General features: G+C 42.5%; 1 protein-coding gene across 2 annotated transcripts; it reads right to left on the bottom strand.

The window, feature by feature from the left end:
• Window positions 1-15,651: 15,651 nt before the first annotated feature.
• LOC140455486 (H-2 class II histocompatibility antigen, E-S beta chain-like) lies at window positions 15,652-40,787 on the bottom strand. 2 transcript variants are annotated; one of them, XM_072550420.1, is made up of 6 exons: window positions 40,616-40,787; window positions 40,259-40,516; window positions 30,716-30,997; window positions 22,227-22,343; window positions 17,983-18,012; window positions 15,652-16,716 (listed from the first exon to the last, which is right to left on the bottom strand). In XM_072550420.1, exons 1-6 carry the CDS (start codon window positions 40,722-40,724, stop codon window positions 16,691-16,693), a joined length of 822 nt encoding a protein of 273 aa, XP_072406521.1. In that variant the 5' UTR covers window positions 40,725-40,787; the 3' UTR covers window positions 15,652-16,690. The 2 variants fall into 2 exon arrangements, with proteins under 2 accessions (XP_072406521.1, XP_072406522.1); XM_072550421.1 differs by lacking the exon at window positions 22,227-22,343.
• Window positions 40,788-72,089: the final 31,302 nt, after the last annotated feature.

Raw genomic sequence — 72,089 nt, 5'->3', positions numbered from 1 at the left:
CTCTCTCTCTCTTTCTCCTGCACTGACTTGACCATGTGCTTCCTTTGTCTGCTCTTCTCCCTTTTAAACTGCTGTTGTTTTGACTTTTTTTTTCTCCAAAGTTCCAAAACAATGCAACAGCACATAAAACAGTAATTTTGCTCCTGGAATTCAAGGAAATCACCTCCAACACCTGAAACACCTCAAAAAAGGAGCAGCGGTTATAGCCAGAATTTTTTCCCGTCCTCCATCTTGGATTACCCAGAATACTGGGAGTTTGATAGGTTGAGGGATCTGGTAAAGAAAGGAGGTGCTTCTTTGCTTCTTTTTAAACTTTTTCACCTTGTAAGAAATGGTTCCTACACTTACCTTTAAATATCCAATTTATAGGCACAGAACAAGGAGCTGATTGACATATAAGGGTGAACAATTGTAAATTTCACTCTCCAATCTCCAATTTATGATGATAGTCCAAAAGTAAGCTTTAAATATTGCAAAGCAGTTCAACCATGTGGAATCAAGATTAGAGTGGTGCTGGAAAAGCACAGCAGGTCAGGCAGCATCCGAGGAGCAGGAAAATCGATGTTTCAGGCAGGAGCCCTTCATTAGGAATGAGGTATTATAGCAAATGTTCATTCCTGATGAAGGGCTCCTGCCCAAAACGTTGATTTTCCTGCTCCTTGGATGCTGTCTGACCTGCTGTGCTTTTCCAGTACCACTCTAATCTTGATTCTAATCTCCAGCATCTGCAGTTCTCACTTTCAACCATGTGAAATGTCCATCCTGTGGAATATGGGTAGTTGTAGACATATTTTAAATATTAGGGCTCATTGAAAACTGAATTTTCCTTGTATTTACTCTGTAACATGAGATTTAATTTCACAGCTATTATAGCAATAATTAACTTTTCAAAACTGTCGCATATGAAGACAAAGGGAAAGGGTGATAAGAAACACGGAGGTCACAATTCACATTGAACTAATATTAACAATTTATATCTGGTGCCAAATCCACCTTATTAACAGTTTGTTGTTTTTGAAGTAAGTATTTATTTGTCAAAAGAATGGTAAACTAACCTTCAGATGGAGGTGGCCAGTTGACACAGTGGTTAGCATTGCTGTCTCACAGTAGCAGGGACCTGGGTTCAATTCCAGGTTCAGGTGACTGTGTGGAATTTACATGCTCTTCCTTGTCGACGTGGGTTTCCCCTGGATGCTCCAGTTTTCCTCCCACAGTCCAAAGATAGACACATGAGGTAGATTGACCATGCTAAAAAGATTCCTGTCATGTCCAGGAATGTGCAGGTCAGGTGGACTAACCAGGGTAAATATGGGGATAGGGTGGGATGCTCTTCGGAGGGTTGGTGCAAACTCGATGGTTCGTATGGCCTCTTCCTGCACTATACAGACTCTATGATTAAAGGGGCAGTGATCGTTTGACATCATGATTAGTTCTTTCATTGTCACTGCCAGGGTTCAGACTGTTGATTGACACAGTGTGAGTTATTTGTCCCTTGAAACATAATATAACAAAAAGTGCCAAGAGCTGAGGGGAATTCTCCTCACTCATGCCAGGGTCAAGGATAACACTGAATGGTTGCAAGAAATTCTTCTGGGAGAGGATGATCAGCCAGAGTTATGGAGCCCTACAGTTTGGAAACAGGCCCTTTAGCCCAAACTGGTCCATGCTGACCAAAATTTCTGTCCACACTAACCCCATTTCCTTGCATTTGGCCCATATCCTTCTAATCCTTTCCTATCCATGTATTTGTCCAAATGCCTTTTAAGTGTTGTTGATGTACCCACCTCAACCATTTTCACTGGCAGCTCATTCCATACGTGTACCACCCTCTGCGTAAAAAACGTTGCCCTTCAGGGCCTCTTTTATTCATTCCCCTCTATCTAACCTTAAACTGATGCCCTCTAATCCTCAATTCCCCAACCCTGGGAAAAAGACTGAGTGCATTCACTCTATCCTTGCCTCTCATGATCTTATACGCCTCTGTAAGATTCCCCCCTCAGTCTCCTACGCTCTAAAAAAAAGTCCTAGCTTATCCAACCTCTTCCTATAACTCAGAGCGTTGAATCCTGGCAACATCCTTCTAAATTTCTTCTACACTCTTTCCAGTTTAATAACATCCTTCCTAAAGCAAGGTGACTAAACTGAACACAATACTCCAAATGTGGCCTCACCAACATCCTGTACAAGAGCAACATAACTTCCCATCTTCTATACTCAATGCCCTGACTGATGAAAGCCAGTGTGCCAAAGACCTTCCTCACTGCCCTGTCTACCTGTGACTCCACTTTCAGAGAACTGTGAACCTGAACTCCAAGGTCGGTCTGTTCCACTACACTCCTTAAGGCCCTACCATTCACAATGAAACTAGTATCTTGATTTGACTTACAAAAATGCAGAGACTATTACCCAATTTGGTACGAATGAGTTCGGTGGAAAGGAGATTGTGAACCTACAGTTAAATTGGAGAGCTAGGTAGAAAGTTTGGAAACAGGATCTCAAATGTTGTAATCTCTGGATTGCACCCAGTGAGCGTTTAAATAGAAGGATAAGGCAAATGAATATATGACTGGAAAGATTGTTCAGGAGAGAGATGTTAGATTCCTGGGACGCTAGGAGTGACTCTGAGCAAGATAGTGCATGTATAAGCTGGAAAGGTTTGCTAAAACAGTTCCTTGTGAGGTATTTCACTAATGCTGTTGATAGGCTTTAAAACTAAATTAGCAGGGGTTTGGGAATCAGGAGAGAAGATAAGTGATGAATACAAAATATTGAGATAGATAGATAGCTCTGGAAATGAGAATAATAATTTAGCAGGTGGAGTTAGAATAAGGGTTAAATTAAAATGTTCTGAAGTGTGTTAAATTCATATATGTGAATACAAGGAGTATGGTAAATAAGATTGGGGAGTTACAGGTGCAGGCTGCCATGTGGGAATATTATGTTGTTGTGGTAACAAAGACCTAGATCAAGGAAATGCGAGTGAGTGTTAAGTATCCCTGGATACAAAACATTCAGGAAGATAAAAAAAAGGAGGGTGTGGTGGATGTATTGGTTAAGGATGGCATTGCGCTGAAGAAAGAAGGTGTGCCAGAGGGTTCAAGAGACAGCATCAATTTGAATAAAACTATGGCATGGAAAATATACAGCTATATTGCTCCAACAATATTATAAGCCAATAATTAACAGGAAAATTATAAAAGAACAGTGGGAAGATTGTAGAAGAACAAATCTGAGGCAAAATTACAGAGAAGAAACATTACAGAGTCATGAAAATGAAAGACTTTGATTATCTGAATATGGATTTGGATATGGTGGTGTAAGGAGCAGAGGGGGCAAATGTTCCTAGACTGTGTTCAGAGAATTTCCAACTGGAGTATGTTTCCAGTTCAATGAGAACGGAGGCACTGCTAGACTTGTTTCTTGGGAATGAGGTAAATTATATCAGTGAGGGAGCACTTTGGGGACAGTGATCATAATATCAGATGATTGAGAATGACAGTGGAAAAGGTCAATAAACTCAAGAGTAAGAGTAATTAACTGGACTTTAACAGGCAAGAATAGAGCTGGATGGACTGCACCCAAAGTTTGCCAAAGAGAATTTGCAAGGCAAACAGAAATTGCTGGAGAAACTCAGTGAGCACAGTAACATCTGTGGAGAGAGACACAGAGTTCATGTTTCCAAGATAAAGTTTCATACTGGACTTGAAATGTCAACTCTATTTCTCTCCACAGATGCTGCCCAACTTGCTGAGTTTTTCCAGCATTTTCTGTTTTTATTTCAGATTGCCAGCATTTCTAGTATTTTGCTTTTTTCAGGAAAAAAACTATAGCCGAACAATGAATTATCTTCATAGAGGAGGCAGTTTAGACACAATCAAAGTTTATTCCCCCCAAAAGGAAAATTGGGCAAATTAATCCAGAGCTCTCTTGATGAAAAAGGAGACAGAGATTAAGGTGAAGAGGAAGAATGTGCTGATAACAGGTGTCAGGTAGAAAATACAATTGAAAACTAAGAGGAATACAGAAGGTTCAGAAAAAGGTTTCAAAAGTAAATAAGAGAAGCAAAGAGGATGAGCAAAGAGAAAAGAAACTGACAGCTAACATATGGGAGAATCCCAAAGTCTTCTAAAGTCAAAAAATTAGTAAAATGGTGGTAAAATGTGACGTATGGCTAATTAATTTCACAAGAAGGGTTCAAAATTGATAAGGAGGAAGCATTGGATAAACCTTAAAATTGGGAAGACATTGTCACTGGACGAGATATATCCAAGGATATTGAAGGACGTGAGATTAGAAATTGTGGAGGTAATGGTCATAATGTTTTAGTCTTCCTTAAATTTAGGCGTGGTGCCAGAGGATTGGAGAATTGCGAACATTACATCGGTATACTCGTAAGGATAGCCCAGCAATTATAGATCAGATAACTACAGTATTGAGGAAACCTATAGAAACAGATATAGAATATTGGGATTGAATTAATAGTCACATGAACAAATTTGGTTTAATAAAGAAGGGTCAGCATGGACTTTCCTTAAAGGAAATTTATGTTTAGCTAACTTACCAAATTTCTTTAAAGAGCAGTTAATGCTGTTGATGTGGTGTACATGGACTTCCAGAAGGTGTTTGATACAGTGCCACACAACAGACTTGTGAGGAAAGTTATAGGCCATAGAATAAAATGGACATTGACAATGTGGATACAAAATTGGCTGAGTGAAAGGAGATAGAGAGTAACGGTCAATGGATACTTTCAGGTTAGAGGAAGGTTTGTAGTGGAGTACCCCAGGGATCAGGATTTGGACCCTTCCTTTTCCTGATATATATTAATGATCTAGATATTGGTGTACAGGGGACAATGTCAAAGCTTTCAGATGATTCAAGACTTGGAAGCATTATAAATATGAGGAGGACAGTGTAAACCTTCTAAAGGACATAGATAAATTAGTGAAGTGATAGACAGGTGACAGTTAAGTTCAGAGAAGTATGTGGTGAAACAACATGGTAGAAAGAACATGAAGGTACAGTTATAATTAAGGGTAATAAAGACGTGGAGGAGTGGTATTGCTAATCAGGGATAGTATCACAGCTGCAGAAAGGGAGGTCATCGAGGAGGGTTTGTCCACAGAGTCAGTATGGGTGGAAGTCAGAAACAGGAAAGGAGCAGGCACTTTATTGGGAGTTTTCTATAGACCTCCCCAACAAACAGCAACAGAGATATAGGGGAGCAGATTGGGAGGCAGATTTTGGAAAGGTGCAGACATAACAGATTTGTTGTCATGGGTGACTTCAACTTCCCTAATATTGATTGGAACCTCCTTAGTGCAAATAATTTGGATGGAGCTGATTTTATTAGGCGTGTCCAGGAAGGATTCCTGACTCAGTATGTAGATAGGCCGACTAGAGGGGAGGCTGTATTGGATTTGATGCTTGGCAATGAACCAGGTCAGGTGTCAGATCTCTCGGTGGTAGAGCATTTCAGTGATGGTGGTCACAACTGCCTCACCTTTATGATAGACATGGAGACGGATAGGAGCAGACGGTATGGGAAAGTATTTAGTTGGGTGAGGGGGAATTATAATGCTATTAGGCAGGAACTGTGGACCGTAAATGGGGAGCAGATGTTCTCAGGGAAATGCACAACAGAAATGCGGAGGTTGTTTAGGAGGCCCTTGCTGATAGTGCTGGACAGCTTTGTCTCACTGAGGCAAGGAAGGGATGGTAGAGTGAAGGAACCTTGGATGACAAAGGATGTGGAACATCTTGTCCAGAGGAATAAGGAAACTCACTTAAGGTTGAGAAAGCAAGGATCAGACAGGGCTCTTGAGGGTTACAACATAGCCAGGAAGGAACTGAAGAATGGACTTGGGAAAGCTAGAAGGAGACATGAAAAAGCTTTAGCAGGTAGGATTAAGGAAAACCCCAAGGTGTTCTACACTTTTAAAAAAATTAGATTACTTACAGTATGGAAACAGGCCCTTCGGCCCAACATGTCCACACCGACCCGCTGAAGCGCTACTCACCCAGACCCATTCCCCTACATTTACCCCTTCACCTAACACTACAAGCAATTTAGCATGGCCAATTCACCTAACCTGCACATAATTTGGATTGTGGGAGGAAACCAGAGGAAACCCACGCAGATGGGGAGAATGTGCAAACTCCACACAGACAGTCACCGGAGGAACAAGAGGATGGCTAGAGTGAGGGTAGAGCCATCAGAGATAGTGGAGGGAACTTGTACCTGGAGTCCGAGGAGGTAGGTGAAGTCCTTAATGAATACTTTGCTTCAGTATTCACTCATGAGAGGGACTTTGTTGTTTGTGAAACAGCCTGATATGTTCAAACAGATAAATGTTAAGAAGGAGGATGTGCTGGAAATTTTGAAAAGCATGAGAATAGATAAGTCCTTTGGATCAGACGTGATATACCTTAGGTTACCACGGGAAGTGAGGGAAAAGTTTGCTGTGCCTTTGGCGATTCTCTTTGCATCCTCACTGTTCACTGGAGTAGTGCCAGATGATTGGAGGTGGTAAATCTTATTCCCTTGTTCAAGAAAGGGAATAGTGATAACCCTGGGAATTATAAACAGTCAGTGTTTCAGTGGTGGGCAAATTATTGGAGAAGATTCTGAGATACAGGATTTATGATTGTTTGGAAAAGCATAGTTTGACTAGAGATAGTCTGGCATGTCTTTATGAGGGGCAGGTCATGATATACAAGCCTTACTGAATTCTTTGAGGATGTGACAAAACACATTGATGAAGGTAAAGCAGTGGATGTGGTGTATGTGGATTTTAGCAAGGTGTTTGATAAGGTTCCCCATGGTAGGCTCATTCAGAAAGTTAGGAGGCATGAGATACAGGAAACCCTGTCTATCTGAATACAGAATTCTGGATTAATGGCGCTGGAAGAGCACAGCAGTTCAGGCAGCATCCAAGGAGCAGCGAAATCAATGTTTTGGGCAAAAGCCCTTCATCAGGAATCAGACAGAGGGTGGTGGTAGATGGGAAGCATTCAGCCTAGAGCTTGGTGACCAGTGGTGATCCACAGGGATCAGTCTAGGATCTCTCCTCTTTGTGATTTTTGTAAATGACTTGGTTGAAGAATTGGATGAATGGTTAGTAAGTTTTCCATTGATATGAAAGTTGGTGGAGTTCTGGATAGTATAAAGGGTTGTTGTAGGTTGCAACAGGACTTTGATAGGATACAGAACTGGGCTGATAAGTGGCAGATGGAGTTCAACCTGGAAAAGTGTGAAGTGATTCATTTTGGAAGGTTGAATTTGAATGCAGGGTTAAAGGCAGGATTCTTGGCAGTATGGAGGAACAAAGGGATGTTGGGGTCCACATCCATAGATCCCTCAAAGTTGTCACCCAGAAAGCATATATTGTATTGGCTTTCATTAGCAGCGGGATTGAGTTTAAGAGCCACGAGGTTATGCTGCAGCTCTATAAAATCCTGGTTAGACCTGGTTGGAATATTGTGTTCATTTCTGGTTACATCATTATATGAAAGATGTGGAAGCTTTAGAGAGGGTGTAGAGGAGATTTACCAGGATACTGCCTGGACTGAAGGGCATGTCTTATGAAGAAAGGTTGAGGGAGATAGGGCTTTTCTCAGTGGAGCGAAGAAGGATGAGTGGTGACTTAGAGGTGTGCAAGATGGTGAGAGGCATAGATAGAGTGGACAGCCAGAGGCTTCTTCCCAGGGAGGAAATGGCTATCATGAGGGGGCATAATTTTAAGGTGATTGGAGGAATGTTTCGGGGAGATGTCAGGAGTGGGTTCTTTACACAGAGATTGGTGAGGGTGTGGAATACACTGCCAGCAGTGGTCGTAGAGTCAGATACATTAGGGACATTTAAATAACGCTTGGATAGGCACATGGATGATAGTAAAATCTAGGGAATGTAGGTCAGTTTGATCTTAGAGTCGGATGAAAAGTCAACACAATATCAAGGGGCGAAGGGTCTGTACTGTGTTGTACTGTTCTATGTACTGTAAAGGGGGTGCCAAAGCAGAAACACCTTTGTGCATAGATCATTACAGGTGACAAGACAGGTGGAGAGAGCAGTTTTCTAGGCTTTATTTATAGGGGCATAGAGTACAAGAGCTGATTGTATAAGACACTTGCTAGATCTCAGTTGGAGTATTGTGTGCAGACCTGGGCAAAACACGACTGGTTGGATGTGAACACATTGAAGAGTGCAGAAGGGGATTCTGTGATTTCACATTGTTCAGCTCCATTCACAAGTCTGGAAATAATGAAGGAGCCAGCATGCCTGGGAAAATATCAGGGTCTGTCTGATCAGTGGCAAGAAACATTCCTGCTACACAAGTGTCAGATGGTGACCATCTCAACCATAGAGAATCTGAGCATTACCCTTTGATATTCAATGGCATTACCATTGCTGAAATCATCCGCTATCAAATTTCTGGCTAGCAATGTAAACTATGCTGTGACTACTGATGCTGATCAGAGGTTGAAAATAACTCACCTCCTGACTTCCCAAATCCCGGCCACCATCTACAAGGAACGAGTCAGGAGTGTGATGGAATACTTCTCGCTTTACTCAAAGAATGCAGCTCCAACAATATTCAAGAAATTGACAGCACCAAATCTACCACATTGAGCATTCATCCCCTCTACAACTAATGCTCAGTGGCAACAATGTATACCATTTACAAGATGCACTGCAGAATTTCATCAAAGCTCCTTCAATTATATTTTCCAAACCCACAAACATTTCTTGATCTAGAAGGACAAGAGCAGCACACATACAGAAACACCATCACAGCAAGTTTCCCTCCAAGTCAAGCACCATCCTGACATGGAAATACATTGCCATTCTTTCAGCTGGGTCAAAATCCTGAACTCCCTCCCTAAGGGCATTGTGGATTTATCTTCAGCACATGATTGCAGTGGTTCAAAAAGGCATCTTACCACCAGCTACTCAAAGACAACTAGGGAAGGACAATAAATACTATTGTGAGATGATATAATTGCAATTTATAGGAGTCTAATGGGACAGGTTACTGTGTACATGCCAAATTGTTTTCCCCTTGTCCAGATAAGGCATAGTTGAGTTTTAAGGGAGTTCAGATCGGGAGCGGGAATATTTCAGTGGGTGAATGATCAATCAATGGAACTGATGTACTAAAGAGATGGTGATGACATTTACTATTGATTCATGGTCATTTATTGCAGAAAATAATTGGCCAGATTTTTCAATGCCTGTGGTGGTGAATGTTGAGCTGACATTACTGATTAGGACCCAGCTAAAGTCCCGGTGTATATACAAGCATGGCACATGCACAGAAAGTTTAAACTTATGGTGGGTTGATATCAGTGTCAGAGACTTGGGATGTAGGTACTTACCTTGCAAAGTTTATCAAGAAGGGTCAGAAATGGAAATTGTGTTTAATCAATTCTTTGAAGGAGTAATATCCATTCTGGATATAAATAGTGAGACAATGACAGCCACATGGCCATAGGGTTGCTCTCTCATTAGAGAGACTGATGGTGGTTTAACAAGAAGGTAACTATGCCTCAGAGGAGGTTGGGAAGAAAGGACCTTCACAATTTTCTCAGGTGGTCCAGGAATTGAACCTATGCCATTGCCAATGGTATAATTACTGTTGTGGTTTTGTTCGCCGAGCTGGGAATTTGTGTTGCAGACGTTTCGTCCCCTGTCTAGGTGACATCCTCAGTGCTTGGGAGCCTCCTGTGAAGCACTTCTGTGATGTTTCCTCCGGCGTTTATAGTGGTTTGTATCTGCCACTTCCAGTTGTCAGTTCCCGCTGTCTGCTGCAGTGGTCGGTATATTGGGTCCAGGTTGATGTGTTTGTTGATTGAATCTGTGGATGAGTCCCAAGCCTGTAGGAATTCCCTGGCTGTTCTCTGTTTGGCTTGGCTTACAATAGTAGTGTTGTCCCAGTCGAACTCATGTTGCTTGTCATCTGCATGTGTGGCTACTAAGGATAGCTGGTTATGTTGTTTCGTGGCTAGTTGGTGTTCATGGATACGGATCGTTAGCTGTCTTCCTGTTTGTCCTATGTAGTGCTTTGAGCCTAGGGAATTCCTCGAGGCATGGCACTCATCCACAGATTCAATCAATAAGCATATCGACCTGGACCCAATATACCGGCCACTGCAGCAGACAGCGGGAACTGACAACCGGAAGCGGCAGAGACAAACCTCTATAAATGCTAAAGGAAAGATCACAGAAGCGCTTCACAGGAGGCTCCCAAGACTGAAGATGTCACCTAGACAGGGGACGAAACATCTGCAACAAAAATTCCCAGCTCGGCAAACGGAACCACAACAAAGAGCACCCGAGCTACAAATCTTCTCCCAAACTTTGGTATAATTACTAACTAGCTGTTCAGCCAACTGAGCTACCTGGTTCCCCAACTTGCTGGATGAAGCAGAGCTCATTGATATCCTGTACTTGCGAGTTCCAGAGGCATTTGACAAGGTACAAGATAAAGGTTTATTGTGCATTATGGGATCTCATGGTTGAAGGCTTAATATCTTAACTTGGATAAAAGATTGGCTGGGTAACAGAAAACGGAGAGTTTGCAGAAATGGGGGTCTTCATCTGATTAGCAAGATAGGACATTGGGATCCCATAGGGGTCTTTGCTCGGCCCTCAACATTTTATAATTTACATCAATGACTTAGGTGAGGGGATCCAAAACAATGTGGCTGAATGAGTGGGGCAAAAATCTGCTAGATGAGTATATTGTTCACTTTGGCGGGAAGAGTAAAGAAAGCAAAGTATTATTTAAGTGCAGAACAGCAGAAGAATTCTGGGATGCAGAAGGATCTAGGTGTCCTAGTGAACGCATTACAAAATATAATAGTTTGGTCCAGCAAGTGATTAAGGAGGCTAATGGAATGCCATCCTTTATTAATAGAGGTATTGAACGTAAAAGTAAGGAAGTTATGCTTCAATTATATTTCAAATGCTTTGTGCAGTTTTGGTCTCCTTATTAAGAATGGAGGTAGTTTACTCGAATGATACTTTGAATGAATGGGGTTGCCTAGAATGAAAGATGGTACACATCAGGTTTTTTTCATCCTGAGGTTCAGAAGAGCAAAGGGTGGTGACTTGATCAAAATAGTTCAGGTCCTGAATGGTGTTGACAGGGTAGATTTAGAAATGATGTTTCTTCCTATGGGTCAGTCCAGAAAGGGGGCACTATTTTAGATTTAGGTCTCCTTTTATGACAGAAATGAGAAGAATTTTATTTCTTTCTCTCAGAGGGGTTGTATAACTTTAGAACTCTGTGCCTCAGAAGGCAGTGAAGGTGGGATCATTATATATTTTTAAGGTGGGGGTTGATCGATTTGTGTTAGGCAGGACAATCAAAGATTATCAGGAATTGATAGGAAATTTTTGGATTCAGTTATGCTCACTTGGGTAGCACATTGGAAATCCGGCTGTTATTTCCAGAGTCATCACAAACATTAAAGATTTTATAAAGGTAAGTAAAATTCCTCAATTTATCGGTCTTTTAAATCCAGACTGACAGAAAACATTGATTAGGTTTCTGTACTGAACAAGAATGACTAGTTATTACAAATAAATAGACTATAGCTATAGATAAACAATTATGAACTGTCAACATGTAAGTCTACATGTTAAAACTCTCTAACTCCCTTATAACACACACACACACGTGTAACATGTTCAGGGTAAGACGGGGAAAGCAGTTCAGTGGTCCCTGTCCACATGGTTTGTTGAGAAGATCCTTTTGGCTTGTTTCTTAATCTTCCTTCTCCAGGTATTTGCATTTGCTTGCAGGAAGCACAGAGTCACTCATTCACACTTATAAAGTCGGTCTCATTAGCTATAGCTAAAGCCACAGCTTTCAGCAACTGCTGAGGGAAAATTATTTAGTTTTCTTCAGGTTTATGGTGGTTTTTACTGCAGAATAAAGGACAAAACACTTCTTTGTGGAGGATTGATGGCTTTGACCTTACATTCACACCCACAAGCTGTACAGGTATCTGTAAGCCAATTCTGTACTTGTTGGTAGGCAGAAGGTCTTTGTCATTGATTACTGGTTTCCCCCACTATTCACAGCCCAATCAGCGACTTTTTAAATTCACTCTTAGAACATGGGCATCACTGACTGGCACAGTACTTATTGCCCATTCTTAGTTGCACTTGAGAAGGTGGTGGTGAGCTGCCTTCTTGAACCACTGCTGTAGGTTGTCCAACAATGCTAATAGGGAGGGAATTCCAAGATTTTGACCCAGCGACAGTCAGTCAAGGAATGGTAATATGTTTCCAAGTCAGGATGGTGAGTGGCTTGAAGGAGAACTTGCAGGTGATGGTGTTCTCATTTATCTGCTGCCCTTGTCCTTCTAGACAGAAGTAGTAATGGGTTTGGAGGGTGCAGTCTTAGTACTTAGTGAATTTCTGTGCTGCATCTTGTAGATAGTACGCACTGCTGCTACTGAGCAGCATTTGCTGGCTAAATCTCACTTTGTTCTAAGCCCTTGCTTCAGTAACATTCCCCACTATTTAAACAAATATCAGTGTAAAATAGCACTTATAAGGAATGCTAATAGCTTGCTTTTAAAAGGGCACAAGATTTGAAATTTTAAAAAAGTCCTTTTCCCATTTCAATCTACAATTAAAAATGAGAAAAAAAATAAAAACAAACAAGATTCTATACAGAACACAAATTCCCCAATTAGAAGAATGCAAAAAAAGGTTAATTATTTTCACATTCAGTGGTGACATGCTCCGGCTGCTACTGACCTTGAGATCTGGACCAGTGCTTCGGATTCATAATCAACAGGTGTTGGGTGTAGCAGTTTCAGGAGAAACAGATTCAACCTATAGACCCCAAGTCTTTCCACCTCTTGCCTAATGTCTCAATGTGCTCTAGCTTAATTGATTGCACTGTTTAGTCACAATTCCATTATCATTATATCCTAAGATATGGGATCAGAAGACCACCCATTTTTGCAATTACTTCACATACCCTTCAATTTCCTGAGAAATCAAAAAAATACATTGAAAGTGGTCAGCCTTATGGCATCATAGCCAGCTGTGATCAATAATTCCAAAGGCTTAAAACATTTTAAGTGAAGGCATTTCTCATATCAGTCTTAAATGATAAACCCCTTATCCCATATGGATACTATGCAGGGCTAGTTAGTTCAGTAAGCTAGCTTGCAACTCAGAATGACACCACTAATGTTTCAATTAGTGCTTTAGCCAAGGTGGATTTGGAATCAGGCTCTTTTCCCTTCCCCGAGCGGAAGGTAATGAAAAACCACCGTTGAACAACTACTCAGCAAATTCCTTAAAATGAAACATCAGCAATGAGCCAAGGATCCCCCAACTAGACAAAGAACTTATGGAATGAAATCCTGAGACGGTGCCAGGGAACAATCCCAGTTTCTATTGTCTAATTCTTATTACCAGCATGGCTGAAAGCTCCCAGATGGATCTTACTGTTTCTCTTCCTATGACAGGTAGTCTGTTTTCATGGACTAATAAATTCAACCATCTCTTACTCGCTTTCTCACTACATTTCTTTTCTCTCTCTGCTCTAGTAATTCTTTGCAGGCTTTCATATTATCCTATCTTTTATTATGTATATTATGATCCTGCACAGAACAGTACATTTCCTTTCAATTTGATACTATTAATGCCTTGGCAATGAATGATGCATCCTTCCCCTAAAGTCACATGCAAATATTTGATTTCTGTTGATATATCTCCATTCTAATTTCACACTAGCCTGTTCTCTTCATTAAAATAAATGACTTCTTTCCTCAAAATGAATTTTAATCACTGCTATTTAGAGTTTCCTTAATGGAGGTTGGTAATTTATTGATCCTGCCTCATTGTACATTACCAGAGCTAGAATATCCTGCTCTAGACAACTAACCTGAAAACAAATGAACTCCTCATCCAGGTTACCCTGGCAATCCAATTCAAATTTGGATTAAAATCACCCAAAATAAGCTTTCTTCAAAGCCAGATTTCTTCCTCTATCTATCCTCCAGTGTGGTTGGTTAATGAGCATTATTGACTGCACCCACAAAGAAACATCTTACCTTTTCTATTTCTTATTCCTCATCTTTAGAAGCAAGGTCACCTCAATATGGCATTTATTTATTCATGGGATGTGGGAGTCACAGGCTGGCCAGCATTTATTCCCAGTCCTTGGTTGCTTGAGAGTTTCTTGCCCTTTTGAGGTGTACCTTTGAATATTCAGATTTATTATCTTACAGCCAAAGAGCTACACAGCATAGCCACACACTCTTCAGTCCAACTCATCCATGCCAACCAGATATGGTACATTAATCTCTTCCCATTTGCCAGCACTTGGCCCACATTCTTCAACCCTTCCTATTCATATACCCACCCAGATGCCTTTGAAATGTGGTAAATGTACTACCCTCCACCACTTCCTCAAGTAGTTCAATCTATTTCTCAAATGGATATCAGCTCAGATTTCAGTTCATCAGTTGAAACAATGCTACTGCATTCTGATAATCAACTTTCATCTTTTGCATTCCAAATTTCCTGCCCCTTTTTGTAGTCATGATGAAGATTTCTCAACTCGTTAATTTATGAGCATAAGAAATAGGAGCTGGAATAAGCCACCTGGCCCATTGAACAGCAGAGCAGGCTCAATATGATCATGGCCGATCTTTTCATGGACTCAGCTCCACTTACACATACATTGACCATAACCACTAATTCCTTTAATGTTGTAAAATCTATCTTTACCTTAAAATTCAATGAGGTATCCTCGACTGCTTCACTGGGCAGGAAATTCATAACCTTTTGAGTGAAGTTCCTCCTTAACTCAGTCAAATCTGCTCCTCTAACTTTGAGGCTATGCTTCAAACCCTAGTTTCACCCACCAGGGGAAACAACCTACCTGCTTCCATCTTATAGATTCATAAAATTTAAGGGAATAGGGAAGACAGTCCCCTCATTCTAAATTCCAGAGGGTATAGTTTCAGTCTACTCACTCTCTCCTCATAAGCCAACCCTCATTTCTGGAATCAACCTAATCAACCCTCCTCTGCACCCCCTCCAGAGCCAATTAAGGACAGATTTCATTGATGTCATAGGCTTGACAGGAACTTGGGAGCATTTTCCCCTTAGGCTCCTGTGGCCTAACAGGTTCAGCAATATAGTCTTTACCACTACCCTCAAATCTGTATTTCCATTTCCAGGACTTTTGTCAACATCTTCAGCTTGTTTCACCCTTTCATTCTCTACTTGAATGGCTGGTCTAATAGGCAATTTTAAATAAAAATCACTGTTGAAACCAAAGTTTGATTCCAACTAGGGGAGCCTGCTTTATCTACAATCCATTGTCACCAACACTAAGCAATGGCTCTGGCTACATATGCACCCCATTGAGTAATCACATACTTTAGACTAATTACAAAAATGCCGCTTCATTACCCTGAGATAGCTCATTCTGCACAATGGAATATACAATGCACAACAGGAATTGAGTTCAGAGCCAAACTCATCTTTTGCCTAAAAACAATTTTACACTTTTCCCATGCTTTGATGTTAGAGTCCCAAAAGTAATAAGAAATGAAAAGCCAGTCAAGTTTTGTTACAGTTGTTGCAGGAAAGGACCAACAATAGTAGACCTGAGTAAAATTGAATTTTAATCAATTTTTTTCTATGACAAATATCCATTGTAGCATTTGCATACATTTATAGATAAAGGCCTGGACTTTCATTTTAGTAAGCCAGTGAGACTTGACAAATTCCTGACTAGTGAAAATAGCACATTTAAAAACTGACCCTATGAATAACAACTCTCAGGTATTTGAAACCTTGTGCTCAAACATTGATCTGAATTGTGCAGAGATCCAAAACTTTCAGTCAAGCAACACTTACTCAGAGATTAGCTGTTTCAGCACTCCAAATGGATGTTTGGGGTCTACATTAAGCATTCAATGCATTTCTTAAATTGTCATCACTACAGAATGCATTGGTTCTGTAGTCTACAACAAACGAATGGGCAATAGCTTGGTATGGAAGGCATGATGAGCTTTTGAACTTTCCTTTCAAAAAAGCCACCTTAGGCAGAGTACGGTTCATGATAGGTGCCATGAACCATGACTTTACATAAACTGCAATTTTCATTGAGTTGAGTGAAAGAACTAGGCTGTGGCTATCTCTATTGTAGAGCAAGTCAGGTAGGCTGTGGGATTGTGACCCAAACCTGCACACACCTTTAAGCACTGCTGAAAATCAAAAATCCAATCAAGTGGTCAGAAATTCTGAAATCTGGTCCTGTTGCCATTTTTAGCCATTCATGGCATCTCCCCAACTCAATGATAATCCAGGCCAATGCTGAAAATCTGACAAGTTTTTAAAAAGTGCATATTTTGAAAGTAGAGACACAAAATGGACCCAGCACTTATCCCAGTTTCTTAATTTCAACATGTTTAGTCATTGAACCAGATGATAGGGATGTGTGCAGTGAGATACTACAGCATAAAAATCTCAACGTTGCTTAAAGTTAATCTTAAACATCATAAAAAAGGAAAAGTAGCCTTGCACCCAGTAAGCTATAGTTAGAGAGTCAGGAGGAGTCTCGATGCATTTTAAGCGGTTTAATTCTGTCATTTAATCAAGTCATTTATTCCAATGTCTTGAACACATTCTCCCAGAGGTTAGTTAGCTGACAGCTGGACCCATCAGACCTGAAACAAATTACCAGAGTTAGAAAATACAAGACAATCTCAACATACACCATTATCCCAACAAACTGCACTGAACCAGTTTACCATTAAGCTCAGTATGGGATAGCAATGCCAGTTTTTGTACAAATTGGGTGCAGTAGAGTTCTACAACATTCATGTGATGGATTGTATTGTACTTTGAACAAAGAATAGAGCATAGGAACAGGCCCTTTTTACCCCTCCAAGCCTGTGCCAACACATTTTGCCCTTCCATACTAAGAAAGTGTTCACATGCATATTCCTCTGTTCCCTTCCTATTCATGTATTCATCCAGGTTCTTCTTAAATGCTACTACTGTGTCTGCCTCCACCACCTCCTCTGCCAGCACTTTATAGGTACTCACCACCTTCTGAAAAATTGCCTCATCTCTTGTAAACATCTCCCTCTTGCACCTTGAACCTGTGTCCCTGGTAATTGATCCCTCCACTCTGGGGAAAGAAAGTCTTATACTTTCCACTAACCATGCTGTTTACAATCTTAAACTTCTATCAGGTGGCCCCTCAACCTCCTGGGTTCCAGTGAAAACAAACCCAGTCTATCCATCACTAAAATCCCCCATACTCTCTGGGTAAACCTCTTCTGTGCCTTCTGCAAAGCATCAACATCTTTCTGTCTGTGGCGGCCAGAACTGTACACAATATTCCAAGTTTGGCGTAACCAAATTCTATCAAGCTGCAGCAAAACTTGTCTCTTTATACTCAGTGCCCCCTCTAATGAAGAGAAGCATGCCATAGGCCTTTATTAGTTTAAGTATCTGCACAGCCACCTTCAGTGATCTGTGGACCTGCATACCCAGATCCCACTGCCTATCAATACTCCTAAGGGTTCTGCTATTCACTGTATAATTTCCACCTGTACTTACCTTTTCAAAATGCATCAGCCACATTTGTCCAGCTTAAACTCCATCTGCCATTTTTCTCCCCTTGCCTCCAACTGATCTATATCCTGTTGTATCCTAACAATCCTCCTGACTATCAGCAAATTCCAGAGGCTCCCAAACTAAAGATGCCTGCTAATGAGACTGGTGGAAATGAGGTTTTTTATTTAAAACCTTAGTGAAGGTTAATGTGAAATGAACCTGGGATGGGGACAATACAGTTGCAATACAGAAGGAATTTTACTGTCAGGGTTAATTCTAGAAGGGGAATACTACAGTCACACTATTTGTCAGAACAGAACCCTCAATGCATCCCTCCCACAAAATTTATTCTTGGCTGATATACTTACGTGGACCATGATTGCTGGAGTCCAGGATAGCTGGAAGAGAAATCAACATGGTTAGGTTACCCAAGTTAAAAAGGTTCAGGTTGCAAGCCCCACACCTTGAATATAAAATAGTCTAGTACTCCACTGGAATGCTAGCCTGCGTCTTACAGTGGATTAGAGGAGATGTTGAAACTGAAGCACAGTCTATCCTCAGACAGATGCAAGGAATGTCCTAACACTAGTTTGAAGATCACCTAGTCTCATCTGTCATGATGAAACCTTACCCCTTAACTTAATTAACATCAGAACAGATTCTGTTTAAAATCAAAACAGTGGTTGCTGTAAATCAAACAAAAACAGAAGTTGGTGGCAAAGCTCAGCAGGTTCAGCATCTGTGACAAGAAATCAGTTTGATAAGATTCCTCCTGGTAGACTGGTTAGCAAAGGTAGATCACATGGAATACAGGGAAAATTAGCCATTTGGATATAAAACTGACTCAAAGATAGAAGGCAGAGGGTGGTGGTGGAGAGTTGCTTTTCAGACTGAAGGCCAGTGATCAGTGGTGTGTCACAGGACCAGCACTGGGTCCACTGCTTTTCATTATTTATATAAGTGATTAGGATGTGTGAACATTGGAGGTATACTTAGTAAGTTTGTAGATGACATGAAAATTGGTGGCGTGGTGGACAGCAAAGGTTACCTCAGTACAATGGGATCTTGATCAGACGGGCCAATGGGCTGAGAAGTGGCAGATGGAGTTTAATCTAGATAAATGCAAGGTGCTGCATTTTGGGAAATCAAATCTCAGCAAGACTTATACACTTAATGGTAAGGTCCTAGGGAGTGTTGTTGGCTCCTTGAAAGTGAAGTTACCAGTAGATAGGATAGAGAAGGCAGCATTTGGTATGGTCTCTTATTGATCAGAGTATCAGAGTTGGGAGGTCATGTGGCTGTACAGGACATTGGTTAGGCCACTGTTGGAATATTGTGTGCAATTCTAGTCTCCCTCTTATAGGAAGGAAGGAACCTGTGAAACTTGAAAGGGATCAGAGAAGATTTACAAGGATGTGGCCAGGGTTGGAGGATTTGAGCTATAGGGAGGAGCCAAATAGGCTTGGGCAGTTTTCCCTGGAGCGTTGGAGGCTGAGGGAAGACCTTAGAGGTTTATGAAATCATGAGGGTCATAGATAGGGTAAATAGAATAAAAAAAAACTTTTTCCTTTTTTTGGGGGAGGTGTGGGTGGGGAGAAAGAGTCCAGAACTAGGAGCCAGAGGAAATGGTGAGGCTGGTACAGTTATAACATTTAAAAAAGGCATCTGGATGGGTATATGAATAGGAACAGTTTAGAGGGATATGGGTCAAATGGGACTGTTAATTTAGGATATGTGGTCACTATGGATGAGTTGGACCAAAGGGTCTGTTACCATGCCATCCATCAGACTCTGATAACATTTCAGGTCAAGTGACCCTTCCTCAGAACTGTTTAAAGTTATGCTACAGTACAACAGTGACCACATTTCAGAACACATTTCCTCAGAGGTCTCTTTTCAGGACTAAAAATAAGTTTTTGCAGTGTCTTGAGAGAAAATGTATTTAAAGATTGAGTTGTCTTATTCTAAGGGAAGAATCAGTTAAAATATGGTCAGCTAGATGGATTTACAGTTACCCTGATTAAGTGTCCTAGAGATAAATTGAACATTTGGATAGTATGACATGGCTAGCAAACAGGATTTGCAACTGCTTTACATGAGTGTAAATGTAATTGGAACTGGATGACATTAATGTTTCCTAGATTACAGTCCATTATACATTCAGCCCATTGCACTTGAAGGCCCTGGAAATATCCCACCTAAAATATTTAAGTTTGATGAATTTGTCCACTGTGCCAGAAAAGATTTCTTGATCTGGAATGTTAAAAATTCCCAGCCATATTTCCTGTCTAAAGCAACTTAAAAAAACATTACACCAATAACAAGGCCACCTCAAACCTCAGTGAGAACTTTGCCATACTAGTGGTAATGATGTTACCTCTTGGTATTTCCCAAGTTCAGCAGCTATCTTAAATGAGTAAGCTTTATGGAGACATGGAGTTATACAGCATGGAAACAGATCCTTCGGTCCAACTGCTCCATGCCGACCAGATATCCTCAATCAATCTAGTGCCATTTGGCCCATATCCCTCTAAACCCCTCCTATTCATGTACCCATTTAAATGCCTTTTAGATGTTGTAATTGTACCAGCCTCCACTACTTTGTCTGCCAGCTCAGTCCATACATGTACCACCCTCTGCATGAAAAAAAGTTGCCCCTTGGGTCCCTTTCATATCTTTCCCCCCACCATAAACTTATGCTCTCTAGTTTTAGACTCCCCTTCCCTCGGAAAGAGACCTTGGCTGTTCACCCAATTCACACCACTCATGATATTGTAAACCTATACAAGGTCACCCCTCAGCCTCTGACACTTCAGGGAAAACAGCCCCAGCCTATTCAGCCTCTGTATATCTAAACATTCCAATTCTGGCAACCTCCTCGTAAATCTTCTCAACCCTTTCAAGTTGAACAACATTCCTACAACAGGGAGGCTGAATTAAATGCAGTTTTCCAAAAGTGGCCTAGCCAATGTCCTGTACAGCCACAACACTATGCTCACTGCACTGATCAATAGATGATAAAGGATGCACACAGTAAGTCGTTGTCTTCGGGGACAGTGCCAGAAGACTGGAGGATAGCGAATGTGGTCCCCTTGTTCAAGAAGGGGAGCAGGGATAGCCCGAGTAACTATAGGCCAGTCAGTCTCACTTCTGTTGTGGGCAAAGTCTTAGAGAGAATTGTAAGGGATAGGATTTATGAACATCTGGATAGGAATAATGTGATCAAGGATAGTCAGCATGGTTTTGTGAAGGGCAGGTCGTGCCTCACAAACCTTATTGAATTCTTTGAGAAGGTGACCAAGGAAGTGGACGAGGGTAAAGCAGTAAATGTGGTGTATATGGATTTTAGCAAGGCGTTCGATAAGGTACCCCATGGCAGGCTAATGCAAAAACTACGGAGGTATGGCATTGAGGGTGCATTAGAGGTTTGGATTAGGAATTGGCTGGCTGGAAGGAGACAGAGGGTAGTAGTTGATGGTATAGGTTCATCTTGGAGCGCAGTTACTACCGGTGTTCCACAAGGATCTGTTTTGGGACCATTGCTGTTTGTCATTTTTATAAATGACTTGGAGGAGGGGCTTGAAGGCTGGGTGAGCAAGTTTGCGGATGACACGAAAGTCGGTGGAGTTGAGAACAGCGAAGAAGGATGTGGCAGGTTACAGCGCGACATAGATAAGTTGCAGAGCTGGGCAGTAAGGTGGCAAGTGGAATTCAATGTAGCTAAGTGTGAAGTCATTCACTTTGGTAGGAGTAACAAGAAGATGGATTACTGGGCTAATGGTAGACTACTTGGTAGTGTGGATGAGCAGAGGGATCTTGGTGTCCATGTACACAGATCTTTGAAAGTTGCCACCCAGGTAAATAGTGCTGTGAAGAAGGCATATGGTGTACTGGGCTTTATTGGTAGAGGAATTGAGTTTCGGAGTCCTGAGGTCATGTTGCAGTTGTATAAGACTCTGGTGCAGCCTCATCTGGAGTATTGTGTGCAGTTTTGGTCGCCATACTACAGGAAGGATGTGGAGGCATTGGAATGGGTGCAGAGGAGGTTTACCAGGATGTTGCCTGGCATGGTAGGAAGATCGTATGAAGAAAGGCTGAGGCACTTGGGGCTGTTCTCATTGGAGAAAAGAAGGTTTAGGGGAGATTTGATAGAGGTGTACAAGATGATTAGGGGTTTAGATAGGGTTGACAGTGAGAACCTTTTTCCGCCTATGGAGTCAGCTGTTACTAGGGAACACAGCTTTAAATTAAGGGGTGGTAGGTATAGGACAGATGTTAGGGGTAGATCTTTTACTCAGCGGGTTGTGAGTTCATGGAATGCCCTGCCAGTAGCAGTGGTGGACTCTCCCTCTTTATGGTCATTTAAGCGGGCATTGGATAGGTATATGGAGGTTATTGGGCTAGTGTAGGTTAGGTAGGCTTCGGTCGGCGCAACATCGAGGGCTGAAGGGCCTGTACTGCGCTGTATTTTTCTATGTTCTATGTTCTATATCACATTGAGTGCAGCATGGTGTATTAAACTGCTAATATTGTTGTGTAGAGACTCAGCCCCAAACAACCAAAAACCCAAAGGCAGCAATGTCCCACACTCAAAATACAGGAAAAGTCTCACCTTTAGCATTCTTTAATCTCATTATCACTCCAGCTAGTAAGATGATCAGTCCAATCCCAAAGAACAGGGCTCCAACAATGATCTTGTGTCTCTCTGATAGAGAGACGTTCTGTACTTCTGTCCAAATAAAACAATCCAGGTGTCAAAGCAACACTAGGTGTTCAACTGTGATACTGAACTTGCAGCTACAAAGTAGAATCCATTCCCTGGTTAAGCCTTCATATTTGACTGATTTTTCTCAGCTCCTGTGGAACATTGTGGAACAGTGGAACAGTGGCTGCAGCAAGGAGGTGGATGAACAAAAATCAAACTGTAAGCAATGAGCACAGGAAAAAAAGTACTGGGAATGTGTATTTTGCTCACTGCTAGATTTCCAGCAGCTTGTCCTCATTCCACTCCACAAGACTAATTCTAGCAAGGTTATGGGGTCTTAACAAAATGGGACTACATTTTAACAAGAGACAGTTCCACAATTCCTTGTGAAATTGAGATTCAAAATGAAGAATTCTAGATCTCAGACAGTTGAAAGACTGAAATTAGTATACAAAGATTACTTAAACAATCCAATAAAGTTAAAACCCTAAAGAACTGTGAATGCTGGAAATCAAAAACATTGCTGGAAAAAAAACTCCAAGTCTGGCAGCATCTGTGGAGAGAAAGCAGAGCTAATATTTTGGCTCATGACCCTTCTCCAGAACTGCACCCAAAATGTTAACTGTTATCTCTCCACAAATTTCTATTTTACATCCATTAAAAAAAAGTGGCCTGGACTGGAACTATGTAAAATAGATGGCGTAAAATATATGAATTAGTGAGCATTTAGAAATTCCTTATGCAGTAATCTCAGCCATTAACAGACCATTGAGATCTTGTTACTGGAGGACAATGTTAACAATGTGGAAAGAGAGGATGAAAAAGTAGAGTAATTTAATTGGAACTGATATTTATCTTATCAATAATTCATTCCTTGTCAGAATGCAGAAGAAAGACAGGTTCTGGCTCATTTTAGATTGAGAGAATAGAGGAGATGTTAATGGAGTCAAAAGCTGTGTAAGATACTTGAGACATCTGAAACAAAGGGAAACTGGAGACAGATTTCCAGACCAAATGTTTGAGGGTTGTCACTCCAGAGAACTGATAGCAAAGCACCTGTGAAAGTTCACTGGTCAGGGCAAGGGAGCAATTTAGTGACATTTAAAAGAAACTGGTGTGATGAGGGGAGGAGTCTATTTGCAATTCAGCAATAGAAGGTTTCGCAAGAATGTTAAGCATCAATTTTTGTATCAAGCTCAAGTCCTTTGACTCCCAGGGAGGAAAAAGAACATGGTCAAAGGGCAATAATACATATTGAACTGGTGAAACAGAAAGGGACTAAATTGTAAGAAAGCAGTTGGGAAAGTGTCTTTAAAAAGTAGGCTACAAATAAAATAGGAAGATTGGGAAACATTTGGAGTTTGTTTTCCCCAGAACTTGTGCTAATGTCCAATGGAATGAAAAGATTTGATCTTTCCACGAGGATGGCAACAAGCCAACCTGGAAAAGGATAAGGAATTGCACAATGAAGCAAAGCAACACAGTGAAGTAAATGCAAGGTAGATGGGTGATCTAGATATACATGCAAAAGCAAATAAAAAGTGGCCAAAAGCAGAAGACAAAGGAAGATGAACTTGGACAAAAAATATCAATGCCAGAAATGTCAATGAGCAGAGAGAAGTGAATTTAAGGTTCACATTTCTTTTTAAATTTTCAAACTGCATAAGAGTAATCAGGAAAATAAGTTTAACATGCACAGAGGAGATTTTACTTAAGATTTACAGAATATGGCAAAAAGTAGCAACAAAGGCACATGAGGAGATACCTATGAGACTAAAACCAGATTTAAACAGGCTCAATACAATGAAAAAAGAGCAGTGAAGTGGTCAAAATATCTATAGAGTAAAGAGACAAATAGAAATAACTTAATTTGGAGTTTAATTACATGCTTATTTGAAGGGAGGAGTAAAGTCTGAGGGAATTGAATTCTCAATCTGCACAAGGCTCCAGATGGCAAGCAGGTCACAGAAACAAAATTCAACCCTTTGAGCCTGCTCCACCATTTAATATCATTGCTGATCCACTATCACAAGTGGTATATTCCCACTTCTCAGAGAAAGTGAGGACTGCAGATGCTGGAGATCAGAGCTGAAAATGTGTTGCTGGAAAAGCGCAGCAGGTCAGGCAGCATCCAAGGAACAGGAGAATCGATGTTTCAGACATAAGCCCTTCTTCAGGAACGAGGAAAGTGTGTCCAGCAGGCTAAGATAAAAGGTAGGGAGGAGGGACTTGGGGGAGGGGCGTTGGAAATGCGATAGGTGGAAGGAGGTCAAGGTGAGGGTGATAGGCCAGAGTGGGGTGGGAGCGGAGAGGTCAGGAAGAAGATTGCAGGTTAGGAAGGCGGTGCTGAGTTCGGAGGGTTGGGACTGAGACAAGGTGGGGGGAGGGGAAATGAGGAAACTGGAGAAATCTGAGTTCATCCCTTGTGGTTGGAGGGTTCCTAGGCAGAAGATGAGGCGCTCTTCCTCCAACCGTCGTGTTGCCGTGGTCTGGCGATGGAGGAGTCCAAGGACATGCATGTCCTTGGTGGAGTGGGAGGGGGAGTTGAGTGTTGAGCCATGGGGTGGTTGGGTTGGTTGGTCCGGGTGTCTCCACTTCCCTGCCCTCTGTATACCTTAATTCATTGTTAAAAAAATCTTACTTTAAAAACATGTACTGAAGCATGTCAACTACTTCAGTGGGTAAGGAATTCCATGGATTCACAACCCTCTGGGTGAAGACGTTCCTTCTCAATTCAGTCCAAAGTCTGTTCCCCTTAATTTTGAGGCTCCACCTTCTTGTCCTAATTTCACCCACTAGTGGAAAAGTACCGTCCATGTCTCTTATCTGTTTCCTTCTAATTTTATGTTTCTATAAGATCCCCCTCATTCTTCTGAATTCCAATGAATATAATCCCAGTCTACTCATAATCCAACCCCCTCAATTCCAGAATCAACCTTGGTGAACTTCCTCTACACCCCCTCCAGTTCAGTATATCTTTTCTCAAGTAAGGAGACCAAAACTGCACACAGTACTCCAGGTGTGGCCTCACTAGCACCCTGTATAGCGGCAACAACCTCCCTGCTTTTAAACTCAATCCCCTTAAGCAATGAAGGGCCAAATTCCTGTTGTACCTGCAGACCAATCTTCTGTGATTCATGTACAAGGACACCAAGGGCCCTCTGCACAGCAGCATAATTACAATTTTTTTACCATTCAAGTCATAATTCTTCTTACTGTTACTTCTACCAAAAGAGATGTCACATTAACATTGTATTCCACCTGCCAGACCTTTGCCCACTCAAAGTATTATGCTCCTCTGCAAAGTTTGTCCTCTGTACACTTTGAACTCAGTGTCATCTGCAAACTTTGACACATATGATATAACTCCAAGTCATATATGCCCACTGATCCCTGAGGCACACCACCAGTTACTGATTTATCCCCACCGCTTCCTGTTAGTCAACTAATTCTCTATGCTTAGATTAAACTGTTGCATTCAGGTCCCTCACCATATCATTTATATACATCTGAATAGTTTGGGTCTAAGCACTGATCCTTGTGGTATTCCAATAGTCACTCACTTGGAAGAGTGACTTTTCTTCCTGTTCTGTTAGTAATCAATTCACGATTGATACCAACAGATTACCCTTTATCCCATGTGCTTTAAACTTACCCACTAACAAGGGATCTCAAACATTCTGATAATCCAAATACACAGCATTCTCATTTCTACACTCAAAATTTCCACTAATTTGTGAGCAGGATTTGCCTTTCCATGCTGACTTTAATGGGATTTGACTATTTTCCCAGTCTGTAAATCACTATAAATGCTGGAGGAAACATCACAGAAGCGCTTCACAGGAAGCTCCCAAGAACTGAGGATGTCACCTAGACAGGGGACGAAATGTCTGCAACACAAATTCCCAGTTCGGCGAACAGAACCATAACAATGAGCACCCAAGCTACAAATCTTCTCCCAAACTTTGAGTCTGTGATCATGCATTTTACAATACACTTATTTCCTACAGGGTTTCCCAGTGTACAGAACTAATTTGGCTCTAGCACTGAGGGAAGATAGTCCTCTTAAAACGTTTAGACATTAAAGTACAGAGGCAAGTTATTAACTGGAAGAGCAAAACTGGATGATGTGGAAGGTCAGTGATCAAGAATTCAAGTTGGGTCACCATAGTCTTGCCAGGCCATAGGGGCTGCTCTCAGAGAAGCAACTGGTGGTGATTTAACCTGAGGGCCCAGACCTCAGGCAAGGAAAAGAGGCTGAGAAGGTGTGTCTTTCATAGTGACCCCAAATCAGTGGTTGGAATTAATTTGTGGGCGGCACGGTGGCACAGTGGTTAGCACTGCTGCCTCACAGCGCCAGAGACCCGGGTTCAATTCCCGCCTCAGGCGACTGACTGTATGGAGTTTGCACGTTCTCCCCGTGTCTGCGTGGGTTTCCTCCGGGTGCTCCGGTTTCCTCCCACAGTCCAAAGATGTGCAGGCCAGGTGAATTGGCCATGCTAAATTGCTGTAGTGTTAAGAGGGGTAAATGTAGGGGTATGGGTGGGTTGCGCTTCGGCGGGGCGGTGTGAACTTGTTGGGCCGAAGGGCCTGTTTCCACACTAAGTAATCTACTCTGTTGGCATCAGACTGCTCTGCAAACCAGCAATCCAGTCAGCTGAGCTAGCTCTTAAGACCATAAGACATAGGAGTGGAAGTAAGGCCATTCGGCCCATCGAGTCCACTCCGCCATTCAATCATGGCTGATGCGCATTTCAGCTCCACTTGCCAGCGTTCTCCCCGTAGCCCTTAATTCCTCTAGACAACAAGAACCTATCAATCTCGGCCTTAAAGACATTTAGCGTCCCGGCTTCCACTGCACTCCGTGGCAATGAATTCCACAGGCCCACCACTCTCTGGCTGAAGAAATGTCTCCGCATTTCCGTTCTGAAAGGACCCCCTCTAATTCTAAGGCTGTGTCCACGGGTCCTAGTCTCCTCGCCTAACAGAAACAATTTTCTAGCATCCACCTTTTCAAAGCCATGTATTATTTTGTACGTCTCTATTAGATCTCCCCTTAATCTTCTAAACTCCAACGAATACAATCCCAGTATCCTCAGCCGTTCCTCATATGCTAGACCTGTCATTCCAGGGATCATCCGTGTGAATCTCCGCTGGACACGTTCCAGTGCCAGTATGTCCTTCCTGAGGTGTGGGGACCAAAACTGGACACAGTACTCCAAATGGGGCCTAACCAGAGCTTTATAAAGTCTTAGTAGTACATCTCTGCTTTTATATTCCAACCCTCTTGAGATAAGAGACAACATTGCATTCGCTTTCTTAATCACAGACTCAACCTGCATGTTTACCTTTAGAGAATCCTCGACTAGCACTCCCAGATCCCTTTGTGCTTTGGCTTTATTAATTTTCTCACCATTTAGAAAGTAGTCCATGCTTTTATTCTTTTTGCCAAAGTGCAAGACCTCGCACTTGCTCACGTTAAATTCCATCAGCCATTTCCTGGACCACTCTCCCAACCTGTCTAGATCCTTCTGTAGCCTCCCCACTTCCTCAGTACTACCTGCCTGTCCACCTAACTTCGTATCATCGGCAAACTTCGCTAGAATGCCCCCGGTTCCCTCATCCAAATCATTAATATATAATGCGAACAGCTGTGGCCCCAGCACCGAACCCTGCGGGACACCGCTCGTCACCGGCTGCCATTCTGAAAAAGAACCTTTTATCCCAACTCTCTGCCTTCTGTTAGATAGCCAATCCTCAATCCATCCCAGCAGCTCACCTCGAACACCATGGGCCCTCACCTTGCTCAGCAGCCTCCCGTGTGGCACCTTATCAAAGGCCTTTTGAAAGTCCAGATAGACCACATCCACTGGGTTTCGCTGGTCTAACCTACTTGTTACCTCTTCAAAAAATTCCAACAGGTTTGTCAGGCATGACCTCCCTTTACTAAATCCATGTTGACTTGTTCTAATCAGACTCTGCTCTTCCAAGAATTTAGAAACCTCATCCTTAATGATGGATTCTAGAATTTTACCAACAACCGAGGTTAAGCTGATTGGCCTATAATTTTCCATCTTTTGCCTTGATCCTTTCTTGAACAAGGGGGTTACTACAGCCATCTTCCAATCATCCGGGACCTTTCCTGACTCCAGTGACTCTTGAAAGATCTCAACCAATGCCTCTGCTATTTCCTCAGCAACCTCTCTCAGAACTCTAGGATGTATCCCATCGGGGCCAGGAGATTTATCAATTTTAAGACTTTTTAACTTTTCTAGCACTATCTCTTTCGTAATGGCAACCATACTCAACTCAGCCCCGTGACACCCTTTAATTTTTGGGATATTACTCATGTCTTCCACTGTGAAAACTGACGCAAAGTACTTGTTAAGTTCTCCTGCTATTTCCTTATCTCCCATCACTAGGCTCCCTGCATCAGTTTGAAGTGGCCCAATGTCTACTTTTGCCTGTCGTTTGTTTCTTATGTACTGAAAGAAACTTTTACTATTACTTCTAATATTACTGGCTAGCCTACCTTCATATTTGATCCTCTCATTTCTTATTACACTCTTTGTTATCCTCTGTTGGCTTTTGTATCCTTCCCAATCTTCTGATTTCCCACTGTTCTTAGCCACTTTATAGGATCTCTCTTTTTCTTTAATACATTTCCTGACTTCCTTTGTCAGCCAAGGTTGTCTAATCCCTCCCCGGTTAATCTTTCTTTTCTTGGGAATGAACCTCTGTCCAGTGTCCTCAATTATACCTACAAACTCCTGCCATTTTTGCTCTAGTGTCTTCCCGGTTAGCCTCTGCTTCCAGTCTATTTTAGTCAGTGCCTCTCTCATGCCCTCATAATTACCTTTATTCAACTGTAACACCATTACATCAGATTTTGCCTTCTCCCTTTCAAACTCCAGACTGAACTCTACCATATTATGGTCGCTACTTCCTAAGGGTTCCCTTACTTTAAGATCTTTTATAGAGTCTGGTTCATTGCAAAGCACTAGGTCCAGAATAGCCTGCTCTCTTGTGGGCTCCATGACAAGCTGTTCCAAAAAGCCATCCTGTAAGCATTCCATGAATTCCCTTTCTTTAGATCCACTAGCAACATTATTTACCCAGTCCACCTGCATATTGAAGTCACCCATGATCAATGTAACCTTGCCTTTCTGACATGCCTTCTCTATTTCCCGGTACATGTTGCATCCCTGGTCCTGACCACTGTTAGGAGGTCTGTACACAACTCCAATTATGTTTTTTTTGCCTTTGTGGTTCCTCAATTCCACCCACACAGACTCCACATCATCCGACGCTATGTCATTCAATACCATAGATTTAATTTTGTTCTTAACTAACAAGGCAACCCCACCCCCTCTGCCCACCTCTCTGTCTTTTCGATAAGTTGAAAAACCATGGAGGTTTAACTGCCAGTCCTGACCCCCCTGTAACCAAGTCTCTGTGATGCCTACTACATCATAATCATTCACTATTATCTGTGCCATTAATTCATCGGCTTTGTTATGAATGCTACGAGCATTCAGGTAAAGTGCCTTAATGCTAACTTCCTTATTAGAGATGTTGTAAGTCATATGTCCTAAGTTATCCTTGCTTTTTTCTGCATTCTCAGTCTGCCTCAATTTTAAATCCGCCTGGAAACATGCTATCCTGCTGCTTATCTTTCCATTTACCTCCATACTCCCTGTCGCTTTCACTTTCCCTTCCCCCCAACTCAGAAGTTTAAAGTCCTACTGACCACCCTATTTATCCTCTTCGCTAGAACATTGGTACCTGATCGGTTCAGGTGGAGACCGTCCCAACGGTACAGATCCCCCCTGTTCCAAAACTGATGCCAATGCCCCATGAAGTGGAATCCCTCTTTCCCACACCAATCCCTTAGCCACGTGTTTACTTGCCTAATTTTCTTGTCCCTATGCCAATTGGCACGTGGCTCGGGCAGTAATCCGGAGATTATGACCCTTGAGGACCTGTGCTTCAATTTCCTGCCTAGTGCTTCGTAATGCCCAAACAGGTCCTCCACCCTAGTCTTGCCTATGTTGTTGGTACCAACGTGGACCACAACAACTGGATCCTCCCCCTCCCGCTCCAATATCCTTTCAAGCCGGTCAGAGATGTCTCGCACCCTGGCACCGGGCAGGCAACACACCATGCGAGACTCCCGATCCGGCTTGCAAAGGATACTATCTGTCCCCCTAATTATAGAATCCCCTATAACCACTACTTGTCTATTAGCTCCCCCCTCTTGAATGGCCTTCTGCACCATGGTAATGGATCAGAAAATAAGATGTGATTGAACAGTAGATTTTTGACTAGAGACAAAACAAACGTGTATAAATTCCTGAAACTCATTCAAGCAGTACTAGTTGAGATTCACTTCTTACCCCAATCCACACTTCTGGGGTCCCTCAGGCTGCTGTGTTCCACACGACAGGTGTATTTATCCCCAGACACTGGCTGATACTGGAGGAGATCCTCCACCTGATAGGTCCAATCACCATCTGATAACAGGACAGTGTTGATGACACCATCAGGAATTGGTGCTCCATTTTTCAGCCACGTGACATCAATCTCAGGAGGGTAAAATCCAGTGACATGACACGAGAGCAAAGCTGACTGTGTGGAATGTTGAGAGGCTTTAGGTCGGATAGTGACTGTTGGTTCAACTGGAACAGAATAAAGTCAACTTTAGAAAGAAAGCAGTGAGGAGTCGAATAGTGTTTTTGTCATCTTGTATTTGTTTCTCAATTTTCCCCCCAGTCATCATTGCCGTTTGCTCAGTCCCTGAATACCCTCAGATTGACTACAAGTCCCAGTCTTCATTCTGATTAAGAAATTCAGCCCAGAGGACAAATTCCTGTTTGTGACTTTTAAAAAAGTGGTCTTTTATCATGATGCTATTAAACAATTTAAATTGGCTTTACAAAAACCATGAAAAGCAAGGTTACCACATAACATTAATTTTAATGACAAGTCAAATCAGTACTGTAGCACCAATTATTGGATGCAATTAGTCCAGTAGCTCCCATTAAATTTATCTTGGCTTACTTTTTTAGTTTCATTCCAATACCTTTCTTTTTTAATTATGTATTCCAGTGTAAACTGGAGGAAGGACTAGGTGAAGCAGTGATCAAGAAGTCTGTTCAACACATCTATTGTAACCTTTTAACCATCAAGAGCTAGATGCTTGCACTATATAATAGCAAAACACACAAGATGGCTGAAAAGCATCAGCTCCTTGGGCCGCAGAATCCTCAAAAGACCATTATGTACTTCAACTACAACAAACAAGCCCAGAAATCTCTAACAGCAATGTTACACCAAGAATTGTGGGGAACATCAATGAAATAGTTCCTTAAAGGGTCAACTTCAGACAGTCCTCAGAGGTATTAGATGTGGATACGAGCACACGAACAATAGCAGGCCATTTAGCCACCTGAGGCAATAGGATATGATTCATCCAAATCCAAAATTTTGGTCTATTTTGCCCCATCTCAAACCTTTTGGGAACAAAATCAGTAATAAATTGTGAAGTGATTAACAATTGATAAGGTTCCCATGGTAGGCTCATTTAGAAAGTAATGAGGCATGGGATACAGAGAGAGCTATCTGTCTGGATACAGAATTGGCTGGCCCATAGAAGACAGAGGATGGTAGTGGACGGAAAGTATTCAGCCTGGAGATTAGTGACTAGTGGTATACTGCAGGGATCTCTTGTGATTTTTAGAAAATGACTTGGATGAAGAAGTGGAGAGTGGGTTAATACGTTTGTCAATGGCATGCAGGTCAGAGAAGTGGTGGATAGTGTGGAGGGCTGTTGAAGGTTGCAACAAGACATTGACAGGATGCAGAACTTGGTTGATAAGGTGGCAGATAGAGTTCAGCCTGAAAAAGTGTGAAGTGATAGCTTTGAATGCAGAATATAGGGTTAAAGGCAGGATTCTTGACAGTGTGGAGGAACACAGAGGGATTTTGGGGTCCATGTCCATAGATCCCTCAAAGTTGCCATCCAAGTTGATAGGGTAGTTAAGGAAGCATATGGTGCTGGCTTTCATTAGCAGGGGCACTAAGTTTAAGAGTTATGAGGTTATGCTGTAGATCGAGACAGCCCTGGTTAGACCACACATGGAATATTGTGTTCAATTCTGATTGCCTCATAGAATGGATGTGGAAGCTTCAGAAAGGGTGCAGAGGAGATTTACCAGGATGCTGCCTGGACTTGGGCATGTCTTAAGGTTGAGGGAGTTAAGCCTTTTCTCATTGGAGCGAATAGGGATAAGAGGCGAATTGATAGAAGTGTACAAGATAATTAGAGGCACAGATAGAGTGAATAGCCGGACTTTTTCCCTAGGGCAGAAATGGCTATCACAAGAGGGCATAATTTTAAGGTGATTGGAGGAAAGTTTAATGGAGATGTCAGAGATCATTTCTTTACAGTGGTGAGTGTGGGGCATGCATTGCCAGTGATGGTAGTAGTGTCAGATACATTAGGACATTTAAGCGACTCTTGGATAGGCACACAGAGGATAGTAAATTGAAGGGTATTTAGGTTAGTTTGATCTTACAGTAGTATAAAAAGGTCAGCACAACAAAGAAGCAAGGACCTGTACTGTGCTGTTCTATGTTTTATATTCTGGCAATGAGTTCCAAGTTGTCACTTACATAGAAATGTTTCCAGAATTTTACTCTTGAAAAACTAGTTTTTCTTAAAAATAGTCCCTCGTCCTAAACTCCAACTAGCAAAAATACACCATTACCATAACACCTTAATTCAATTAAATCACTATTTCACGCATATTTAAAAAAACATTTTAAAAATTTAATTACTGTTAAGTCTTAAGCACAAAACGAAGTTCTGTGTACTACACTCTCTCCAAAGAGAATAAGCATTCAAGTGTGGTGCCGAGGATTGCTCAGTACTTTAATCTTACCTCCGCCCACAACTGGATGTGGATGTCTGTTAAAGGCAGCATCTCCAGTTGCTGGTGTCCTTTGAAGGGTGTTCCAAAATTTTGACAATTGCAAAGGAAGTGATTATTCCTCCAAGATAATGCAAGAGACCAGCATTCCATTAAGCTTTCAAAAGTTCCAAAATCAGTGATGTCTTTGGATCTGTCCCCTCTCACTTACCAACCCCACTATCTCCTATATCTAGCTTTGCACCATTTGGAACACATTTCCTACTTAGATCTTCATTTGGAGGCATTGCAGTACATTTGCCAGTTTTATCATTCACATGACTCAATGAATTTTATGCTGCCACCTATTTAGCTCCAGTAAATTGGAACATACCTTCTAATCCAGCATTTAAATCTGAATTAACACATGAAATACAAGGCACTCACTATATTAGATTTAGTATTATGCAATGAGAAATGCCTAGTAATCATCTTGTAAAAGACTTGAGAATAGTGGCCATACAATCTTTCACTAAACTTGTAAAAATGTTAGTGGAATCTGAAATTAAGATCTTAAATCTAAATAAGGACAATTAAGGAGATTGAGGAAAGAGAAAGTGAGGACTGCAGATGCTGGAGATCAGAGCTGAAAATATGTTGCTGGAAAAGCGCAGGTCAGGCAGCATCCAAGGAGCAGGGGAATCGACGTTTCGGGCATAAGCCCTTCTTCAGGAATGAGGAAAGTGTGCCAAGCGGTCTAAGATAAAAGGTAGAGAGGAGGGACTTGGGGGGAGGGGTGTTGGAAATGCGATAGGTGGAAGGAGGTTAAGGTGAGGGTGATAGGCTGGAGTAGGGATGGGCGCAGAGTGGTCAGGAAGAAGATTCAGGTGAGGAAGGTGGTGCTGAGTTTGAGGGTTGGGACTGAGACAAGATGGGGGGAGGGGAAATGAGGAAGCTGGAGAAATCTGAGTTCATCCCTTGTGGTTGGAGGGTTCCTAGGCGGAAGATGAGGCGCTCTTCCTCCAGCCGTCGTGTTGCTATGGTCTGGCGATGGAGGAGTCCAAGGACCTGCATGTCCTTGGTGGAGTGGGAGGGGGAGTTGAAGTGTTGAGCCACGGGGTAGTTGGGTCGGTTGGTGCGGGTGTCCCAGAGGTGTTCTCTGAAACGTTCTGCAAGTAGGCAGCCTGTGTCCCCAATATAGAGGAGGCCACATCGGGTGCAGCAGATGCAATAAATGATGTGTGTGGAGATGCAGGTGAATTAGTGGCCAATATGGATCCCTTGGGGCCTTGGAGGGAAGTAAGGGGGGGGGTGGTGTGGGCGCAAGTTTTGCATTTCTTGCGGTTGCAGGGGAAGGTGCCGGGAGTGGAGGTTGGGTTGGTGGGGGGTGTGGACTTGACGAGAGAGTCGCAGAGGGAGTGGGCTTTCCGGAACGCTGATAGGGATGGGGAGGGAAATATATCCTTGGTGGTGGGGTCCGTTTGGAGGTGTCGGAAATGACGACGAATGATACGGTATATATGGAGGTTGGTGGGGTGGTAGGTGAGGAGCAGTGGGGTTCTGTCCTGGTGGCAATTGGAGGGGCAGGACTCAAGGGCGGAGGAGCGGGAAGTGGAGGAGATGCGGTGCAGGGCATCGTCGACCACATCTAGGGGGAAATTGCGGTCTTTCTCCGCCCTTGAGCCCTGCCCCTCCAATCGCCACCAGGACAGAACCCCACTGGTCCTCACCTACCACCCCACCAACCTCCATATATACCGTATCATCCGTCATCATTTCCGCCACCTCCAAACGGACCCCACCACCAAGGATATATTTCCCTCCCCTCCCCTATCAGCGTTCCGGAAAGACCACTCCCTCCGTGACTCCCTCGTCAGGTCCACACCCTCACCAACCCAACCTCCACTCCTGGCACCTTCCCCTGCAACCGCAAGAAATGCAAAACTTGCGCCCACACCTCCCCCCTTACTTCCCTCCAAGGCCCCAAGAGATCCTTCCATATCCGCCACTAATTCACCTGCATTGCCACACATATCATCTATTGCATCCGCTGCACCCGATGTGGCCTCCTCTATGTTGGGGAGATAGGCCGCCTACTTGCGAACGTTTCAGAGAACACCTCTGGGACACCCGCACCAACCGACCCAACCACCCCGTAGCCCAACACTTCAACTCCCCCTCCCACTCCACCAAGGACACGCAGATCCTTGGACTCCTCCATCGCCAGACCATAGCAACATGACGGCTGGAGGAAGAGCGCCTCATCTTCCGCCTCGGAACCCTCCAACCACAAGGGATGGACTCAGATTTCTCCAGCTTCCTCATTTCCCCTCCCCAACCCTCAAACTCAGCACCACCTTCCTAACATGCAATCTTCTTCCTGACCTTTCCGCACCCACCCCCACTCCGGCCTATCACCCTCACCTTAACCTCCTTCCACCTATCGCATTTCCAACGCCCATCCCCTAAGTCCCTCCTCCCTACCTTTTATCTTAGCCTGCTTGGCACACTTTCCTCATTCCTGATGAAGGGCTCATGCCCGAAACGTCGATTCTCCAGCTCCTTGGATGCTGCCTGACCTGCTGCGCTTTTCCAGCGACACATTTTCAGCTGAGATAGAGGAAGTCAGATATGATAAATTGGAAAATACATTAAAATATCTGATAGTAAATAAAATATGGCTAAAGTATAATACTGGGTTTGCAAAAAGCATTTGTCTGGCTGAATTACCCAGGAAAAGAGCCATTGCTAATAAGGGAAGTTAAAGATAGTATTACAAAGTGGAAAATTTATGAAGATACCAAGTAAACTGCAAATCTGAGGATTGGACAATGTTAGAATTCAGCATAGGGAGGGTGAAGAAATTGATAAAGAATAAAATGTGAATGCAAAATAGCATGAACAAAAATATACAACAGAAGCATCAATAGGTTTGTAAAGAACAAAAATGTGGTTTCACTGTAGACGTACAGGAAATTTAACAGGAAATAGAGAAGTGTTACACAAAGTACTTGTCTGTCTTCAGAGGAAGATAAATTTTCTGAAATAATTAAGATCCAAAAACAACAAAATTACATTGGAAATCTCCAAGATCCAATGACCTTAATCCAAGGTGAGGAAAGATGATTATAGAGCCAGTGGATACAATCGTTTAAAAATGTATTCATTTTGTGGGACGTGGGCATCACTGGCTGGCTAGCCTTTATTGTGCATCCCTAGTTGCACGGTGAGTTGCCTTCTTGACCACTGCAGTCCACTTCCTGTGGGTTGACCCACAATGCCATTAGGAAGGGAATTCCAGGATTTTGACAGAGACAGTAAAGGAACAGCAATATATTTCCAAGTCAAGTTGGTCAGTGATCATTTTTCAACAAGTTAATTGTGTAGTGGTAACTGCAAATGAAAAGATTGTAAATGTAGTCTCACTGTTAAAGGAGGGAGACACTAGACAAGCAGGAGGCTGGAAAAACACAGCAAGCCAGACAGCGGAGGTGGAGAAGTCAATGTTTCATGTGTAACCCTTCTTTCAGAACGGAGGTGGGTGTTGGGGGGAGCTGCAGACAAAGAGGTGGGGGGCGCGGGGAAGGAGCAGAATGGTGAGGTAGGGATAGTGGACACTGTTTTGGAGCTGGAAGGAAGGGTCAGTCAGATGAATGGAAGAGATTGGGATGGGCTAGAAAGGAGTCAGGGATGGGAAGACAGGTTATTTGAAATCAGACAACTCAATGTTGAGTCGTCCAGATTGTAGGCTGCCCAGGCAGAAGATGAGGTGTTGTTCCTCCAAATTGTGGTCCAATCCACTGTAGCAATGGAGGAGGCAGAGGATGGTCATGTCGGAGGGGAAGTGGTAAAGGAAATTAAAATGGGCAGTGACTGGGAGGTCAGGTCAGCCCATTGGCAAAATGAGCCTTGAGTTTACATTTGGTCTCACTGATGTACAGGGAGAAAGTGAGGACTGCAGATGCTGGAGATCAGAGCTGAAAAATGTGTTGCTGGAAAAGCGCAGCAGGTCAGGCAACATACAAGGAGCAGGAGAATTGATGTTTCGGGCATAAACCTTTCTTGAGGAATGAGGAAGTTGTGCCAAGCAGGCTAAGATAAAAGGTAGGGAGGAGGGACTTGGGGGAAGGGACATTGGGAATGTGATAGGTGAAAGGAGGTTAAAGGTGAAGGGGGAGTTAAAGTGTTCAGCCACGTGGCGGTTGGGTTGGTTGGTGCGGGTGTTCTCTGAAACGTTCCGCAAGTAGGCGGCCTGTTACCCCAATGTAGAGGAGGCCACATCGGGTGCAGCGGATGCAGTAAATGATGTGTGTGGAGGTGCAGGTGAATTTGTGGTGGATATGCAAGGATCCCTTGGGGCCTTGGAGGGAAGTAAGGGGGGAGGTGTGGGCGCAAGTTTTGCATTTCTTGCGGTTGCAGGGGAAGGTGCCGGGAATGGAGGTTGGGTTGGTGGGGGGTGTGGACCTGACGAGGGAGTCGCGAAGGGAGTGTCTTCCCTGAACACTAATCCGGAATCCCTCCCCTATTAGCGTTCTGGAATCCCTCCCCTCCCCTATCAGCGTTCTGGGAAGACCACTCCCTCCGCGACTCCCTCGTCAAATCCACAGACCCCACCAACCCAACCTCCATTCCCGGCACCTTCCCCTGCAACCGCAAGAAATGCAAAACTTGTGCCCACATCTCCCCTCTCACCTCCCTCCAAGGCCCCAAGGGATCCTTCCATATCCGTCGCAAATTCACCTGCACCTCCACACATCATTTACTGCATCCGCAGCACCCGATGTGGCTTCCTCTATATTCCCAATTCCTCTGCGCCTCATCTTCTGCCTAGGAACCCTCCAACCACAAGGGATGAATGCAGATTTCTCCAGCTTCCTCATTTCCCCTCGCCCCACCTTGTCTCAGTCCCAACCCTCTGACTCAGCACCGCCTTCTTGAGCTGCAATCTTCTTCCCAACCTCTCTGCGCCCACCCCCTCTCCGGCCTATCATCCTCATCTTAACCTCCTTCTACCTATCGCATTCCCAACGCCCCTCCCCAAAGTCCCTCCTCCCTACCTTTTATCTTAGCCTGCTTGGCACACCTTCCTCATTCCTGAAGAAGGGATTATGCCTGAAACATCAATTCTCCTGCTCCTTGGATGCTGTCTGACCTGCTGCGCTTTTCCAGCAACACATTTTTCAGCTTCTCACTGATGTACAGAAGACCATATTGGGAGCACTGGATACAGAAAACTAGGTTGGAGGAGAAGCAGGTGACCCTGTCTCGCCTGGAAGCAATGTTTGGGGATCTGGATGGAGGGGTTGGAGGTTGGGGGGAGGCGGCGCGGGGGGGGGGGGGGGGGGTGTTGGGGCGGTGAAGAGTGGGTGATGCGCCAGCTGGTTAAGTGGCATGAACCAAGGATTCGCAAAGGGAACAGTCTTTGTGGAAGTGGAGAGAGGTGGGGAGAGGAACATGTTCTTGGTGGTGGGATCTAATTGGATTTGGTAGAAATGTTTAAGGATGATACATTAGATGCAGAAACTGGTGGGGTGATAGGTGAGGACAAGGGGGACTTAGAGCAGGGAATGGAGGTGCAGGGGAGGCTGTCTGGATGACAGAGGGGAAAAGCATGTAATTCAAAACATGTAGACATCTGGGTTGCTTGGGAGTGTAATGTCACCTCATCTGAGCAAATACAGAGGAATTGGGAAAATGGGATGGAATTCTTTCAGGATACTGTCTGGGAGGAGGTGTAGTCCAGGTAGTTATGGCAGTCTGTGGGTTTACAATAAACATCTGTCCGTAGACTGTTACCAGAGATGGAAAAGAAGACGCAAAAAAAAAAAGGGGATGGATTACTCTGAAATAGACCAAGTGAATTGGAGGGTAGGGTGGAAGCTGTTGGCAAAGTCATTGAACTGCTCCAGTTCAGCTTGGGTGCAGGATACAGCACTGATGCTGTCATCAATACAGCAGCAGAAGAGTTGGGGCACAGTATCTGTGTAGGTACTAAAGAGAGACTGTTCAACATAGCAGGTATAGCTGGGGCTCAACTGAGTGCCCATGGCCACATCCATCCAAATCCAGGATATAATATACTAGCAAAGATTGAAGACTAGTTAACAGGCAGAAAATATAGAGAGTGTAGGAATAAACGAGTCATTCTAACATCAGCAGGCTGTGACTAGAGGGATACTGTAATGATCAGTGCTTAGGCTCCAGCTATTCACAAATGATTTTGACATAGACATCATTCAATATTTCCCTGTTTGCAAACACTGCTCTTGAGCCAATGGTAGCATCTCTACTTCACGAGAAAGATCTGAGCTCAAATCCCACTTCAGAGATGTTTACCATAACATGTCTAAATGGCCAAAAAAGAAAACTTTTTTAGACTACACAATCTGGTGGGAACAAGCAACAAGGAGGATGGAAAGAGGTCTCAAGGCAAGCATGGTCGATGAAATGTAATGTAGACTAGTGGATAATTTCACATTTCACAGGAGAAAAAAAGTGTATAGTATTTTTTTTAAAATGATCAAAGATTGAAAACAAAATTGATATCCAAAGTGGTTTCGTGTCCTTGCTCTCAAGAATAGCTGGCATGCAGCAAGCAATTCAAAGTTAATCATAGTGTCAGCATTTACTACGAATGAATGTTTGTACAGGCGCAAAGACATTTCCAACTTATGACAAAAGAGATTATAAAGACTCAGTCATCAAGTGTGTTCAAGGTAGAAATTGATAGGTTTTCAGTTACTAATAACATTGAAATATGAGATAGCACAGAAACATCAGATGAACAAAAAAAACAATTTTCCTCTGCTAAGAGTAAGATCAAGTAAATAATCAACGGGTCCACCATTTCCTCAAGGACAGCACTATTCCTTTTAAGTGGTTTACATTGTTTGTGAATCCCATCGTTACAAATGGGAATAAGTAAGTGAGGTACTGTGAGTAGGGAGGGATTGAGAGCTCCCGTTACAGGGGGAGAGAGGTAAATGCTGTCCAGGATCACTGACATCTCTTCGCCAATAAGCCCCTTACCTTTCCGGGACACCACTTTGCTGTAGATCGGAACATTATTCTCACACACTCGAATCCCTCCCTGGTATGTTCCAGCCGCTTCCTCTTTATTCCATCGGTCCACATTCCCCTTCATCCAGTCCTTCGCAGCGACGTATATCTTCTGATCAAAGTCATAGAACGCGATCAGTTCTTTATCATAAACGTACTGGTGAATATAGGTCCAGGCCCCAGAGATATTAAACCTACATCCGTCAATGTAATTACCGGAGTGAGCCCCTGAGAAAGATCACAAACAGTATTGAACAACACGGTCTGGAGGCTGGATTTCCCTCCCTCCGGGAATTACCAAACCCGCTGTCTCCGGGGATCACTCACCAGCTCCGCTGTCTCTCCCTCCATTGAGGAGGATAAATATCCCGATGAGGAGGGGGATCCCGATCCAGAGGGAGCGGCGATCAGACACTCGACACAGACCCATTGCCATAAACAGTAACAACCAGAAATCCGGAACGAACGAGTGAGCGCCCTTTAAATGGGGTGGAGGAGACCAATCAGAACAGGGCAAGGACTGACCAATCAGAGTGGGGCAAGGTTAGATCAATCAAGAGGATCCAAGATGACGGCGACGAGTGGTGATTGTGAACTTTCTACAGCAGATTTAACTCTTATATATCTTACAATCATTCTTCTCTTTTAGTCAAGGCTAAATGTGTAAAAATTAGGAAGCATCTTCTCTTAAATCTCCTTGTGTATAAAGATTCTACGAACCTCATGACCTCAGAGATATCTAAAACTGCAGCCTGACCACCGCAGGAACAATACCTGACCTAGCAGTAACCTGACTCCAGTGACCCTGAGGAGGACCACCCAGTCTAGGAATGACAACTGACCTGAAAGAAACTACAACGTGAAGGTTTGACAGAATCGACTTCAAGACCTCCCAGAAAGGCCGCAACCCCGACTCCGACCCAGTGTGATATTAAAGAGTTAACTTGCTGTGCTGACCTGCAGGAAATTTGATGTCCTGAGGCTAGGGTGGGATACATCTGATTGACAGAGAGATTGTAAGAAATTTCCTATTATTCAGAGCCATTTACATGGCCAGTTCCTTGCCATTCAAAGCTATTCACATTTTCATCCCCCATTCAGAAACCAATAAGAATATTACAGTTAGAATTTGACTACTCACCTATAGTTACAGAAAATGATTTGCAAACATATTTGACTGTTAGGGGATGATTTGCATTACAGTGTTTCTGGAGATGATATGGTCACTGAATTGTGTCTTGAGTGGCATGTGACTGGGTGGGGGGGGATGGCTGGAGATTGTCTTGTGGGCGTTACTGCCTGTGATTTAAAGATTTTGTCTAAAGAAAGGATGTTTCCTTTGTTCGGAAAACATTTGCCACGACCCTGCAAGCCTTGCGTGATGTGTGTTAAAAGTTCCTCCAAAAAGCTTGTACTGTACTGTGCTTAATAAAATTTTGCTTGTTCACAGAAGTTGATGTTTTGCAGTTGCATCAAGTGTGTAAGAATCTCAGGAAAAGAACCTAACACCAGGACCCGATTGGGAGCACTTACCTTCCAAGGCAGTAGGTGTCGATGCCCGGCATCCATCAAACGCAGACACTTTATCAGGAAACATGTGAGACATGTGAAACATACTCTCCACATCCAATCTGCTAAGATCGCTCAGGATCCTTTCGGTTTCAATCAGGTCAAATAAACTACTTGGATTAGGGAACCAAATGCAATTTTTCCAAGTTTGCTGACAACATAAAATTGGATAGGAAAGTGTAAAGTTAGGAGGATGCACCGAGATATCAGAAGAATCCAGACAAGTTGAATGAGTACAGTATAACATGGATATGTTTAAGGCTCTACACTTTGGTGTGAAAACCAGAAAGTCAGTGTATTATTTAAATGGTGATATATCAGGAAGTATGGCTATACAAAGAGATCTGGGTATCTTTGTGCAGTTGTCAATGAAAGTAACAGGCAAATAGAGTCAGAGATGTACAGCATGGAAACAGACCCTTCGGTCCAACCCATCCATGCTGACCAGATATCCCAACCCAATCTAGTCCCACCTGCCAGCATCCGGCCCATATCCCTCCCAACCCTTCCTATTCATATACCCATCCAAATGCCTCTTAAATGTTGCAATTGTACCAGCCTCCACCACATCCTCTGGCAGCTCATTCCATACACGTGACCCTCTGCGTGAAAAAGTTGCCCCTTAGGTCTCTTTTTATATCTTTCCCCTCTCACCCTAAACCTATACCCTCTAGTTCTGGACTCCCCAACCCCAGGGAAAAGACTTTGTCTATTTATCCTATCCATGCCCCTCATAATTTTATAAACCTCTATAAGGTCACCCCTCAGCCTCCGACGCTCCAGGGAAAATAGCCCCAGCCTGTTCAGCCTCTCCCTGTAGCTCAGATCCTCCAACCCTAGCAACATCCTTGTAAATCTTTTCTGAACCCTTTCAAGTTTCACAACATTTTTCCGATAGGAAGGAGACCAGAAGTGCACGCAATATTCCAACCAGTGTCCTATACAGCCGCAACATGACCTCCCAACTCCTGCATTCAATACTCTGACCAATAAAGGAAAGCATACCAAATGCCTTCTTCACTATCCTATCTACCTGCGACTCAACTTTCAAGGAGCTATGCACCTGCACTCCAAGGTCACTTTGTTCAGCAACACTCCCTAGGACCTTACCATTCAGTGTATATGTCCTGCTAAGATTTGCTTTCCCAAAATGCAGCACCTTGCATTTACCTGAATTAAACTCCAACTGCCACTTCTCAGCCCATTGGCCCATCTGGTCAAGATCTTGTTGTAATCTGAGGTAACCCTCTTCGCTGACCACTACACCTCCAATTTTGGTGTCATCTGCAAACTTACTAACTGCAAATGACAAAAAGTCGAGGGCCCTGCACCGATTATTGTGGCACTCCACTGGTCACAGGCCTCCAGTCTGAAAAACAACACTCCACCACCACCCTCTGTCTTCTACCTTTGAGCCAGTTCTGTATCCAAATGGCTAGTTCTCCCAGTATTCCATGCGATCTAACCTTGCTAATCAGTCTCCCATGGGGAACCTTGTCGAACGCCTTACTGAAGTCCATATAAATCACATCTACTGCTCTGCCCTCATCAATCTTCTTTGTTACTTCTTCAAAAAACTCAGTCAAGTTTGTGAGACATGATTTCCCACACACAAAGCCATGTTGACTATCCCAAATCAGTCCTTGCCTTTCTAAATACACGTACATCCTGTGCTTCAGGATTCCATCCAACAACTTGCCTGCCACCGAGGACAGGCTCACTGGTCTATACTTCCCTGGCTTGTCTTTACCACCCTTCTTAAACAGTGGCACCACGTTTGCCAACCTCCAGTCTTCCGGCACCTCACCTGTGACTATTGATGATACAAATATCTCAGCAAGAGGCCCGGAAATTTCTTCTCTAGCTTCCCACAGAGTTCTCGGGTACACCTGATCAGGTCCTGGGAATTTATCCACTTTTAACCGTTTCAAGATATTCAGCATGTCCTCCTCTGTAATCTGGACATTTGTCAAGATGTCACCATCTATTTCCCTACAGTCTATATCTTCCATATCCTTTTCCACAGTAAATACTGATGCAAAATATTCATTTAGTATCTCCCCCATTTTCTGTGGCTCCACACAAAGGCTGCCTTGCTGATCTTTGAGGGGCCCTATTCTCTCCCTAGTTACCCTTTTGTCCTTAATATATTTGTAAAAACCCTTTGGATTCTTCTTAATTCTTAATTTGCCAAAGCTATATCATGTCCCCTTTTTGCCCTCCTGATTTCCCTCTTAAGTATACTCCTACTTTATAACTCTTCTAAGGATTCACTCGATCTATCCTGTCTATACCTGACGTATGCTTCCTTCTTTTTCTTAACCAAACCCTCAATTTCTTTAGTCACCCAGCATTCCCTATACCTACCAGCCTTCCCTTTCACCCTGACAGGAATATACTTTCTCTGGATTCTTGTTGTCTCATTTCTGAAGGCTTCCCATTTTCCAGCCGTCCCTTTGGAACATCTGCCTCTAATCAGCTTTCGAAAGTTCTTGCCTGATACCATCAAAATTGGCCTTTCTCCAATTTAGAACTTCAACTTTTAGATCTGATCTATCCCTTTCCATCACTATTTTAAAACGAATAGAATTATGGTCGCTGGCCCCAAAGTGCTCCCCCACTGACACCTCACTCGCGTGCCCTGCCTTATTTCCCAAGAGTAGGTCAGGTTTTGCACCTTCTCTAGAAGGTACATCCACATACTGCATCAGAAAATTGTCTTGTACACACTTAAGAAATTCCTCTCCATCTAAACCTTTAACACTATGGCAGTCCCAGTCTATGTTTGGAAAGTTAAAATCCCCTACCATAACCACCCTATTTTTCTTACAGATAGCTGAGATCTCCTTGCAAGTTTGTTTCTCAATTTCCCTCTGACTATTGGGGGGTCTAGAATACAATCCCAATAAGGCAATCATCCCTTTCTTATTTCTCAGTTCCACCCAAATAACTTCCCTGGATGTATTTCCGGGAATATCCTCCCTGGGCACAGCTGTAATGCTATCCCTTATCAAAAATGCCACTCCCCCTCCTCTCTTGCCTCCCTTTCTATCCTTCCTGCAGCATTTGTATCCTGGAACATTAAGCTGCCATTCCTGCCCATCCCTGCGCCATGTTTCAGTAATTGCTATGATATCCCAGTCCCATGTTCCTAACCATCTGCCTTCCCTGTTAGGCCCCTTGCATTGAAGTAAATACAGTTTAATTTATTAGTCCTACCTTGTCCCTGCATGTCCTGATTGTTTGACTCGCTTCTGTTCCCAACTGTACCAGTTTCAGATTGTTCTCTTTCCTCACCATCTCCCTGGATTCCCCCCCCCCCCCCCTCCACCTTACTAGTTTAAATCCTTCCAAGCAGTTCTAGCAAATTTCCCTGCCAGTATATTAGTCCCTTTCCAATTTAGGTGCAATCCGTCCTTCTTGTACAGTTCACTTCTACCCCAAAAGAGATTCCAATGATCCAAAAATGTGAATCCTTCTCCCATACACCAGCTCCTCAGCCATGCATTCATCTGCTCTATCCTCCTATTCCTGCCCTCACTAGCTTGTCGCACTGGGAGTACTCCAGATAATACTACCCTCGAGGACCTCCTTTTTAAATTTCTGCCTAACTCTCTGTAATCTCCCTTCAGAATCTCAACCTTTTCCGTTCCTATGTCGCTGGTTCCAATGTGGACAATGACCTTTTGCTGGCCCCTCCCCCTCGTGAGAACATTCTGCACCCTCTCTGAGACATCCTTGATCCTGGCCCATTCTGCTTTTTCTCTGCTGGCCACAGAAACGTCTGTCTGTACCTCGGACTACAGAATCCCCTAACACAATTGATCTCTTGGAAGCCAACGTACCCCTCGTTGCATTAGAGCCAGTCTCAGTACCAGAAACCTGGCTGTTCGTGTTATATTCCCCTGAGAATCCATCACCCCCTACATTTTGCACAACAGCATACCTGTTTGAAATGGGTATATCCACAAAAGAGTCCTGCCCTAGGTGCCTCCCTCTCTTACCTTTCCTGGAGTTAACCCATCTCTGTGACTGTATCTGAGACTTTCCCCCCTTCCTATAACTGCTATCCATCATATACTGTTGCTCATCGCTTCTACCTGTCTCTCCAACTGATCCACTTGGTCTGATAAGACTCGCATCCAACAGCATATATGGCAGATATAATCCGCAGTAACCCTTAAACTCTCTTTAAACTTCCACATCTGACAAGAAGTACATATCACTGCAAAGGCCAATTTTGCTCCTTCACAATCTACAGACCCAGAAAATAACACCGTCTTATTCCTCTACAAACACTGCCCCAGGTTAAATTAATAGCTATGGCTTACATTTTTAGTTTAATCAAGAGACTTATCTCCAAAAACATATAATCAAGAAAGAATCTACTATACTCTACTGCAGCCTTTCTCTTGAACAGACTTGAAACAACAATTAACTTATCTGATTCTGTGCTGTGAACTTCATCCTGACCTTAAATTTACCTACCTGGATCATCTCTGACACCTCCCTCCCCTTCTTGGACTTCTCCATCTCCATTAATGATGACCGACTTGACACTGACATTTTTTACAAACCCACCGACTCCCACAGCTACCTGGATTACACCTCTTCCCACCCTACCTCTTGCAAAAATGCCATCCCGTATTCCCAATTCCTCCGCCTCCACTGTATCTGCTCCCAAGAGGAACAGTTCCACCACAGAACACACCAGATGGCCTCCTCCTTTAGAGACCGCAATTTCCCCTTCCCACGTGGTTAAGGATGCCCTCCAACACATCTCGTCTACATCCCACACCTCTGCCCTCAGACCCCACCCCTCCAACCGTAACAAGGACAGAACGCCCCTGGTGCTCACCTTCCACCCTACCAATCTTCGCATAAACCAAATCATCTGCCGACATTTCCACCACCTCCAAACAGACCCCACCACCAGGGATATATTTCCCTCCCCACCCCTTTCTGCCTTTTGCAAAGACCGTTCCCTCCGTGACTACCTGGTCAGGTCCACGCCCCCCTACAGCCCACCCTCCCAGCTTGGCACTTTCCCCTGCCACCGCACAAACTGTAAAACCTGCGCCCACACCTCCTCCCTCACCTCTATCCAAGGCCCTAAAGGAGCCTTCCACATCCATTAAAGTTTTACTTGCACATCCACTAATATCATTTATTGTATCCGTTGCTCCCAATGCGGTCTCCTGTACATTGGGGAGACTGGGCGCCTCCTAGCAGAGCGCTTTAGGGAACATCTCCGGGACACCCGCACCAATCAACCACACCGCCCCGTGGCCCAACATTTCAACTCCCCCTCCCACTCTGCCGAGGACATGGAGGTTCTGGGCCTCCTTCACCGCTGCTCCCTCACCACCAGACACCTGGAGGAAGAATGCCTCATCTTCCGCCTCGGAACACTTCAACCCCAGGGCATCAATGTGGACTTCAACAGTTTCCTCATTTCCCCTTCCCCCACCTCACCCAAGTTCCAAACTTCCAGCTCTGCACTGTCCCCATGACTTGTCCGGACTTGTCCTACCTGCCTATCTCCTTTTCCACCTATCCACTGCACCCTCTCCTCCCTGACCTATCACATTCATCCCCTTCCCCACTCACCTATTGTACTCTATGCTACTTTCTCCCCCCACCCTCCTCTAGCTTATCTCTCCACGCTTCAGGCTCACTGCCTTTATTCCTGATGAAGGGCTTTTGCCCGAAACTACGATTTCGATGCTCTTTGGATGCTGCCTGAACTGCTGTGCTCTTCCAGCACCACTACTCCAGAATCTGGTTTCCAGCATCTGCAGTCATTGTTTTTATCTCATTGATTTTCACCCAACAGTTCCTCCAAGATTAGTTGTGAATTTCACTGTTTGTTAATTTTCCCAGATGCACTCCGATGTCCAGTGATACATGAATTCAAACAGCAAAGGCGGTAACTGTGCAAGTTCTCTCTCTCTCTCCTGCACTGTCCTCACCACGTGCTTCCTTTGTCTGCTCTTTTCCCTTTTCCCTTTTCAAACTGCTGTTGCTTTGACTTTTTTTTCCAAAGTTCCAAAACAATGCAACAGCATATAAAATAGTAATTACTGCTCCTGGAATTCAAGGAAATCACCTCCAACATGTAAAATACCTCAAAAAAAAAGGAGCAGCTCTTACAGCCAAAAATTTTTCCCGTCCTCTATCTTGGATTACCCAGAATAAGGCAAATAGTTTTTGGTCTTTATTTATTGTAAGATGATTTAACTTCAGAAGCAGGACTGTCTTATTCCAGTTATATAGGGCTTTAATGAGACTGTACCAAGAGTATTATGTGCAGGTTTGGTCTCCTACCTAAGAGAGGGTATACTTGCCATAAAGGGATGAAACGAGGGCACACTAGGCTGATACTAATGATAGCAGGATGGTTATATGAGAAAAGATTGGCTCAACTGGGCCTGTATTCACTGAGTTTGGAATCTTGATAGGGGATCTGATTGAAATGCATAAAATTCTCAGGCTCGGTAGACCAGATGCAAGGTCTCTGTTTAGAGTCTAGATCCAAGGGACATAACTTCAGGATTGGGGTAGACCATTTAGAACTGAGGTTAGGAAATATTTCTTCAGTCAGGTTCTAGTTAACCTATGAAATTCTCTACTACCAAAGACTGTGGAGGTAAGGTCACTTGAGTACGTTCAAGAAGTTTTTTTTATGTATATTAATTGAATCAAAGGGTTTAGCGAGAAAGCAGGAATATAACAGTGAGATAAAGGTCCAGTTTTGAACATATTGATTGGTGGGGCCTCCTTCTACTCCCTCAGTCATCTCTTACTCTTCTAAATTCAGTGGACAGAAGATTAGTTTGTCCAAACTTTACCCCAAAGTTCAAGGCAGGACGGTGGCTCAGTGGTTAGCCCTGCTGCCTCACAGCACCAGGGACCCGGTTTTGATTCCAGCCGCAGGCAATTGTCTGTGTGGCATTTATACATTCTCCCCATGTCTGCGTGGATTTCCACCTGGTGCTCCCACAGTCCAAAAATGTGCAATTTACATTGATTGACCATGCTAAATTACCCATACTGTTTAGGTTGGACGTATTAGCCATGGGAAATGTAGGGCTACAGTATTAGGGTAGGGAGATGCCCTTCAATCTGTTAGTATGAACTTGTTGGGCTGAATGGCCTGTTTCCACACTGTAGGGATTCTATAATCCAAAGTTTAGACTTGTAAAAGTCCTGTGAACTGTTTCCAACGTATTTACATTCTGTTGTGTTATACCTTGCATACTTATCATCAACCTGAGCTACAAATCATCTAAAAAATTGATACCTTGAAGAAGATATTCATCAGGACTTTGCCTGGGCCACAGTATTCTGCTATGAAGAGAAGCTATATATTCTAGAGTTAAAATCATTCGAGCAAGAAGACTGTGATGTACAAAACTCTGAGGGGGCATAGACAGGGTAGTTAAGGGGACACATTTCCCCTTAGTAGAACAGCCAATAACCAGGGGACACAGGTTTAAGAGGCAGGAGCTTTAGAGGGGATTTGAGGAAAATGTTATTCACCCAAAGGATAGTGGGTGTCTGGAACTTATATTGAAAGGGTAGTAAAGACCCTCAAGATGTTTAATCATTATGTAGATGAACACTTGAAATGCCACAAAATCCAGGTTATGGGCCAAGTGCTGGAAAGAGGCTTTAGAATAAATGGATTTTGACATGTATGAACATGCTGGCCTGAAGGGTCTGTTTCCATATTGTAAAAACTCTATGACTCAATAGCTTTTGTGTCAGTATACCTTTAGGAGATACTTTCATGCCATCACTTTCATGCCATCACCACTTTTGTGTAACATGTGTCCTGAGGGTATAAAGATCTCATAATCCATTTTACCTCAGATTACTTGAAGCACAATACTGTATTATAAACAGCCACATTTGTTGTAATCTAGTAGCCTAATATTTGCTCAAACACTTGTGCCTGATGAATATAATATTTAAATGTAATAGTAAGTTGAGATAATTATCTGTCAGAGCTCTCAAGAATACTTATTTATGTGTAAGAACTATTGAAGAAAGAAAACTGGAGGATTTTGTTGATTAAAAGAGATTTCACCAAGAGATTTCTTAGATATGAAACCAGCAATTTAATGTGTGCTTTATTTTTTCTGGCAATCAAGTGACTTTGGAAAAGTAGCCAGGCAGGGCTTTCAAAGAGATAGAGTTTATTGCCTCAGTCACTGGAAACTTTGGTTTTCAGAGGACTAGAGACCTCTGTTGGACTTTCTGGACTGTTCTACAAATACAGGAGTCAGTAAAGAAGACATCCCAACATCCCAGAAGCTGCAAGACTCTGTCCTGAAATCCGGTTTTCAACAGAAGTTCCTGAGAATCTGACAAAGTATCTATGCTTACCTGAAAAAATCTGAAAAGCTGAACTTTGATTATGTCCTAAAGACTCAAATCTAAGTTATTTGGAATCAGAACTGGACATCTACCATCAATCTTCAGCTATGAGAAATACGATTATTGACAGAAAATCCAGTGGATGTGAGGAATTGCAAACACAGTCCTTTGTTTCCAGACCCTTAATCAACAAATGATGTGTTTCACGTTTGCCCATTTAAAAAAAACTCACTATCTCTACATCACTTTTTGTATCATATGATCTTGGATTAAAGCAACATAGTTTTACTTTCAGATCATAGCTTATGTGTGAATCATTGTTTGCCATTTTCTTTAAGAGTATGTTTTGTTCCTAAAAAATTGATTATTTTGGGTCCATTAAAGATGACCATTTCAATGACTGGATCAAAACATTTATAGTAAGGATGGAGTCGTGGAATTTGATTATCAGCGTATTCCTCGTGTCATAGTCCTAACAGATTCTTATACCCCTATACGTATTATGGCCAGCATTCCATCAGTTTTATTGATTATTATCTGTTCTTGTTGTGGCATTTTAATGATCTATACACCTGAACTCCCAAGTCTGGGAAAATCTATTATATTTAACTTCATACCATCAAAAAAGTACAGTGATCTATCCGTTTTTGTTTTAAAATGAGCACTACATTGAACTCCATTTGCTACCATTTTGCTCATTCATCCAGTATGAATTGTTGTAATGTTGGGTAGAGTACTTCGGAACCAGGAAGTTAGAATTTGATGTTTGTAAAATGCTCAGAGGGGGAAACATTGTGTGGTCCCTTTAAAAGATCATGTGCTTTTCCTGTGCTAAGAGATTTAAAATGGATGTCTGTGAGTAGCAGCTTGAAAGTTTGCAAGTATACAGCTTCTGGGATGTTGGGATGTCTTCTTTACTGACTCCTGTATTTGTAGAACAGTCCAGAAAGTCCAACAGAGGTCTCTAGTCCTTTGAAAACCAAAGTTTCCAGTGACTGGGGCAATAAACTCTATCTCTTTGAAAGCCCTGCCTGGCTACTTTTCCAAAGTATATAATTGAAATATTTATATCAAAAGGCCATACAGTTGGCAGGTCAAACAGCAGTTTTTATTTAACCAATACAATAGGATTTTGAATTTAGCCAATTGGTTTGAACCAGATACTTAGATATTAAATTTAAGTTGGATGGTTTTGACAACAATGCTATTGTAAGAAATATTGATATGTCATCAAGGATATAAAAGAAGGGGGCAGTTGGACAAAGACAGCAACGCTGACTGCTATCTGCGACAGCTAACAGCCTCAGCTCACGAGAGAATTGCTGGCTTTTGCACCTCGTCTATGTCTTAGAGAAAGTGCCATCTCAATAAAAACAGTACCAATGGCACAACTAGTTAATATTCTTTACAGAAGATTTGACGGAGAAGGTATTCCTGAACAAAGAATCAACAAAGATGGCATAAGACATTCCAGAAGACCTGTAATTTGGCTGTAATTTCAAGGGGCTTTTTTTTTACATAACTGGGACTTGTATTTATTAGAACAGCATACCATTAAAATCTTGCTTTATTTGGGAATAGTTAGTAGTTAGAAGGGATTTATTCTGTTCATTAATTGTTTAGTTATTGGGCCAATGGGCTGAAAAGTGGCAGATGGAGTTTAATTTAGATAAATATGAGGTGCTGTATTTTGGGAAAGCAAATCTTAGCAGGACTTATACACTTAATGGTAAGGTCCTTGGGAGTGTTGCTGAACAAAGAGTTCTTGAGAGGACAGATTCATAGCTCCTTGAAAGTGGAGTCGCAGGTATAGTATTGGTATGGTTTCCTTTATTAGTCAGAATATAGAGTATAGGAGTTGGGAGGTCATGTTGCAGCTGTACGTAACATTGGTTAGGCAACTGTTCGAATATCGCCTGCAATTCTGATCTCCTTCCTATCAGAACGATGTCGTGAAACTTGAAAGGGTTCAGAAAAAATTTACAAGGATGTTACCAGTGTTTGAGGATTTGAGCTACAGGAAGAGGTTGAATAGGCTTGGGCTGTTTTCGCTGGAGCATCAGAGGCTAGGGATGACGTTATAGAGGTTTAGAAAATCATGAGGGGCATGGATAGGATAAATAGATAAAGTCTTTTCCCTGGGGTGGGGGAGTCCAGAACTAGAGTGCATAGGTTTAGGGTGAGAGGGGAAAGATAGAAAAGGGACCCAAGGGGCAACATTTAAAAGGCATCTGGATGGGTATATGAATAGGAAGGGTTTGGAGGGATCTGGGCCAGGTGCTGGTAGGTGGGACTAGATTGGGTTTGGGATATTTGGTCGGCATGGTTGAGTTGTACCGAACGGCTGTACATCTGTATGATTCTACATTGGATAAATAAACTGTTACTTGTTTATTTTAAAGTGAGTGCCAGGGATTTAATTTATTTAACCACTAGATGTTTCTGAAAAGCCGTTTATATCATTTTTCTCACTCCTTTTACAGATTATAGGATGAAGTGTTCCTCTTAGGGTATTTTGGTTTTAGTTTCTCAGAGGGGGGGGTCAATGTTTGTAACAGATTGTGGGCTCGTCTGGGATTTGGACAGATTTAGGGAACGAAAGATCCTAGCCAATTTAAATGGACTTGGGTACTAGTCGTCTTGATCTTCAAATAATACTTAAGCCAGAAGTGGAAAATCTGTTTAATTTCAGTTGCATATTGTTAGTTAAATCAAAAGTGGGGAAATGGCTGATAAAGGTTGCTAAAGAGGTTCTGGGGGTCAAAGATGCTCCCCAAATTTGCCAAGAAAGTTTAGGAAGACAGAAAAAAGTGACTCCTTTAGAATTACCAAACAGGCTAAAATTGTGTTTAACTAGGGATGATAAGAAAGCTGAAATTGTATTGGAGTTAGCCAAGCATTCATGTATACCAGAGAAGCAGTCAACTGCAGTGGAGTTAGCAAAAAATAAGTTGCAAATGAGCTAAGTTGAGTTAGAAAGTGAACTAAAGGTTGGAATTAGGGGAAAAAGAAAGGATAGCCATGGCAGAATATAAAGAAAGGGAAAGAATGTTCAAGTGGAAAGGATGAACCTGGAACTTGAAGCAAAAATGACAGAAGTAAAAGTACAACAAGATAGAAGTGATGATGAGAAAACTCATCATAGTCAATTGCCTGTTGGAGATATAGTTATAAACATGCCCAACCATTACCAAAATTCAATGAAAAAGATGTAGAAGCCTTTTTTATTTACTTCAAGAAATTGGCTATACAGATGGACTGGTCAGAGACTGCGGGTAATAATTCAGACCAAGTTGGTAGGCTCAGCTAGTGAAGTGGAGATAGTGAGGATTGCAGATGCTGAAAAGTCAGAGTTAATAAAGTGTGATGCTGGAAAAGGTGCAGCAGGTTAGTTAGCATCAAAGGAGCAGGAGAGTCCACACTTTGGGTTTGGACTAGTGAGGTGTTAACAGTGCTTTCAGATGAGGCATCAAGAGGTTATGAAGAAGTAAAACAGGATATTTTGAGTACCTATGGATTGATACCAGAAGCATATAGACAATAACTCAGAAATATAAGTAAGGAACCAGGTCAGACTTATACTGAGTTTGAAAAGTTTAAACAGAGCAACTTCAAAAGATGGGTGAGAGTACTAAAGATAGAAAAGACATATGAGGCTTTTAGAGGTATTATTCTGCTGAAGGAATTTATACCCTTGGAAGTGATGCAAACTCATGTTGAGGAACGGAAAGCAAAATAGTGAGAAGAGCTGCAGAGAAGGCAGATGAATACGCCTTAGTGCATAATCGAAATCTAGCTTCCAACAACCGTTTCATTCCGTGAGGGATAGAAATTGGGAAAGAGGAAGATCCTTCAATGATAAACAAAAAGTAGATCACACTGAGAACAGTTTACCACATGTAAAAAAAGAAACCCATGAGGGTGAAAAGGAGGTGAAAGGCCTCAGGTGTTTTTACTGCAATAGAGCACAACACACAAAGCCACAGTGCTGGTGCTTTAAGAAAGGCACTGGGATAAAAAGTGTAGTAAAAGAGGCTAAGCCAGTGGTGTTAGTTAAAGTAGTGATGGTAATCCCAAGATAAGTTGAGGATCTGCAGGAGAGTGCACAGCCTAATCATGGGCTGGATTGTAAGATGCCCCCCCCCCCCCACCCCCCGAACTTTTGAAAGCCTTCACCTGTGTGGGTAAGGTATACTCAGGTAGAACAGGGGAGTAGGTAAAGAAGTTAAAATATTGAGAGGTTCAGGAGTCTGTAAAAAGATGAAAACATTTGCACTCCTTTGGAAATATTGTCCGAGAGAGTGGTAATATGTGAAATAAATGGAGACAGGAGTAGTGTTCCCCTGTAAGATAAGGCTAGAAAGTCCAATCAAGATTGTGAAAGTAATAAGTGGGAATGATGGAAAATTGGCTGTTCAAGGAATACAGTTTATTCTTGGAAACGGTATAGCTGGATCAGTGGGAGTGATGCCCATTGTAGTGGAAAAGCCAAAAGAAAACTAGGGAACTAAGGACTAAAAAGTTAAATGCCTTGTCATTTTTCCAGACTGTGTGGTGACAATATGCTACAGCCGTAACATAAAATAAGAAGGGAAAACAAAATAGAAAGATGAAGGAGTTGAGGTCCAGACACTCTGTTTGTTACCATGGTAAAGGAAACACCTAAGCAGGTAGAAGATCAAGCAGAGGTGTTTAGTTCAGAAAGATTAATGGAGTTACAACAAAAAAAATGAGATAATAAAGTATTTATATTATCAAGCCTACTTGGAAAATATCCACAGGGCTATAAATTCCAGGACCTAGTACAAGAGACTGAAACCGAGGACAGGAGTGAACCCATTCATTTAAATAGGAAGCTTAGCTTCCTGGCAGCCCCTGGTCCCTGGTTTTCTTTGTCATGTGTTCGAGCCGCAGATAATTGAATGCACGGAAAATGATTCCGCAGATAATGGCTTTACCCTGAATTCCAGAATGCTATTATCTGAAAGAATGAGATGGTGTAGCGAGCTATCTGTCCCAGGAACAAACAACTGAATTGAAAGACAGTGCTATGAGGACCCATGTAGAAATAGAATGGGGAGGACTAATGTCTTAGTACATAAGGTTAATATAGGGCATGCTGTTCTGATAAAACAACACCCTTACAGGCTCAATCCTCTTAAAGCAGCACAGGTTGAGAAGTTGAAGTGATGGTCCAAGAAGACATCATAGAGATAAGTCAAAGTGAGTGTAGTTTGCCGATCGTGTTGGTTTCCAAACCTGATGGTACTTAATGATTCTTAATAGATTATCAGAAGGTCAACATTGTGACTAAACCTGACTCATACTCAATTCAAGGCTGGAGAATGTGGAACAAGCCATTTACATCACAAAGTTGAACTTACTTTGCAGTTACTGGCAAGTACCTTTGTCAGAGAGAGCAAAAGATGCTTCTGCTTTTGTAACCCCAAATGAGCTATATCAATTTAAAGTAATGTCCGTTGGAATGAAAGATGCACCAGCCACGTTTCAAAGGCTTACGAACAGAGTTATGGGAGGATTGACTATTTGTGCCATCTACATAGGTGACTTAGTGATCTTTAGCCATTCGTGGAACAATTAAATGGAGCATTTGCAAAAGTGGAAGTGACATTCGGATCAGACATCGTTGGATATATATGGATGACATCAAGGAACGTGAAGATAAAGGCCATTGAGGAATTTCTAAGACTATAATTGAAGAAGGAAGTGCTAAGATTTTTAGGATTGAGTGCATTCTATAGCAAATTCGCACCAAACTGTAGTAGCATGGTGGTATCATTAACCGATTTGTTAAAAAAGAAAATGAACTCAACAATGCCAGGAGGCATTTGAGAATTTAAAAGCAGTGTTAACCACTGCACCAGTTTTAGCCATGCCAAATATTTGAATTTATTAAAAGTTGCCATTGACACAGCGATGTAAGTGTTGGAGATCTGTTGTTACAGGAAGATGATTAAGGAATTGAAAGGCCAATCAGTTATTTTTTTTAAAAAGTCAATGTCCAACAGAAAAATATATTCAAAAATTGAAAAAAACTTATTGAGTTTGGTAATGGCCTTACAACATTTTAATGTTCACGTTGCAAACAAATCATCAGAGATGATCGTGTATACCAATCATAATGCTATGACATTTCTGAAAAGATTTAGAAGAACAGCAGATAATTTTGATGGAGTCTTGTGTTACAAGCATTTAACTTACAGATTGTACATATTGCTGATCATGAACATATTATTGCAAGTGCTTTATTACGAGTTTAAAAGAAAAATGTTTATGTAAGATAGAAATGGTTATGTTCAATGTTATATTTAATAGAATTAGCACAAAATGTGTGACTCTAGATTAATGAGCTATGGATTTCATGATGTAATGGAGTTATGGTTTCAAAAGATAAAAAAATGAAGCCATCTTTTCTGAGTGAAAAAAAATCACACAACACCAGGTTATAGTCGAACAGGTCTATTTGGAAGTATTAGCTTTCAGAGCGCTGCTCATTCATCAGGTAGCTAGTGGGGCAGGATCATAAGACACAGAATTTATAGCAAAGATCATAGTACCATGCAATTGATGCAATATATTGAACAAACCTAGGTTGCTGTTAAGTCCATCTTTTAGAATGGGTTGCAGGTTTTGATTCATTCATATGTAAATCTTAGAACTTCTTTTAATTCACATTCCCGGGATAAATTGATGATTTATAAAGAAAAGTGACATCTCAGATCAGACAACGCATTAAAGATGTGTGATTACAGTCTGTCTATATTCCAATCTTGAGTCAGACTGCTTCTGTTTCCAAAGTAGGAATTCATAAAACGTCACATGGATTGATTGCCTGCAGATTATGTGCTTCTTGAACAAAATAGAATGTAAACATAATTCTGCAAATGCAAATTCACCCCATAGACTTATATGTCTGTGTGTGCGTGCATGTGAGGGGGAAGAGAGATAGAGAGAGAGAAAGTGTTTGTGTGTGTGTTGGGGAAGGGGGGAGGAGAGAGAGTGTGCATATGTGCATCTTTGGTAGTGTGTGTGCATGAATTTGACAGAGTACTTTATAAGCCTGTGGGAGGGTGTGTGTGTAGGTGTGAAAGTTCTGAGTATATATGTGTGTGTGTGTGTCTTAGAGAGAGCGTGTATATGAGAGAGGGTCTGCGTGAGTGTGAGAGTATGTAAGGGTATATGTGTATGTGTGCTTGTGTGTGAGTGTATGTGTGAGAGTGTATAGTGTAGTGGGTCACCTGTAGTATGACATGAACCCCAGGTCTCAGTTGAGTCCATTCTCATGGATATCGAACTTGGCTATCAGCCTCTGCTCAGCCACCCTGCATTGTTGCTTTATCTCAAAGCCCACCTTGGATGATGGTCACTCGATGATCCAAGGCCGAATGCCCCTGACTGCTGAAGTGTTTCCCAACTCAATTAGGACCTGGGGTTCATGTCATATTACAAGTGAACCCACTACACTAAACACTCTTATACACGCTCACACACAACATACCATTAGAATCTTGCTTTATTCGAGAATAGTCAGAAGTTAGAGGGATTTATTCTGTTTGTTAATAGTTTCGTGTTGGATAAATAAATTGTTACTTGTTTATCTTAAAGTGCCAAGGATTTATTTTATTTAACCCCCACTAGGAGTTGCTGAAAATCAGGTTACATCACTTTTCACGCCCCATTTACAGATTACAGGGTGAGGTGCTCCTCTTTCAGTGTTTCGGTTTAAGTTCTCAGAGGGGGGTCAACCTCTGCTTAATAACAGAATCCATGCTGGCTGTCCCTGAATCACTAAAAATTTTAAGGTGTTCAGTTACTTCATCCTTGATGATAGACTCAAACAATTTCTCCACCACAGCTGTAATTTCTATTTTTCATCTTTTGCTCTTCTTAAAAAGCGAAGCAACGTCTGCAATTTTTCAATCTAGAGGGTTGACTCCTAAATCTGGGGAACTCTGAAAGATTACAGTTCGGTAGTCTACAATGTGCTTCTGTACTTTCTTTAACATCCTTGGATGGAAACTGTCAGGTCCTGGGATTTGTTACTTTAATTCCATTAATTTATTTATTGCCAATGTTTTATTTACTAATGTTAATTTTATTCTGTCCCTATTTCTGATCCTCCATTAATTTCTTTGGGGTTTGTCAAGTATTTCTCCTTGTCTACTGCAAATACTGAGCCAAAGTAATTATTCAACATGTCTGTTATTTCTTGATAGTCATTGATAATATCCCTACTTTCAGCCTAAAGTGGGCCAACATTGCTCCTGACCAACCACATTCCCTTTATGTAGTTATAACTTTTTTTTATTTTGATGTCAAACACAGGTTGTTACAGGATAGGAGTCAGAGAGTACCATCTTGGATCTGCTTCTTTGGGTCCAGCAGCCTTTCTTCACACTACCGCTTTAAAAAAAACAAACCAGAGAAAAGCTGAGCAGGGAGAACTGACTACTCCCCTTTCATTGTACAAGTGTTTTTTTTCAAATCTGCCTGAGGCAGTCTCTGTTAGCTGTTATCAATTTGGCCCTAAAACCCTTCAACCCCCAGATTTTTTGGAGTCTGTGTCATTTATAACCTCTCTGGAAAAACAAAAGCTAAGGACAGCATAACCTCATTAAAGGAGCAGCTCCGTCACACTAGATAGCAAAGCAATAATAAGATATGCTCACAGTCAAACAAAGATTTTTTTTTATTCCAGAACTCCAAACACTAATCTTATACCATTGCTCATATAAGTTGCTTTGTAGCCCTTTGGTGGTCTTTGTATCTTTGCTATTCAGCAGAATCTTGCTTTTATTGCATTTTTAAAAATACTTTCTTTTAGTTTTATGCTGTCCATGGCTATTTTTTTCTGTGAGGTGGAGCTTATCTCTCTCAGGAGTATGAAGTGATTTTGCACTGTGTTAAATGTCACAGTTCTTCAGTTGTTTTTTCCATAAATAGATTTTCCCAGCTTACTCCAGACAGTATCTTATCTCCTTAAAGTCATCCTGAAAACTTCATAGCTGATTCATGCTTTTAAATTTCAAAAGCTCGATCACGTTATGATCACTATTTGGTAAACGTTTATGGTCAATGAGGTTACTAATTAATTCCTACTCCCTACAAAACACAGATATTGCTTGTCCCCTTTTGCATCCAGGACATATTGCTGTGGGAAACAATCCTGAAATTCACACTTCAGAAATTCACTACCTTTCTGTCTGGTGCTTGTATTCCTTTCCCAATCTGTATTCAAGTTAAAATTCCCCATCAATACTACCCTTGCCTGATTCTTGCATTGAAACAATCTAGTTCCTTAGAGCTGCTACCTGTACACAACACCTATTACAGCTTTAGATCCTTAGTTCTACCCATATGGTCTCCACTGAATCCTTTCTATTCACCATATCCTCCCTCATGCATTTAGAAAGACAGGGTTTGATTAGTAGTAGTCAGCATAGCTTTGTGAGTGGGAGATCATGCTTCACAAATTTAACGCAAGGAGTATCAGGAATAAAAGTGATGAACTTAGAGCATGGGTCAGTACCTGGTGCTATGATGATGTGGGCATAACAGAGACATGGGTTTCTCAAGGGCAGGAATGGTTGCTGGATGTTCCAGGATTTAGAGCATTTAAAAAGAATAGGGAGGGAGGAAAAAGAGGAGGGGGTGTAGCACTACTAATCAGAGAGGGTATCACAGCTACAGAAGCTTCCATTGTCAAGGAAGGTCTGTCTACTGAGTCAGTATGGGTGGAAGTTAGGAACAACAAGGGAGCAGTCACCTCATTAGGGGTTTACTACAGGCCCCCCAATAGCAGCAGGGAATTTGAAGAAAGCATAGGTTGGCAGATTTTGGAAAAGTGTAGACGTAGTAGGGTTGTTGTAATGGGTGACTTTAACTTTCCCAATATTGATTGGAACCTCCTTTGAGCAGAAGATTTGAATGGAGCTGTTTTTGTAAGGTGTGTTGAGGAGGGTTTCCTAACTCAGTACGTTGACAGGCCGACAAGGGGAGAGGCCATTCTAGACTTGGTGCTCGGAAACGAGCCGGGGCAGGTGTCAGATCTTGTGGTGGGAGAGCATTTTGGTGATAGTGACCACAACTGCCTCACATTCTACACAGCTATGGAGAAGGAGAGGATTAGACAAAATGGGAGGATATTTAATTGGGGAAGAGGAAACTATGATGCGATTCGACATGAGTTAAGAAACATGGATTGGGAGCGATTGTTCCATGGTAAAGGCACTATAGACATGTGGAGACTGTTTAAGGAACAGTTGTTGCGAGTGGTGAATAAATATGTCCCTCTGAGACAGGCAAGAAGTGGTAAGATAAAGGAACCTTGGATGATGACAGTGGTGGAGCTTCTTGTCAAAAGGAAGAAGGTTGCTTACATAAGGTGGAGGAAGCTAGGGTCAAGTTCAGCTCTAGAGGATTACAGGCAAGCGAGGAAGAAGCTCAAAAATGATCTGAGGAGAGCCAGGAGGAGGCACGAAAAAGGCTTGACAGAACGGATTAGGGAGAATCCAAAGGCATTTTACACTTTTGTGAGGAAAAAGAGAATGGTCAAAGAAAGAGTAGGGCTGATCAGGGATAGCTTAGGGAATTTGTGTGTGGAGTCTGAGGAGGTAGGTGAAGCCCTAAATGAGTTTTTTGCTTCTGTCTTTACGAAAGAAACAAACTTTGTAGTGAATGAAACCTTTGCATGCTGGAATGGATAGAGATAGAGGAAGTGATGTGCTGAAAATTTTGTCAAACATTAAGATTGACAAGTCGCCAGGTCTGGACCAGATTTGTCCTCGGCTGCTTTGGGAAACGAGAAATGCAATTGCTTCGCCACTTGCAAAGATCTTTGCATCCTCGCTCTCCACTGGAGTTTTACCTGAGGACTGGAGCGAGGCAAATGTAATTCCTCCCTTCAAGAAAGGAAATAGGGAAATCCCCGGCAATTATAGACCAATACGTCTCACGACTGTTGTCTGCAAAGTGTTCTGAGGATTCTGAGGGATAGAATTTATGACCATCTGGAAGAGCATGGCTTGATTAAATGCAGTCAACACGGCTTTGTGAGGAGCAGGTTATGCCTCACAAACCTTATCGAGTTCTTTGAGGATGTTGATGAGGGTCGAGCTGTGGATGTCGTGTATATGGACTTCAGCAAGGCATTTGATTAGGTTCCCCATGGTAGACTCATTCAGAAGGTCAGGAGGAATGGGATACAGGGGAACTTAGGTGTCTGGATACAGAATTGGCTGGCCAACAGAAGACAGCGAGTGATAGTAGAAGGAAAATATTCTGCCTGGAAGTCAGTGGTGAGTGGTGTTCCACAGGGATCTGTCCTTGGGCCTCTACTGTTTGTAATTTTTATTAATGCCTTGGATGAGGGGATTGAAGGATGGGTCAGCAAGTTTGCAGACGACACAAAGGTTGGTGGTGTCGTTGACGGTATAGAAGGCTGTTGTAGGCTGCAGCGGGACATTGACAGGATGCAGAGATGGGCTGAGAGGTGGCAGATGGAGTTCAACCTGGATAAATGCGAGATAATGCATTTTGGAAGGTCAAATTTGAAAGCTGAGTACAGGATTAAGGATAGGATTCTTGGCAGTGTGGAGAAACAGAGGGATCTTGGTGTGCAGGTACATAGGTCCCTTAAAATGGCCACCCAAGTGGACAGGGTTGTTAAGAAAGCAGATGGCTTTCATTAACAGGGGGGATTGGGTTTAAGAGTAGTGAGATCTTGTTGCAGCTCTATAAAACTTTGGTTAGACCGCACTTGGAATACTGCATCCAGTTCTGGTCGCCCTATTATAGGAAAGATGTGGATGCTTTGGGGAGGGTTCAGAGGAGGTTTACTAGGATGCTACCTGGACTGGAGGGCTTATCTTATGAAGAGAGGTTGACTGACTCGGACTTTTTTCATTGGAGAAAAGGAGGAGAGGGGACCTAAGTGAGATATACAAGACAATGAGAGGCATAGATAGAGTCGATCGCCAGAGACTATTTCCCAGGGCAGAAATGACTAACACGATCATAGTTTTAAGCTGGTTGGAGGAAAGTATAGAGGGGATGTCAGAGGCGGGTTCTTTACACAGAGAGTTGTGAGAACATGGAATGTGTTGCCAGCAGCAGTTATGGAAGCAAGGTCATTGGGGACATTTAAGAGACTGCTGGACATGCATATGGTCACAGAAATTTGAGGGTGCATCCATGAGGATCAATGGTCGGCACAACGTCGTGGGCTGAAGGGCCTGTTCTGTGCTGTACTGTTCTATGTTCTATCAAGTTGTCAGTGTTCTTTGATGAAGGTTGTTGAGGGCAGGGCAGATGTAGTCTGTATGGATTTCAGTAAGACCTTTGATAAGGTTCCATATAGACTGCTCTGGAAGATTAGATCACATGGAATCCAGGAGAAGCTGGCAAATTGGATACAGAATTGGCTTGATGATAGGAAGCCGAGGGTAATAGTGGAAGGATACTTGTCGGTCTGGTGATCTGTGACTAATGAAGTGCCTCATTGGTTGTTGTTGGGCCACTTGCTGTTTGTTATCTATATCAATGATTTGGATGAGAATGTACAAGGCACGATTAGTGACTTTACAGATAACACTAAAATAGGCGGTATTGTGGACAGTGAGGAAGGCTATCAGAAATTACAGCAGGACCTTGATCAGCAGGAGAAGTGGGCTGAGAAATTACAAATAGAGTTGAGTAGAGATACGTCTGAGGTCTTGCATTTTGGAAGTTAAATCAAGGTTGCAGTTTCATGGTGAATGGAGGGCCTTAAGGAGTGTAGTGGAACAGAGGGAGCTTGGAGTTCAGGTGCAGTGTTCTCTGAAAGTGGAGTCACAGGTAGACAGGGCAGTGAGGAAAGCTTTTGGCACACTGGCCTTCATCAGTCAGGGCAGTGAGTATAGAAGTTGGGAAGTTATGTTGCAGTTATACATTGGTGAGGTTGCACTTGAAGTATTGTGTTCAGTTTTAGTCACCTTGCTATAGGAACGATGTTATTAAACTGGAGAGAATTCAGAAAAAAAATTATAAGGATGTTGTCAGGACTCAATGAGTTATAGGGAGAGGTTGGACAAGCTAGGAATTTTTTTCTTTAGAGCGTAGGAGACTGAGTGGTTGTCGTTATAGAGGTGTACAAGATCATAGAAGGAAAGGATAAGGTGAATGCTCTCGGTCTTTTTCCCAGAGTTGGGGAATCGAGGACTAGAGGGCATTGGTTTAAGGTTAAAGGGGAAAGAATAAAAGGGAACCTGAGGGGTGACCTTTTTACACAGAGGGTGGTACGCATATGGAATGAGCTGCCAGTGAAAGTGGTTGAGGTGGGTACACTAACAACATTTAAAAGACATTTGAAAAAATACATGAAGGAGAGGATTAGAAGGATATGGGCTAAGTGCAGATAAATGGGGTTAGTGTGGGTGGACATTTTGGTTGGCATGGACCAGTTTGGGCCAAAGAGCTGTCTCTGTGCTCAGGACTCTATGAAGTTTCTAATCAGTAAGGCTACTGCATCTCCTCTGCCATTTTCTCCATCCATCTTGAAAACATAATAACTTAGTATCTTTATATACTTCAACCATCTTGCAGCCACGTTTCAGTAATGGCTATTATGTCATAATCTCCAAATTGAAGGTGTGCCTACAGCTCATTTAATTTATTCCTCACATTCCATGCATTTGTACATAGAACTCTTATTACACCGTAACCTGTCAGTCAGCACTGATGCTTTATTCACTTGTTTATTATTTCTCTCTTCTGGTTTAATCAATACACTTATTATAGTTTTACCATTACCTGCCATGCCTGAAGTAGGATACCTGACTGTTTCTTTACACTTTGTCTTATTATGGAAACTTTAATAACCTCTCCTGAGCTATCCAACCCCCACAATCCCATTCCTCTCTTGGTAGTTTAAAATCCTTAATTAGCCTTTTGACTAGAACACTGGTTCCAGATCAGTTCAGGTGGAACCCATCTTAAAAGTACAGTTTTGTCCTTCCCAATACTGACTCCACTGCCCCACAAAACGGAACCCTTCTTTCTTGCACCTCTCGTTTACCCAATAATAATTTAGAGATGATAACCTTTCAGCTCATGTTGTTTCATTTTGTTCCTAATTTCTGATTAGAATTAGAATCCCGACATTGTGGAAACAGGTCCTTTGGCCCAACCCAAGTCCACACCGACCCTCCGAAGGGTATCCCAGCCTTTATTTACCCCTGACTCATGCACCTAACTTATACATCCCTGAACAATATGGGCAATTTCCCATGGCCAGTTCATCCAACGTGCACATCTGTGGACTTTGGGAGGAAACCGGAGCACCCAGAGGAAACCCATGGAGACACGGAGAGAATGTGCAAACTCCACACACACAGTCGCCCAAGCCTGGAATCAAACCCAGGTCCCTGCGCTGTGAGGCTGCAGTATTAACCACTGAGCTTCCCTATGATATTCCCCAAACAGGACCTATTGTCTATGCTGTTGGTACTATCATCCGCCACCACAACTGCCATGTCTGTTCCGCTTCTCCCACTTGTATGGCCTCCTGTATCATGGTACAGTGGTCAGTTTGCCCATCCTTCTTTCAGTCCTTTTTCCCATTGACACAGGGCGCATGTATCTCATAAAAATTCAAGTGTTGAGGCTCCTTCAATGCTAAATTCGAGGTCCCTCTACCTGCTGCACTTGTAGTCACACCTTCTCTCTCTGATGACTGGCCAGATTTGAAAAACTCAACTTGCCCCCTGAAACACAGCATCCTGATTTGTAATAGTGTTTGAAGTTCTGGAATTTTAAAAAAATCTTTGTTTGACTGTGAGCATATCTTATTATTCCTTTGCTATCTAGTGTGACAAAGCTGTCCTTCACTTTTTTTTCCCAGAGAAGTTATAAATGACACAGACTCTGAAAAGTCTGGGGTTTAAAGGGTTTTAGGGCCAAATTCGATAATAGTTAACAGACACTGCCTTAGGTAGAAGGCATCAAGTTTAAAATGTACAATGTACTTGTACAATGAAAGTGGAGTGGCTAGTTCTCCCTGCTCAGCTTTTCTCTGGTTTGGTTTTTTAAAAAGCAGTAGTGTGACGTAAGGCTGCTGGACCCAAAGAAGCAGATCCAAGATGGTACTCACTCTCTCTCTCTCTCTCTCTCTGACTCCTATCCTGTAACAACCTGTGTTTGATTTTACCTTTTGTGCCAAGGGATACTTATGGGGATTGTTGCAAGTATTTAGAATAGCATCATTAAGTTGGGATGATCTGTTGGGTTTTCAAAGACGTTATGTTATTCAGTACTCTGTTTTCTGTTGTTTGTGTTTCATTCTAAATCTTATAAATAAATTCTGTTCTGCTTAAAACTACGTGGTTTGACCAGCGGTATTTCTCCTGGAATATCCACTGTACACTTGCTTAAAGCAACTAGCAAAGTTAGGGTTTGGTCTATCTTCCTGAAATGTTTTGAGGGGTCGGGCCTAGTCCAGAACACTAGCTAAAAGTTAGGTCAGAGAAGAAATAGTCCCATGTGTTGATTAACAGTTTTATATCCTTTCAATTCATCTACAGCTAAAATTTTGCAATTGTGTGCTATTAAATATTGCTGTACAAGTTATTTCATTAAATTATTTTTAAACCCTTTAATCTCGTTTCATTTTACATTTCTTTCATTGTTTCTGATCCCTGAGTCTCCTCCCACGTTGGCTCCTCTCTTTCCCTCTCTCTTCCTCTCAACTCCGCTCTCCCAGGTCAGTGTGTAAGCTTTGAGACTCAGACTTGATTTTTATTTCCTGCTCAGTCTCTCTGCCAAGTAAGTGTTTTGAATGGTACATGGGACCTTACAGGGAGATGGTCAATCTGACAGGGTGGGGTCACAGTTTTGGACTGTGCTTTTATGAGAAGCAGTTAGGCTGTTGATGCTCGAGCATGAAGATTTGAAAGCTTCCTGCCTAACGTCCCATTGTCAGCTATTGGAAATTCAGATAATAGAAACTAAGTATTACTTCAGAGTAAACTGGAAAGGTGGCATTGATGATGTCTTCAGAAAGTCAACCAAGAAGCATCATCTGTTCCTGTGGAACAAGGCATCATGAAAACCACTGACAATTTTTATTATTTTAGTTAAAAATCACACAACACCAGGTTATTGTCCAACAGGTATAATTGGAAGCATACTAGCTTTTGGAGCGAAAAATTGATTGTCAGTTAAGCCTTTCTGTATTCTAATAGATGAAAGGCTTAACAGACAATCAATTTTTCAATGTACAATTTCAGTTACATCACACTAAATTTTTTGCTATAAATTCTGTGTTAGGATTGAGCCCTCCACAACCACCTGATGAAGGAGCGTCGCTCCGAAAGCTAGTGTGCTTCCAATTAAACCTGTTGGACTATAACCTGGTGTTGTGTGATTTTTAACTTTGTACACCCCAGTCCAACACCGGCATCTCAAATCATGTTTATTATTTTAGTTATCCCTTAACTGCGCTCCTTTCTCCATGTGTTTTTTTTGTGTGAAATAACTGCACAGAGGCTAGTATCCCAAGACCAAGTCCCCCTTTATTTACTTGTGCACAGTAGCTTGCAGTCAATCCCCTGATCTAAGGAGACTCTGAATCTACTGTGTTTTTAATTGCCAAAAATATTTTTTCTTTTTTCCCACCGTCAGGAAAACACCCAAGTGGCCAGTGAGCTAGTAACAAACAAACCCCGATTAGGGCAATGTTTATATGAAGACAGTAAAGGTGGGGGGAAACAGGGATTACATCAAAATAGAGTTTGTTGGGGAAATAAAAGCACACCACCTCTGCAATACCCACCTTTCCTGAAAGGCGTTGAGGGCACTGGCAGACAGCACGTCCTCCGTCTCCAAGGACGCCTGAGCCCGAACATAGCTGCAGACTGTGGCGTACAACACCCTCCACCCCAGAGCCCCATGGGAAAGAGGGAGCACTCCCAAGTAGAGAGCCCTCTACTGGGGATCATACAACATTACAGCACAGTACGGACCCTTTGACCCTGGATGTTGCGTGAAACTAATCTGAAGCCCATCGAACCTCTGAAGATCTGGACGGGGGGGGGGGGGGAATCATGTCTCGGTTACGCGATTGGACTTCCATGTTCCTTGGTGAAACTGCGCACATGGCTTAAAACAAAGACATTTTTATACATTCTTTCAGGGAAGTCCAGGACATCATGCAGAGCACATTCAGACAATGACCAATCAATTTTAATAAACGACTTTATTGACAGCTACTTAGCACAATGATACTTCCTGGGAACCAACCTGACTTTCTACATCCCAAGCACCTCTATCTCGCGAAATGCACTTGCAAGTACATTTGGGATGACTCGTAATGTCTGATGTAGTCTAGTTATTTCTATGCTATAAGGGAAGAATTATCTGCTAATCTTTGTTGAGGCACACTATGGTTAGTTCAGGAATGCAGCTTTTAGCAGCTTTACGCAGAATTGTCAATTTGCAGCCTAGAAGCCGTTTTATGTTATTTGCATTAAGAAGCCATTTTATTGCTGCCTATGTTAGTAATGTGAGAAACAAAGCTCACTCACTTCAATAATTTCAGTCCGAGACAAGATCTGAATCAGTAGTGTCATTTATTTTACACTTGCAAGTGGGTGTGATGTCCAGTGTCTATAAGGCAGAGGACATACACACACCAAATTCAATTCATACACAATATTTATATGATTTGATTTCTTTTGTTTTACATTGCTCCTCCCCTGCTTACATCTTCCACTTCCCTAAGACCGGCACCCATTACCCGTTTATCTCTTGTCTTATCTGGCCTTGTCTGTGACAAAATGCTTATTTCTGGCCTCACAAGGCTGTTTGACCTCATCCTGCTGTAGGTCATTGTTAGGCATATTCTTTCTTCATCATTATCTACCCCCTTCATCTGTGCCTTTTCCGAGGCTGTTCTGATCCCTATGACCCTTTTAATTGGGGTTTGTTCCTCTGTCTCTGTAAAAGTGGGAAACAGATGTTTATACCTACTGTTTGTACAGGCGTATCTAGCTTAACTTCATCCCCTCACAACATCTTATCTATTTGCCTGTAATGTCTACCATTGTTTTGCTGTCACGTTTCATTCTGACATACAATTTTAGCTAATACAAAAACAATTATATATTTCCTCCACATTGTTTCCATTCTTGTTGACTCAGCTCTTGGCTAAAACAATTACACACTGGTGTGAGCTCATTTTACTTTGTAAAATGGAATTGCAGAATTGCAGAAGTAACATTAATTTACCTATATCCCACAATTTCCCCCTTTTCTTTAATTACCATTTGTTATCTTCTGCATTTTTCTTTTAGGGGCACCTGTTTCATCAAGGCTGTTTCAATCAGTCTTTGGGTGAGCCCTCGTATACAGGGTATGATACAACAACCAATGGCCACCAATACCCCGACTACTTCTATCAGGGAAGTAAGGATAGAAACCACCACCCCCTTCTACCTTCCAAACCAGGACTCAAGCCATCTTGTGAGAGATGTATCTACTCCTGAATTCTCAGCCAGTTCCTCTGCTAAGGTAGTCAATCCCCTTAAGGCCCAAGTAATTGTACCATCAGGTGCAGTGTTATGAGGAATAAAGGTACTAAAGGTACAACAGCTTCCTCCTAACATCACACACACACACCCTTTTTCTGCTAAAATCATATCAAGGGCCATTCTTTTTTCCCATGCCATCCTACTTGTCGCATCAAGCTGGTCTGATATTCCTTTAACCCCATCTCTTGTATAATTTATAAATCGCTGTTGATTATAGAAAATGTAATTTATCCAATCTACATTTTTATTAATTGTTACCCACCAAAAGAGAGCTGATTCAAAGCCTGCTGCAATCTAGTTACGAGCCTTGAATTCATCCGGTACTCCCCTAGGGACTCCTACCGAATCGAGATAAATCCTGTCATCGAAAGAATTGTCGAACAGTAATCTCTTACTCCTTCCAATTTTCCCTCCTATCTTTTCCTTCTCAAATGCCAGGGTAAATGGAATTGCCAATTGTACAATTGCACATATCCCTCTCCAACCTTGAGGTAGGGTGGGTCTCAGTATTTTGCCCCCACAGTACCACCACAGATCCGCTGGGGGAACCTTTAGTGCTGAGTAGTTCCCTCCCTTCTCCGTTTCGGTTACATTCCTAATCTCTGTACATAATTTCAGCTCCCCCAAATCTCTCGACCGACTTGTACCTCGTCTACGCACACACGATGTGTGATTTCCAACTGTGGTGGAAAATAGGGGGGGGCACTTTTGCATCTTTCTTCTCCAAGGGAGGGAACATCAGAGATAGAGAGGTACAATTCCTATCATTCCATGCAGTCTCATCCTGATACAGGGCTATCATACATTTCATGTCCTTCCTGTCTCGCTTCCACCCAAGCGGAAAGGGAACCACCTGGGCCACTAGCCTACCGGAGGCACGTGCATAGCAATTGCTTTTGTTCAGACTTTTTACAGTATACTTTACCCATTCAACCCAGGCATTTGCATCCCCGTACCCAGTTTCTATTTCGATAGTCTGTTTCAAGTCCTTTACCTCTATAATTTTTACAACTTTAGGATCATTGGGAGGGGTGAAAGGTTGTATCTTATTACCCAGTAGTTCTACCCGTTTTCCCTGTCCTACGCTAATTCGAAAACAACAACCCAAGAAATCCTTCCCATTTGCTTTCATTTCTATCCCAGATGTTTCATTTAATTGTATCTCATAGGTGGCTCCCTCCCCCCCCCCCCCCCCCCCCCCCCCCAGGATTGTTTCGTGCCATGTGGTTTTCCTTATTGTCAGATATATTGGGTTACACTTTTTATCAGGACAATCGCGAGCTGGTCGGAAGGAGGCCCGGTGTACTGTGATGAGACCATTATACCAAGTACTATCCCCAAGGCCATCCCCATAGGACTTAAGATGTATCTCAGAGCTGCGGTACTGTCTCTAATTATCTACATCCCCACAATTTACTAAGCTGCATGCATCAGCGTCTATTACTTGTGGATTATCAGACTCAGGAACTGTTAATAATACATATGAAAATGATATTTGACAAAATCCCAATATTAAGAGGGCGAGCATCATAACTCTAGGCATTCCCAGTATTCTAAACATCATGCTGAAGCACAAAAAGACTTAATATACAATCTTACAGAAATAATCCCGCGCTTGCGTCGCCACTGTATCATCAGTTACTCAAAGTCTCTTTAGTCTGAGTTTCAGCGGGTCTTGCGTTGATTCGGCTGTCCAGACTACTTCCTCCACTGGAGGGTCCACTGGCCCTTTGATCCGAGTGTAGTGAGTCCAGCCTTTCTCTGCTGTCCTTATTGCCATTTCGGTAGTCAAAAGAGCCTGGTACGGCCCTTCCTAGTCCGGCTGCAATTTAGTCTCTATCCATGATTTTACTAAGATCCAATCGCCCGGCTGGATGGGATGAACGGTGAATTCAAGGGGTGGAGTCTGTGCCAATAAACCCTGTTTCCTGAGGAAAGACAAAGAGGAGGACAAGCCCAGTATGTACTTCTTTAAAAACAAATCTTTAGCTTCGGGAATTGGCAATTCTCCATTCGTTCCCAAGTAAGGTAATCCAAATAAGATTTCCTAGGGGGATAATTCCAAATCTTTCCTCCGCCAAGGGACAAGCCCAAAAGGCATCCTTTAAATCTATCACACTAAACCATTTGTGGTCATGAGGGATCTTACTTAATAACGTATAGGGGTTTGGCACCACTGGTGCCTGATCTGTACTATTCGATTTAATGTTCTCAAATCCTGCCCCAATCAATAATTCCATCAGATTTCCGCACTGGTAGGATTGGGGTATTATAAGGAGACATACATGGCTCCAACAGTCCATCTCTAATCAATCCTTCAATTACTGGCTGCAGTCCTCGTTTACCTTCTATGGAAATGGGATATTGTCGCTCACAGACAACGTCCCCTTTCCTTTTTTAAAAATTTACTTCAAGGGGAGGGATCTGTAGTTTTCCACGATTCCCTTCCCTAGACTATACAATAGGATCTATCACTCTCTCCACATCCTCTGCCAACATTGCAATTTGTACAACTAATTCTTTTTCCTGAATTCCAATCTCCAGTCCTAAGAGGATAATTAAGTCTCTCCTTAGTAAGTTACTTCCTATATCAGGGATATACAACAATTCCCCTGTGACTCTATCCTTAGGACCTTCTATCATCATAGGTTCAAATACTGGAACAGTAAATCCTTCCCCATTTACCCCCGAAACAGTAACTGACCGTGTCGACATTTCTACTTTCTTTGGTTTAAAATTCAGCGATGACCGTGCTGCCCCCGTATCTACTCAGAAGACTTCCTCTTCCCTATAGGGTCCCACCTTCAGGTTTATTAAGGGTTCCTGGTGGGTCCCCGGGGGCAGGAACCCCTGACACCCCTATACTTCATCAAAATTCATAAGCGGAATTGCCCTCTCTTCCCTTTTCAGAGCAGGACACTCCCGCTTAAAGTGCCCTATCTTTCCGCAATAATAGCATCCTGCCTGTGGAGTCCTCCAGCTCTGCCCCTGTCGCTCGAACCCTCTATCAAACGCTCCCCCTTGTCCTCTCCCTCTCTCTCTCCCTTTCCCCCTTCCTCTCTGTCCTACATGCTGCCACCCGCCGCTCCAATTGCTCACTATTGGTTCCATTCTTTTCTTAACTACCTCATCAACCGTAGCTACCATCATTTTCACCTTCTGTTTCTGTCTCTCATCCTCTCTCTTTACAAACACTTTCTGTGCCTCTCTTAATAATTCATCTAATAGCTTTTCAGTCCACCCTTCTATCTTCTGTATCTTTCTCT

This window comes from Chiloscyllium punctatum, chromosome 30, assembly GCF_047496795.1.
Source record: "Chiloscyllium punctatum isolate Juve2018m chromosome 30, sChiPun1.3, whole genome shotgun sequence".
NCBI classification, from domain to species: Eukaryota; Metazoa; Chordata; class Chondrichthyes; order Orectolobiformes; family Hemiscylliidae; genus Chiloscyllium; species Chiloscyllium punctatum.
Note: the sequence above shows the minus strand (reverse complement) of the source record. Positions and strands in the feature narration are given on the sequence as shown.

Coding starts and splice junctions, on each gene's coding strand:
- LOC140455486 (XM_072550420.1), bottom strand. CDS start 40,724: ATGGCAATGGGTCTGTGTCGAGTGTCTGATCGCCGCTCCCTCTGGATC. Junction 40,517..40,615: donor AGGGAGAGACAGCGGAGCTG/GTGAGTGATCCC, acceptor GATCTTTCTCAG/GGGCTCACTCCGGTAATTAC. Junction 16,717..17,982: donor CTCCAGCAATCATGGTCCAC/GTAAGTATATCA, acceptor AATTTGTTTCAG/GTCTGATGGGTCCAGCTGTC.